General features: G+C 33.7%; 1 protein-coding gene across 1 annotated transcript; it reads right to left on the reverse strand.

The window, feature by feature from the left end:
• Nucleotides 1–42,945: 42,945 nt before the first annotated feature.
• On the reverse strand, nucleotides 42,946–57,254 carry LOC123532134 (calcitonin gene-related peptide type 1 receptor-like). Its single transcript, XM_045313490.2, has 5 exons — nucleotides 56,885–57,254; nucleotides 49,338–49,455; nucleotides 47,290–47,400; nucleotides 45,927–46,024; nucleotides 42,946–43,162 (listed from the first exon to the last, which is right to left on the reverse strand). The coding sequence occupies exons 1-5, from the start codon at nucleotides 57,056–57,058 to the stop codon at nucleotides 43,067–43,069; spliced, it is 597 nt and encodes a 198-aa protein (XP_045169425.1). The 5' UTR covers nucleotides 57,059–57,254; the 3' UTR covers nucleotides 42,946–43,066.
• Between the last annotated feature and the right edge of the window lie 14,835 nt (nucleotides 57,255–72,089).

A 72,089-nucleotide genomic window follows, 5' to 3' on the forward strand; every position in this document is an offset into this window, starting at 1 on the left:
CGCCGTACTCTCTTTTGGTAAACATTTTACTGCTTTTACAAATGAATGCTTTATTTTATTTCTCGCTGAGTAATTTGATATTTTACATTATAATATTTTGGGTTTGTACGACCGAGATTAAAAAGTTCATAAGATTTGTAATGGATTTCGTTAAACTTGAGTGAAGCCCTTCATAAGTTTGTAATGCGATCCAATCTCAGACCGAAATTTTAAAATTCTAAGAAAAGCCCTATTCTGAGTAACTCCTTCTCTTGGATCTTTCATTATAGATACTAATGCATTATAATGATTGATATAGTTATTTCCTAGAGATAGCTATTAAAAAGACCAAACGTAAAGTATGCTGTTGTTTTATGCCCACAAGGTATATATTCCATTTGATATCACGGAATATTTTCTGTACCACATGATAAATGAGAGCTTATGTCCTTTAGAAAAACAAACTAAGACATCAGGAAATTAAATGCATTATGAACATGATTTTTGTGGGTTTGTATGTGAAAGAAGATAACCGCTAGACAGTTCACCCTTTCATATCACATATTATATAACAACAAAAAGAGACAACCAATTAATTGCCCTTTTAATTGATGGAAACTAAATCATGCTATATCACTGTAAATTGTCGAATTAGGAATGCAGATATTATGCAGGTCTGAGTCAAAATAAAGTTAAATTCTCCTTGGAACACAGACGGTTCAAACACATTGCTGCTAAGTGCGTACATAAGATATTGATTAACAAAACAATCTCGTTATTAAGTTAATTGATTTCAACTTAACTTATAACTCTTCTAAATATTGAATTTCAGGCTTAAGCAAGAATTGATGTATACTTTCTCTTCATTGTTACCTGAAAATTGTACACAGTATTTTCCTGTGTAAACTCTGCCCGAGAAAGAAACATGTATTTTAGTCCCCTTTGAATATCCTTTCATTCATACTGTCTTTCTTGAACGAAACATGTTAACGTGACAAAAGATGAAGATGCGTATTGTCTTAGTAAAATTAATAATTCTTCGTTCATAGGTTGGAAAAATGCACAAACTGTACAGTTTTGCTGTACAATGATAATAACTGACATTTAATACGAGGGCATCCGCTGCCGACATGGTCAATGACTTCAAATCACTTGCCCCTTACCGCTGTTTGTTTAAACCTTCCTTTGGGAGTAGGGAATTTATATAGATACCTAATGGAAAGTAGGTGGTTCTACCCATTTGGCCGCGATGAATAAAGAATGTTTTGAGGGGTACCTAGTGTCCTCCATCAAGATCAAAAGCTAAAAAAATCCCCAGCTATATGGTCTATAACTGTGCAAGTGTGACGTTAAACCCAGCAAACAGTTTTTATAAATAGCAACAATATAGTAAAAACAAGTGAATGACCATGCAATACAAAGTCCCCTACTGGAAGGCATCTTATTTTCTCTACTGTAGTATAACATAATGAACTGATATCTGTCAATTATGTATAAACAATATTGTACTATGTATACAATATGTTATAACAAAACACTTGGATAAAAAATTTGTATATATAAAAAGCTACATATTTTCATATGGCATTTTTTGGCCGATTATAAAATAGGTATCTTATAATCATATAAGTTATTTATAGTAACAACAAAGGGAAAATAATCCTAAAAAAATCTTTATAATGTAAGTCCACAAGAGACACTTTACCAGGTACAGATAGGTCAAAATACACCTAAAAATTGGATGTAACATGTATGTTGTACCACAGAAAACTGGTCTTGATTTTTCCCTACGAACAGTAATAAATAAGTTACAATATAATCTATTTATAGTAAAACAAAGGGACGTAATTCTAAAAACAAGAGTGGCTCATGGTGGTGAACATTTGTGCCAAGTTACTTCAAAATCCCTCCATGCATGAAAAAGAAATGCTCCCGAATGCTCTTGAATTTGACATTTGACCTCTAAGTGTGACCTTGACCTTAGACCTGGGGACTTGTTTCTTGCGCAAAACAATACGTCTCATGGTAGTGAACATTTATACCAAGTTATATCGAAATCCCTCCATGCAGGAAGAAGAAATGTTCCAGAGAAAGTCATTCTTGTATCTGACCTTTGGCCTCTATGTGTGACCTTGACCTTAGACCTAGGGAGCAGGTTCTTGCGCATGACACTCCGTCTCATGGTAGTAAACATTTGTGCCAAGTAATATTAAAATCCCTTTAAGGGTTACAGAAGCCCTTTTGGTTTTGACTTCCAAGTGTGACCTTGACTTTGCAACTTAGGGTCACGGTTTTGCACATGACACATTGTCTCATCCAGGGTAATATTTGTGCAAAGTGATATTTAAATCCTGTTTTGCATGTCAAAGTTATTGAGCGGACAGGAAAAAATCTCTTTGACCTTTGATCTTCAAGTGTGACCTTGACCTGTAAGCTAGGGTTCTGAGTGTTGTGCATGACATGTCGTCTCATCATGGGGAACATTTATGCCACATTTATGCCAAGTAATATTAAAATCCCTTGATTGGTGACAGAGTTCTGGACCGGACAGGAAAAAAACCCTATTAAAATTTGACCTCAAATTGTGACCGTGACCTTTAAACTAGGGCTCCGGGGTTTGCGCATGACACATCATCTCACCATGAGGAACATTTGTGCCAAGTAATATTAAAATCCCTTCATGGATGGCAGAGTTATGGACCGGACAGGAAAAAAGCCCTGTTGACCTTTGACCTCCAATTCTGACCTTGACCTTTGAGCCAGTGTTCCGGGATTTGCGCATGACACATCGTCTCAACATTGGGAACATTTGTGCCAAGTGATATTTAAAATCCCTTAATGAATGAGTTATAGACCGGACACGAAACAGACCCTGTTCATGCCATGTTAACATTTGACTGCCAAGTGTGACCTTGACCTTTGAGCTAGGGGTCTGAAAGTTGTGCATGACACATCGTCGTATTATGAGGTACATTTGTGCCAAGTAATATTAAAATCCCTTCATGGATGGCAGAGTTATGGACCGGACGGAAAAAAGCCTTGTTGACCTTTGACCTCCAATTGTGACCTTGACCTTTAAGCTAGGGGTCCGGGTTTTGCGCATGACACGTCGTCTCATCATGGGGAACATTTGTGCCAAGTAATATTAAAATCCCTTTATGGATGACAGAGTTATGGACCGGACACGAAATTGCGGACGGACGGATGTGAAAGTATGGGGCTAATAACAAATGCAATGCCTATTCCTTCAAAATGATATGAGGAGTTGAGAGAGCTCAAGAGCTCTCCTTAGTCCTGTTTTGTTATCCTTTTGAGAATGATCTCACAAAATGTGTTAAATATGTACACAGTCAACCCCTTAGAAAGAAGTCTTCGAAATTTCTGTGTTGTTAAATCGATCTTACTATGCCTTGATTTTGAAAGTTATAAATTTTATATCTTGATATTAAACAAATTTCATTTGCTGGGTTCTGTATCCGGTCATTGCACGCAACCAGCTCTCAAATTAAATTAAGCACTGACGTCATTATGACAGATGCGCAAGAGTATACGCTGCTGACCTCGTAGTTGCCTGATATAAAAAGAACTAATAAGATATAAAAGGGAAATTAATAATTGATTTGAGCGTAATTACGCATAACTTTCCCTAATACGTTTGATTTATATGGGGTTAGTAAACGGTCAATGACAGCGTGTCATTTGTGAGTAATTACTTCATTTCCGAATCTGGTGTTATTAGCAAGTGAAGTATTGTTAGATGGAGGAGATTTGCCATATACACTATACAACAGCCGGATCCGGAACTCTGTAATGTATACATTCAAAGGAATCGCTGTTCCCGTACTCGGTACAAGATTTCTCAACATCACCACAAATGATATAGATTTATAAACTGTGATACTTGCTGTGATTTTGCACTGCAAGTTGACAACTAGTCTAGTTGGTTGACATTTGTGTCTCTGTTATAATATAGTTGTTTTGTTTTTTTATTTTTATGTTTAGCACCGTTTTTCAAAAGTATTTCAGTTATATAACGGCGGACAGTTAACTTACCAGTGTATCTCGATATTGCGCCAGTACTAACCTGTTCTCCGCACGTGACTAACAGCTTCTCAACATGAATATGAGGTGGAGGACGAAATAAGATTAGACACTATGAATTCTGTCAAATCGTCACGATGAACATACTCCGTACTCGGGGTTCGAAGTTACGACTCCTTGATCCATAGTTCTGCGCTGTCCCTATTGAGATCAAGGGACGGACATAAGCTGTGTGAGCTAAAATGTCAAGATGTATCATGTATGGAATGCCTAGCGAAAAAGAGCAAATTTACAGCGTACCTTATGTAAGCGTATACATTATTTTGCAGAATGTAACGTCTAGATAGAATCTCTTCTACTGTTTCGTCATAATAATGTAACATATAATTTGTAATAATTTGTGTACGCTACGTTGTCAAGATGTATTATAGTGCATCCGTTTGGAATGCCAAATAAAAAAAAAACAAGTTTTCTAATTCTGCATACCATGTGTAAGCGTGTACGTTATTTTGTAGAATATTTCGTACAACGGCTTGATAGAATTTCTTCTGCTGTTTGGTAGTTATGTCATGCCGCCGGGATGCGTGCTGTATTGTATTTACAGTACACCATATAAAATAAAATAGAGGCATCTAACATAATTATAGATTTATCTTGTTGTTATAGAAACTTCCATACCACTGATTAATATCCTAGGATGAGGGGAATGATGCACATGGATATTTGAAGATAAGTAAAATGTGTACTTCACAAGTATTTATAATCATTTTATCTCATGAATCATGTATCTAATGCAAAAGTAAATCGCCTATATTCCCAGATGATCTTTCACAAGATAACATGCTATGCAAACAATTACATAATCAGGAAAACAGATTAAAGGAAATTCTTTGAAGAAGATTTGATTTTTTTTATATTTCATTCTTAATACATCAATATAATTAATATGAGCCGTGCCATGAGAAAACCAACATAGTGGCTTTGCGACCAGCATGGATCCAGAACAGCCTGCGCATCCGCAGTCTGGTCAGGATCCATGCTGTCCGCTAATGGTTTCTCTAATAACAATAGTCTTTGAAAGCGAACAGCATGAATCCTGACCAGACTGCGCGGATGCGCAGGCTGGTCTGGGTCCATGCTGGTCGCAAAGCCACTATGTTGATTTTCTCATGGCGCGGCTCAACTATGTTATCATTCGATAACTTTGCTTTGATGTGAAACTTGCGCTATGACGTCAGATATAAATTGTTTTCCAAGGAAAGAAAATATCTTCTATAATAATCATATTTTCAAAACATGCATTTGGAGAAAGTGTACATACGGTATTATACATTACCAAATTAGTTGTGGCATTTATAAAAGTAAATGAACTTTATTTATTTTTTTGCCAATAGAGTAGGTTATAATTTTATGTCAGGGCTTACATACAACTAGGTAGGTTATAATTTTATGTCAACCAGGTGAATGGAAAGGGTATATTTGTATAAGAGGAAATGAAATGATAATTGATAACATTCTGTTTTCATAGACTTGCCATGGTAAGTTTCAATTAAACATTTAACCTCCATGCTTTTTAAGATATTTGCAAATTGGATCTAAAGTAGAGTGAATTTTCTTACTAATAGGGCATTTTAAATACAGAGGGTACGTGTGCATTGGATGTGTAAAGTCAGTAAGTCGCGCGTCTAACTCTTTAGCAGGAACTACACGGCGGAACTGTTCAGTACAAAAACATCATACCAAAGTTTTGTGAAAGTATGCATTGATATTCCGTCAATTTGATAGAGAGGTCACCATTTTTAATTAATACTTTGTTTTGGAATAGTAACGTTTAGTTTAAGTAAAATGTATAATTATTTAGATGAATAGCATAGGTGAGGTTGCCTTTTAACTGACTGTTTAGCAGTGGATAATAACTTCACTTTCATTTGCCAAAATATATTTCAATCATCCAGGCAGGACAGTAATGGCAGAAATGAAATAAAATGAAAGCAAGAAAAAGAAGAAACTTTTATTCCCAAGTTCCCCAATTATTTGTAGCTATACTGTTTAATCAGAATCTATATCATCGAAACAATTTCATAATCTTATCCAACCAAGCATCAAATGTGCCAAAAATACTGGAATAAGCTTTTAAAATAATCTTCAAATAAAATAAAATTATGCAAATAAAGATTGCGAAAATGTAAAAAAAAAAGATCGCAGACGAATCAAGAAAAAAGTTGACAAATGAACCATAATTAATATCGTCATATACATACAAATAAATGGAATGTTGCTAAATTTCAGTTTCCGTAAGATACATTATGTAGTTATCATACTGGTAAAGTGATTTGGCACCCTCAAAGTTTTCGCTATTCTCGCCTCGATCCAAAACATGCTATTAGTGCATCTTTCACGACATTATTTTCTGTTTTAACTTGTATGTACTTGAGCTATCATTAAATGTATGTCCCGACCCAACTAAAAGACTTTCATGAAAAGGTAAAACTCATTGTATCTGTGTTAATATTCACGATGCCTATTTATGTTTAACCCTGGAAATATGTTTATATTTATTAAAGAAAGAGTTATGATTGTTTTAGCTTTACCATTTAATATTATTTGTATCTATTGTATAGAATACTTTTTTATTGACGTTAGGTATATTGTCTTTATCATTATATGAGTAATGGCCGTTTTGTGCTTTGTTTCCTGTGTTCTAATTTTTTTCACAGTGTAAAAGGAAACTTTGGATGCATAAAAACGCAATGAAGCAACCTAATAGTAGCCTCGGTTTGGCTAGGCATGTTCATGGCAGGTAATGGAATAATTAACACCCCTATAGCAAGTTCAAAGTTCAAAGTTCAAATTTTATTGGCAACGGCTTTAGCGGAATTCTAGTTGAGCAAAATCGAATGTTTTCCTTGATCCAAAACAACTCTTAAGTTCAAGTCATATTTAATTTCTATTTAGTGGGGTCGAAGTTATTGCCTTTAAAGTATTGATAAGGATTAAAAAAGGTGGATAAATTTACCATTATCTATGACTGATTAGTGTTACTGTGTTCTGTAATTCCTCTTCATGACATGTATCATCTTACCAAATTATATTAAAATCCCACATGTGGAATTAATGTCAATGTCTTAATTATTAAAAATAAAACTAATTAAGTAGAAAGTTCCATATAGGGTTATAGGATTTTTATATTCACTAATCTTTTACTATTATATAAAAACATTTTATTTCCCTTTAGTTGAGATAGATTTATTTTTACCTGTTACAATTGAAGAAAAGACACAAAAAGATATATAAACTTTATCTTTATTTACGACAGAGCTTTGGTTATTTTCCGGATTCTCTAATAAACGTGTATGTCATATCTTTCTTAAAATTCCCTTCAGTGGATTAAATTTTATTCTCTTCAATTTTAAAAATATTAAGATTTAAGAACAATTGAATTGAGAGACAATTGTATATTAAATATTCAGATTTACGAGAATGGTAATGTAAAAATATTTATCTCACATATTGATGAATAGTTACATTCTGTAATACCTCCGTTGGTTTCAGAGCTAATTACGAAAATAATTATTTGTATCTTATCAATCCAAAGAGATGTATTTTGAATTTCAAATCAATATATTTTCTGCTGTAGTAAAGAAGACAAAATACGCATAAATCAATAATAAAAAACCCCAGAGACATATTGTAGCTAGCTATTGATGACAGCTTATTCACATAAGGTCAACGATAAAAATCCAAAATCGGAGACTGTTTCCTAATATTTTTCGGAGTTGCTTATAAAAATTGTAATGAGTCTTTCTATGCTAGTTTGCTAAGATCACAGGAGGCATACTGGTGCCATTGGTAGACAACTGAAACAGCTATATTGGTATAATGTGATACGGACTGCCATGTGGAGTATACAATTTTCCACATGTGAAATTCACTGAGTTGTCTAAGTATACACAAATTATAGACAGCGAGTATTTCTCACTATGCTAATTTTAGATGCCATCTCACATAAATAAAGTTTATTAGCTTGATCTTCACTATAGCTGTATAAGTACTGTATGTACAATCATCTGTTGAAAAGAAAACATTTTTGTTTGGGGTATCTGCCCTAAAGCAGTTTGGTTGTTTGCAAATTCTACTGATGCGTACATGTGTCCATAAAGCCTGTTATTGTGCCCTATTAGAACTAAACAAATATAAGTCATGTAGTCTATTTCCTTCATTTCTATTAAACACAAACAAAGCATTTTAAGTATAGATACCTAGTAACCTTAGGCCTTCTGTGGTCAGAACTTTATAATAATGGTATTCCTTGCTATGCGATCACAAAAAGTGTCATGTTTGTACGAGAAGTCCCATTGAAAGTATACAAAATCCAACTAACTGTTTATTATACATTATAATTTGTCTTATAACATTTCATACAATTGTTGCTATATGTTCTATGGTTCGATTTTCTCACATTTATGATTTGAAAGGAAGTGATACACACAACTTTGTATAATTGGAAAAAAAACCTCGGTTAATAGAGAAGTAAGCACGACATTAAATGTATCATTTAAACTGCTGATGCTGTTGAATTTCACGTTTCTGGCACGATTACATAGTCATACTTGATAAAATACGTGTCCCTTGGATTTTTAAGTTTAAGATCCGTTTCGCCCATCGTGATAGAACTACTTGTCTGTAAGTGTCATGTATACGAATGGTATGGAAAAAACTTTAAAAACGTAAACTGCAATAAAGCTATAAACAAGCTACACAGATCGATTGTATAAGTAAACAAACCTTAGAGTATAACTTGGAACCACCTGCAACAGAATGTTTGAATAAATCACAATACACATTTATAATCTTCATACACCAGTAACATTTCTTTCAACAGTTTCATTTCCAAATTAATGGAAATACACTTACTCACAGTTGTGGTGTGTTTCAGTGCTATTCCATATTAAAAATATTTACTTTAAAGAGGCCTCGTGTATATATATTGTAAATCAGTATTGCCTGTAGAGTTTTTTTAAATATTAAACTGTTTCATAGCATGATTTATCTCATTCGGGTCAATGTTACGGTAGGGTTTAAAACAACAACGCAAAGTACTGAAACATTCAAATCCTTGCTTTCTGTTCGAGCAGCTGCAAATGCATTGGCTAGCTGAAAACCAACTGTTGCAATATACAAACCTAAAGACACGCTTTCTAAATGAAAGTTACCTCCCGTTCGCGTAATTGGTCGATGTTACCTCGAAGATATTTAAGTTTCAGTTATATTTAACATTAGCATAATAAACGGGCCACTGACTAGCCTTCACACAAAGCTAATGTTGTGAAGATACTCCGAGAAAAATTCGCTGAGAACTGACTTTGGACATTGAAAGAAAGTAGGTTCTTGAAAAGCAAAATTTGGAAAGTTTTAAAAAATCGATTGTTTACAAAGTAATGTTTTCTAAGTTATGTAAAAACCGATACACTGTATTTTGGCTTATCATCAATATGCCATGAACAATAAATGTAAGAGTTTTATGCACGCGAGTTGGCAGGCATGCTCATTTGTTGTGCGGTGTTTAGGTTTTTATAATCGAGAAACAGTTTTACTAAATTTTCACACGATCAAATTAAAATACATGCATAAAACATGCAAGACTAAACTATTCACTATTATGAACGAAGCTTTGTTTCAAACATCATATTTGCATGTTGGTCTCGTTTAAGAACAAACTTTATGAAAGGGTGATATTTCCAATCACTCGCGCGCACTGTAATGTATAATTAATACCCGTTACTTTGAAGACTATTATTTCTTAATACGGTGTTTTGGCCGTGATATAATTATATGAAATGCTTGCTACCGCATGTTATCTCGTTATCAATAAACAGACGTATGAATGCTTAAAGAAAATTAGTCTACGTCATAGGTAGTCAATATCGCTACCTGCCGTTAGTGGTAAGTTTTAGCTATAATTATTATATGAGAAACTAAAAATCTACCAATGCATTCTGAGATCAAATTCAATATGTTACGTGTACATAAGAAATAAAAACACGTGAAGTAATTCAGCATGTTTGTAAAGCGAGACTATCGTGTATCATTACATGCATAATATTTATGTTCCCAGGACGTCCATACGTTAAAAAATCTATAAATTCGTAATAACATTAGGTCAGTAAAAAAAAGGTTATTGTCTTTTGTAAGAACATTCCCATATAAGTTGTCTTAAAGAAACATCCAATCCAATACTTCGCAATGTATTTGTCTGCGAGAAACAAACTTGGTACAGGGGAAACTGTTTCGTTACAGACAAAAGGAAATGAATTGTTGCAAAAAACATACTAAGGAAGATCGTTAGGACTTTATATCCCCTTTGTAGTTTTTCGTTTCTTTTAGTTTCTGCATTACCGGTTTATGTCCATATTATTATCAAATCATAGATGCTTCACTCACATTACTTTCGAGAATAAAAAAAAAAGAAAATATGCAAAAGCTGTATTATAACGCCACTTGCATATTCATTTGTTTTGGAAAAAAAAAGAAATTTACATACACGTATTCAAATAGAAAAAGTGGAAGCTCCACAGGTCGCTCAACACAACAAAAACGAAAATGTTGCAGGCTCGGTTTGATTGAGCCTGTTCATGGACGGTAGCTACCGTCCACGCCCTCTATCCCCGGGTTGAGCAGAACTCAACATTTACACATGCTAAAAGTACAAAAACAATTTAGAGACATCCGCAGATGTGTTCATACGGCGGCGCACATGGAAGCCATACACATGTGATGACAATAATTGTGTTCATTTGCTAAAGAACGATATATAGGAAATTGCCATGATATTTCAGGAACTCTAACGCACACACCACAATATTCGATTAATCAATTCAGAAGTTTTATGAAAGCTTCAGGAACATTCGAACATGTAAGATATTAAGAAAAATGTTATGGTGCAAACTTCCTATGTTAAATTATAAATCTTCGCGCTTATGAAGGATCTTAGGTTTCAACTTTTTGTTAAGTTACAAACACCGGCGGCAAGAAAACGACAGAGTCAATTATGATTATCTCAATTCACGTCACATTTTGCATCTTATATAATATTTGTAAATATCAAATATGTATAGGATATAAGACGAAAATGATCCAATATGTAAAATACTGGACTGTCCGATGCGTGTTAGCGCTGAGGACCGTCCAGTATTTTACATATTGGATCGTTTGAGGCTTATATCTTACTTAAAACATTGTTTTTATGACATAACCAATAAAAAAAAAAATACGTATAAACCATTGACGTAAAATATTCTTAAATTAATTAGGTTTTTATTCACATTACCGGATTTAATAACAGTTGCTATATGATTATGAAATACCCTATAGATCCTCATGACTATTTTACGCACGTTTTTCTCATAATGCACGACTGCGTTTTACTCGGGTATCTCGCCTTCGTGATATTGGACTTTCGGTAGCTCGGGATTCTCGTGATGCTATTAATTGTGTTTACACATGTACGGAAGAAGCAGTAGTATTCTCATGAGTGGCGGCGGGAGGAAATAAATTTTGTGACATTTTAGAAACAAAAAACTGGATTTATTTTAATTTATGGCAAGGGTAAAGTGATTATGTTCTTTTTATTTAAATGTGTACAAGGAAACATTCTTTGTGTTAAAATGTACAAGGGTATGGCGGATTAGGATAATGTTTCAATGAAAGCGAAGAAATCGGACAGGTTGGGGAAGGTATTAAATTTAGCAAATTTAGCTATTTATAGCTAATATAGCTACATATGGCTAAAAAGTGAACAAAAGAACTGCACGTTTCCATTAATTGCTCTTAAACTGTAAATAGGTTACTTGCGTATTAACTGAAGTTGGCATTTGTAACATTTTACAGAAATAAAATAAAATATTTACCGATGCGTTTTTTCAGAAATAATTTCAGTTTATCCTTGCATCACACAAAGTAAATTATCTGATAAGTCACAAAACAAACATTATTTTTCACAATTTTGCTGATTTTCAGCTCTTCTTTCTTAAGCACTCTTAACACATCTATGAAAATATGTTCAGAAAGTTGTGATTTGTGAAAGATCTGTGATATCACACAACATGTTTTATTGCTGGCATGTATAATGTGTAACCAATCCAAGGGAGGTGAAAAGAATTGAATGAAGATTTAAACTTGCACATTTTTCATGGAAATTCCATGCAATAATACAGTTACACATGATTTCCTCCTACCAGCTTACTGTCATATATAAACACTGCATGGTCATCACATTGTTGTTAGGCTAAGACAAGTTGGTTTTGTGTTCAGTGTTTGTGTCAACAATAACTAACTGACATTAATTGCAATTAAACAAAATTGTGCATACTTGTAGCATAAGCTAAACGATCAAAATTTTATGTAATATCAAAATACTTTGAAATAGATCTAATAATGGGCAGAAAACGACCATTCATGGGATGTTAAACTTTCATTCAATTTACATTGGCCTTAAAGTCACCCTAGGTGTTTAATACAGGCTATTGTGGTTACTGGCACAACTGGGCTTAATTCTCCAATTAAACAAAGCAATTAACAATAACTGCAACGGTAAATATTGTACTTGATTGATCAGTTCTGTGTAGAAAATTGTGTGGAATAGATGGACACAGTGATACGATGCTCGTGCTAAAAATATGAGCAAGGGTGAGAAAAATATACATTTCTTTTGTTCACTTTTTAGCCATATGTAGTTATATTAGCTATAAATAGCTAAATTTGCTAAATTTAATACCTTCCCCAACCTGTCGGACAGCTGGAGAAAATGGCTGCATGTGCACTAAATGAGAAAATGGGTTGTTTGTTTACACGCCTGGCAATATACTGTTGTGGTTTATTAGTTCAATGACAGTTTTTGTTGGGTTGTACATGAATTGCCCAAATATCTTCAAATTTAGTGCAAGAAGACTAACAGAACAGACATTTTAATATATTATCGGATACAGCTACTGGTAAGTTCAAATCATGCTAAACTTGTGATATTATTTTTGTTCCTTTTAACTGGTTAATACACGACGCATAGTGGCGAGGCGGAAGCTGAAAACTAAGGAAAACTTGCTTTCAATATGAATTTTATCTATGCACTCGATGCTATTCTTATTAAAGTTATTATCACAATGGATGTTTAATGTAGTCCTAACTGGAATATTGAAAAATATATTTGATATCATTCACTTTGAATTTATTAGATTTATTTTCACTAAAATCTCGGTACAATGTATTTCATAAAAAATAGTATAAAATGAAATAGAATATACCAGTAAAAAATTAAAAGATATTTCGACAAAACTAAGGTTCATGTTAGTACACGTGTCCCATAATTGCAGTTTTTTTTTCTTTCCAATAGGCAGTCTCACAGACTGAACAAATGTGAGCAAGTGCTTCGCACTGGCTTCGAACACAAGAAATGAAGGCAATTTGTTCTACGTAGGGTGCTATAAACGTTTATATTTTGAAAAGAACATCCTGTTTTTTTACAGTTTTTTTTTTTCATACGGATGTAATACTCAAATAAACATAAACTGTAACTGTCAATACCCACAACAAAAATATGAGCTGCACCATTAGAAAACCAACATACTGGTTTTGCGACCAGCATGGATCCAGACCAGCCTGCGCAGTCTGGTCAGGATCCATGCTGTTCTCTTTCAAAGCCTACTGCAATTAGACAAACTGTTATCGAACAGTATGAATCCTGACCAGACTATGAGGATGCACAGGCTGGTCTTGATCCATGCTGGTCGCAAACGCACTATGTTGGTTTTCTCACGGCGCGGCTAATATATATTTTCAGGGGTTTACATGAACATTCAGAAACGTGTAGGCATTTGTTTAGTTTTTTCTATGTACAGATGTACGGATACATTCTGAAAATGTGGATTGTGACATAACAAAAAATGAGCTATGTATACGAGGATGCAATGCTTCACTTTACTTTCGTAAATCGTAAATTATCATTACTATTATTTTTATGCTTCCCGAAGGGCGAGCATATAGCTGACACTTTGTTCGTCATTCCGTCCGTGCGCCCGTCCGTCCGTAGTATAACTTGAAAAGTATTAACGGCATTTTATTAAAATTTCACATAATCATAGAGGCCATCGAGACAAAGCAGTGTCAAAGAATCATAACTCTACCTTATCTAGCTTTTAAATTACCTCCCTTTATTATACAAAGAAGGCTTGTGCGGAGCATTACTTGAAAAGTATTTATCCGTTTATGACATTCCATTTAAACTTCCCAAAATCATAAAGGCCATTAACAGTGCGGCCTCAAAGAATTATCATGATTGGTGTTATAAAACTGCTTTTTAAACAGAAAGCAATAAATTCTTGCACAATTTTTAGAACTGGAAACGTGAACAATATTGAGGAAATTGTTGCTCTCGGAAGTTGTCGTTTAGCGAGTAAGACTACGTTGACGCATGCACAGTAGGTATAATGCTATTTTCAAAATTTTGCGATTTTGTCCATAATTATTATGCATCTAGATCTGTTCATGAAACTTAGTTCTGATATTAATTTTCCTTTTTATTCAGTACTGTGTTATTGGACTGCTTTCATTTGATTACAAGATTTCTATATGGAATTACACTACATGTATTGATAAATATTGGACTACACGAGGATATTGATTCTGTATATAAATCGTTTTTCTCGTGCAGTCCAATATTAAATACATAGTCCAATATTAGAATAATATTGGACTCCACGTGGAAAATACTGTACTAAGTCCAATTGAAAGCAGTCCAATATTAAAAATACAGTACAGCGAGAACAAAGGAGTGACGTCATGATAATGTTTTAATTTATAGATATGACATTTAATTCCCGTGATATCGCAACTGATACATAATGTGCAATTGCAAAGGGATATTGTTACAAAATGCACAATCTCTAAATTAAAGGTAAGATTCTTGTGTTCATGCGGAGGCACTTAAACAACCTGCCCCCAATTCCCGCTTAATGTCTTTCATGATTTGTTGATAGATTGTGGTGCATTGTATGCTTTTATACACGTTTTAAGACTCACTTGGTGGAATTCCGTAAATTTGTTATTGTATTACGTGCTGTGTTTTAAACTAAACAATTAGCAGTAACGTAGTCTAATGAAGGAAGTGATTGTTGTGAAATGTAAGACCAACAAATGTTGTTCTTTCTTCTTAAAATGTTGTTTTCCGTTTAAGCGCAAGTTTTTCAACAGTATTTCAAATATTTAACGACAGGCAGTTAACCGAACTAGTGTTCATTGTTTCTGTGCCAGTTCTTTTTTGTTCTTCGCAAATTACTGCCAACTTCTCCAAATAAATCAGAGACGTAGAACAAATGACCTGAGACCCGTCTTTTATCAAATCGTCACGGAGAACATACGCCACGTACGTGGACCCAAAACATTAAAAAAAATAATGCGGAAGTTCTTATACAGTAATTTCCATATTCAAACTTGGTGTACAGTTTTTAAATTTCTAGATAGAAGTATTCTGAAAGAGAAATATTTGTCAAAATATTTATATCGGTTAATTATTAGATAATAGCAACTCGATATGAAATATTCAGATGTTGTTCTGCTTTTAACAGAATGTTAAGAACAAATCTCTCAGTTATTTCAAAGAAATGCCAATGTCATAGTTAAGATTTTTTGTCAACATTTTCATGTGGCACAGACTTTCCATTTTATGTCAAAGAGGCGCAGTAACATTGCTATAGACTACCCAAGTCTTCTGCCAGTTTGAAAAAGCCTGGCACAATGATCCAAGTTAATCATCTTCGTACTGCAAACGAATATTACATAAATTTTCCACATGGAGTGAAAAGAAATCGGCGAATAATTCAAGCCGACCTGAATTCGGATTCTATGATAATAAAGTGGATGACAGGAATTGATCGTAATGATTCCTAAACGGACGGTATTATATAACAATAACACGAGAATACAAAGTATATATGAGAACACAATTATGTTTACAAAACTAGGTAACATACTTCAATTTCCATTGAGATGAATAGTATACGGAACCCCTAACTCAATTTAAAAAACTAGTTTCAAAGGAGCCGTTCGTTTCTCTATTTTTCCACTGATGATTTCCTTATTGCAGTCGTGAAATATCTTAATTATCATTATTTTTAATAAGGACACACGAAAAACAAATCACGCAACGTAAAAGTTTGCAAGATTACGTACACATACCTCGTACTCTTATAAAAAAAAATCAAGGATAAATATCAAACAAGGGATGCCACGTCCAAAAACGCAGCCTCCACAAAATGAAACTCACAGCACGCAGATGTGCACACTTCCAATATACACACTCACATACAAAGCAAACACACGAGGACAAAACGAACAAATAAAGGAACACAGCTGGGCAACGCCTTGGAGCAGTCAGTGGCATAAACACCACTGGGGGCTGAAACCGGTTTATGGTGCGCACCCAACCTCACTCTTACCTCCACCATAAAAATAGGAACCAGAAACAAACAAAAAAGGAATAAAGCAACTGTTACGTATAAGAGGACCAACGTTACACTTTTATAAACCACCTCATTATACCCGATCCAAAAACACCGTAACCAATATTATGCTCATTCTGTGATAAACAACGCACTCGTGCATCTGTACTCTGAATTGCGGTAAAGGAGCCTTGATTATTTAATAATTTGACCAGTCTTCACCTGCCTTTACCAACTGATATTGCTATTTGTGCGGAGAAATATGACAACTGTGTCTCAGAGCCATCATGTGCTTAAACCAGATAGTCTTTACCATGGTTATAACTTATGCATAAGTTTTGTTGCCAGAACGAATATTTTATAAAAACTGTGAGAAAATTTATATTGTCATGCTTTGAATATAATATAACATGTAATAAAATCCGGGTGTAAAATTTGACGTTTTAGATCAGTAAATACCATTTACTTTGGAGAATAGAGAAATCATTAAATATATTTCTGTACAAATTATAATTTGACTGTGTATATGGACTAAAGAATAGGGGAATTATTGACAATTGTAACACTATACTTTTAATATATACAAACTTTGTGAATAAGAATCGCTATAATATTAAATATACTCAAGAACAATTTGTCCAACGTCAATATCATTGTTATTGTATATCAAGATTTACAGTGTTCATTTAGAAAAACACTGTATACCGCAACAAGACACTAATTATTCTATGAATGAATCTTAATACGTATACATAATAACCACAGACGTATCTAGGGACTGGTCCGTAATCATACGATTAATCGACAATAATTTATTCAAATGTTCCCTCGTCCTGCTTAGCTAATGCTAGAGATTGTCATTTTTCTTCGTCTCACAGTAAGTCCATTATCGAGAGCATTATTTTGTAAACATTTTGTTCTTGAAAGAAACAAGCACAAAGATTTAATAGAGAAATAAGTCTGGCGAATAGTTATCAAGTTTCTATTTGTTTAAATATTTAAAAATGGTATGTCAAAAAGGTTAATATTTGTTAATGAAAGAAATATCTAAATATCATGACAGCTCGCGGGTTTCTCCTTAAAACAATTGAACATTTTTTTTGTAGAACTAACATTGGAGAACAATAGCTAGAGTAAATATCAGTTTTGTCTTTATAAATGTATTGGTCCTTTTCCCCGAGAGCTTTATTTTGTGAAGTATACTAAACAGTTGAAATTACGATGTATCGACACTTTAGACTTTAACATTGCTTATTCATATTGTATGTTACCACATCAACAGACATATTAACAAATATAAAGCGCACTTAACTTAAATTCTGTACGCCATACACTTTACTGATGATATACTTATTACATCATCTATGGCACAGTCATTATTTTGTCTATATAAAGAGCACTTTCCTCGCATGCTGTATTCCTGATATAATTATTACATCTAGCGCACAGTCATTGACTTTGGCTTCATGCAGAAAAATGATCAGTGTGAAAAATGCCAGGATCGCAAATTCAAAAGTAGAAGTAAGAGTAATACAAGTTAGACTTCACCAGCTGACATTCAGACAATAAATCTAAATGAAATACTGCTAAATGTTTTATAAAGCCAAGATGTAAAGACTGAAAAGGTTCACGTTATGAAGCATAGAATTTATTCACATGAAACCTACGTGTTTGTTATCACGAAAAATAATTCAATTTAAGAAGCTAAATGATGTTCTGTTCTTCAGGAAACCATTAGTTCTCGTACTCGATGGTGTTTAATTGAAAGCAATGTGTAATAACTAAGTGCATTTCTAGAATCTTTAATCCAGTTATGACATTTTTTTCTTCTATTTTCTTGGGTAACTGTTGTTAAAAGTATGTTAAAGGTTTATATAGTATATGTACAAAGATATCTCAGCTAAATAATGCTCTGTGATTAAGGTTGTTTATTTTTATTTATTTTTATTTTTTTTATAGCTGTACACGGTTGCAAACTGCAGAAACTTGTTTCACATGACACTGTGCGTTCTCTTTTGGACATGCAGTTGTCCATAACTTTGAAATCTTAGTAGCATTACCAATGTTATGACACAGACAAAATGGTACAAATATGATATATTAACCTCATGCTACGAGCTTTGCAAAGCGTCGGTCTATACATCAGCATCGAAACCGGACGTGGCTGCAATATACACGTTGAATGGACCATTCGAGAAATGATGCATGATAATGGACAGTCAAGAAATGTTTCATCAGAAAGTTTCTCTTTTTCATTGTAATTTGATTTAGACATACAGTTATAATATATTTTCTTCCTGTCAATATGCACAGTAACCTTTAAAAATGACAAAAGTTTTTGCCGTATTCATAGTTTATCTAAGGTCAGAAAGACTGTATACAGCATTGATTGTTTCTATTTACTGAACACCGTACGAGCAATCTTTGTGTCATTGATTCGTATAGGTCACTATGTCATAGGCATCGGGGAAATCAAATATAACCCTAACCTCTGCATTTATTCAATTTTTATGATATGTAATAATTCCGTCCTCATATGTAAAGATTATCTTCAACATCTGGAAAATCAATATTTAATCATGACTCTCTTTTGTTGAGCAATGAAAACATTTACTTGTTTAACAAAGGTCACTTGATGAGAAATGTTAGTTTATACTAGTTTATTTTGGGACGATTGTGAAGCAATATCTCCATCTCGAAATCACATTCCTGATGGAGTCCATTGCCAAGAGAGTATGAGAGAGAAGAAGCAAGTGTCCGTTTTAATGCTGAGCGCCACGCAAGGGAGCTACTGGTACCATTTTGTACGTCGTGGGTATGGCGCGGCAGGAGATCGAACCCATAACCTCCCGCACTCAAAGCAGACGCTCTACCACGAGACTATCGAGGCGGTCAAGAAAGCGGTGTGAGAAATGTTGAAGCCTGATTAAACAAAGTGCGATTTTTGCTTAAAATGATCTTCAAAATATCTACGAAATATAATTACCTAACATAATACTAGAAACTTTAAAACATTATTATAATACGGTCTTACCTAGGTTGACATACGACTTTTTCCTGCCCCAGATGACTGACTTTCTAACATGAAAGAATTCTACATGCCAGGGTTCGAAGTCCAGCTTAGGGTCCTGATGTTATAGTGTACGTTATAACTTTAAAACAAACTGTTGTCTCAAATTCAATTTCATTTAGAGTTTTCAGCAAAGTCAACTAACAATGGTATTAATTTCATTTTCTACATGTACGAGTATATACAAGAACAAATATCCCATAGGCAAAATTACGTTCCTAGGACGCAGCCTATACAACCGTGTGTGTATAGATGTGTAAAACATTGAAATTTACACGAAAATAAGCAATTTGACTACAATGACAGTACAACCAAATACAAGAATAACGTGGGTGCTGTACAATGCCTAATGGCCACTTGGAAGTTAAGAGTTAAAAATCATAATGGTTGGCACTAAATCTCACTCGAAATTTCAACCATGTTCTGTTATAATCGAAGAACCTTAATTCAAATTCGTTAAATCGTAAATACAGATTTGTTCCAATTGTAAAGAAATCTGCCACATGGAAATGTTGAAGGAAATATTTATCTTTTAGCATGGATTTATACATGGATAATTGATTTTCAAGGAATACCCAGTTACTCTATTTACTCCATAAAATACACATTTGCCTTTAATCAAAATTAAACTACGAAAACTTTATATTTTTAAAGCATATTTATACCAGCAGACAAGCGTCTTTGATAGCAGAATATACGAGTTGTAACAACCTCTCATTAAACGCAATGATATTAGTTAATCGCATTGTATATAGTTTTAATCAAACCAGAGTTATTTGGGCTTCCGTGACCGAGCGGTAAAGGTCGCTAACTTCAAATCACTTGTCTCTCACCGATGTGGGTTCAAGTATCACTCAGGGCATTGCATTCTTCATGTGAGGAAGCCAACCTGCTGGCATACGGAAGGTTGGTGGTCCTACCCAGGTGCCCGTCCGTGATGAAATAATGCACGGAGGGGCACCTGGGGTTTTCCTCCATCAAAGTGGGAAAGTAGCCATATGACCTAAAATTGTGTCGGTGCGACGTTAAACCAAACAAAAACAAAAAGACAAATCAAACCAGACTTAGGTTTTGGTTACAATTTTCTTCACAAATAATACAGACTGATCATTTGTCTTGAATGGTCCGACTTACTAGGCAATAAGATAGCGTGACAAATCCGATTAAAACAGAACATGTGATTCTGATTAAATACAACTGACATCTGCTGTCTTTTATTACGAGATAATATAAATAGTATATTAAGTATTATCTGCTGCAAACGCTGTATCACTACGGAAATAGAACCTTCGTCTCGGTCTCTCGGTATAGACTTACATATGACAGTCAATTAGCGAAAGGCAGTATTCCAGAAGGAACAATATTAGGAATAACGCCTATCAGGAGTGGGATTAAATTGTGATATCAAGATTAATTTATTTGCATCAGCGTGGTTCGCAATTTGTATGTGTTCTAAATTTACATGATAACTAAGACAAAGCTTCCATTTTCATGTCATCCTTTAGAAGCAAGATCCTGTTTGACTGAGGCTTTCCACAAGCGGTAATGAATGTTGTAATCTTTTCAAGCCCCATAGCACCGGCTTAATCGGAAATCTTTTATGATATAAAACTGAGTGCAAACGACCTGAAAATATCGAATACACAGTCAGTACGGAGAGACTTTTTACAGCCACCTCAATTAAAACACTACACTATGAAAGTTTGTAGTCAGCTACTACTAGCCGATGGTAAAGTAAACTAAGCAAATGATTTAACAGATATTTTCCAGCAAACATATCAAACTCTCAAACGTACACTTAAAGACAACGAGATTTCATAAAGATAACGTAGCGACGACTACGTGTTACGTATACCATACAAGGACTTTAATAGTATGCATCTTAATGGAAAGATTATTATTTTTACTTTACTACTGATCATCTTTCAAGGTGTGCTAACAGGAATATTAAAGATAACGTAGCGACGACTACGTGTTACGTATACCATACAAGGACTTTAATAGTATGCATCTTAATCGAAAGATTATCATTTTTACTTTACTAATGATCATCATTCAAGGTGTGCTAACAGGAATATTGCCGCTGGGAGAGATTGTTTTACTAATAACGCCCCCGTAAAGTTCCGCTTTGATCTAATATATTCTTTGTACAACTTGTTTCTTGAAAGCAATAAACGACGATATTTTCAAACAAGGAAGATGTTTTTTGTATAAGATCTATTGCATACTGTATGAAATTTAATATCCCATTGACACCTTTATTTGTTTGTTTATTTCATTGCGTGTGATTCAAGTCAGGTTGTATGTGTTTCGCGTTCTACAGCCTATTATTAAAACGTTACGATTTACAATATATATTGTCATTTATTTTGCATTAATTCAGGTACATCAATGTGTGTAGGTGTAATGTGTTTATGCGAGTTATGTGCTTTTTCCATTTTTTGTCGTATTTCCATATCTGGTCGCTGCTGGATGGTTCCCATGACTCACGGTGGTATTAGCTCGTTTACGAGTATAAAGAATTGCCATCTGTTCCATGTTAATATGTGACGATTTACTAGCAAGTACTAAATTTAAACCAAACTTTTATTGCATTCCTATCTTTGAACATGTTTAGTAACTATCAAATGTCTTCCTGTAATTTAGCAGTGTGTGCTGATACATTTGCCTGTCGTTTTTGACCACGGAGTCCTTTCGATGTGATTATGCAGTAAGTACGATGGCACCTGTTTCATTACCGCTCAAAAATTAACTCGAACCGAGTTTACTAATGTTATCCCTTGTTACGGTCTATGCTTAAAAATGGTCTCATATACTTTATTACCTATTCAAACAGCAATGTAAGGGTTACCTACAGTACGACGGCTGTTAAAATTTCTCCCTGTATTTGGTTCGTGTTGTTATATCTGCTAGTCGGTCCATTGTATAACAGATTTTCGCTTGAGCCGGTATTAGGAAACGATAGTGATAGCTGCATTTGTCATTGCCTCTCAGAAACAGACAACAGACTAAACCACACTGGGTTTGCTACTACATGTATTGTACTTGGTTTTGTTCTATGCGTCCAAATGAACTTATAAATTTTATGAACTATCACAACAGCAGAGAAGATGCCTTAAGGTAGTTCTGCAAGTTTAAAAGAAATATTTTTCTACATTGTAGAATTTTATTAAAACCATATTTTTTTTCATCCGTACATGTAGGAAAATCAGCAAGTAAAAAAAGATCTTCTGTTTGAATTTTTGTTAGACCAATTTGAAAATATTGGTCCTCTGGTCAATCTTTACAATGTGCTCCTAAAGGAAATTCGCTCATTTGTAATATTTTCACGCACAATGTAGATTTCAATGAAACTTTTCATAGTTGTAGATGTACTATTTCAAATCATATACTCATTGACAAGTAGAATGTATAAGTCCATGTGCTATTTTCTTCACAATCCGCCCAAAATCCTTTGGCTTAATTTCATTATTGCTTATTTTATGTCATTATTTTGATTTTTTACGAAGAAATATATCTATCGTCAAAAATTTACACTAAGAGAAACAAAAGCTCCGACTGTTTTACATTTAATACTAGGGACGTAATACATTCCCTACCCATAAAACGGCTACCAGGCATTATCATAGGTTTTCCTGATAATTGCCGTTACGCCGTCACATCCTGTAAATCAAACGAACAGAACTACCTTCAGTTCAGTGCAGTGTGGTGGCCGTAAAACTTCTTTCCGTACTTTGACTCAAGACTTTTTGTATCTGCATAACAGATTTCATGTAAGTCAGGCATGGAGATATGAGGCTGGTTTTCACTTCATTTTCTCTCATTAACAGACTCAGTCAAACCGAACATGCTACTATTTTACAAAAGATGTTTCTAGGGTGTTAGCTAATGCTACATTCATGGAAACATCAATTTTTGACGGACGACCGATTTTAAAGTAGAATATTAAAAATTATCTCCTTTATGGTATTTATTTTTGAAGAACAATATCAAGAAATAAAAACAGAGATTTAAGTCTTTAGGTTAACAAATCAATGTGTTTAACTCTCACTTTAAATATTGCTTTAAGCTCGAGGTAATGAAATACAATGTTCAAGTACAACGCCCTATTTCGCAAAGTTAAATTGTATTCAGAATTGTTTAATGGCTATCAACAAAATGAAAATTGTGACAGTTATATTATCTCAATAGACCGGAAGCCATACAGAGGAATGTCTCAGCTTTAGGAAACCATTAAAGTCGTACCGTATATATATTTGAGAAGGTGTACGAAAATAGGATGACTAAAACGATGTGTCAATATAAAATAATTATATGCAGACTTAACACAGTCGCTTTAAACTAGATTCAGTGTAGTAATAAAACGTAAAAGCAAGAACATAACGTCAGTCAGCGCGCCGGTAAATCGTTTGCAGCAGGGACGCGCCGATGGGTTTACACTTTTCAACGACAATAAACTCTGTTAACTTTAAAACTAAAGACGACCGAGTCAGTTCTGCAAATGCCAAAAAAGAAAATCAAAGCCGACATTGAATGAAAATAGCAAACATCTTGTTTCTGTTTTACAGTCTCAGATCTTCAACAAATTGCTTTATTTTACCACATGCCCGACAAGCGTACATATATTTACGACAACCTTCCTTTTTGTCTCTGTTTCTTAAAGCATTTGTCATAATTTGTGAAATTTGATTTAAGGATGACGTGGTGTCGGAAATCTATTTTCCTGATGGGTAGCAATCCAAAAATCAGTTATATTGTGACATATAACTCGTTTAGCATTTGAGAAATGATGGTTGTCTTACAGACAATGGAACTCCATGTTAACCTTATTTAGCTGACATGTTTCTGCATACTTTAATAGTCTAAGAGAATATTAATATTAAAGCAATGCTTTATATAATAAATTTCCAAAACAGGCCAGGTAATTATCATATTACGAATTTGGACAATGACAAACATAGTAACAAGCATTGTTTTCTTCGAGAAGATTAAATAGCATAATATTATCAAATATTCACCCTATTCTCAAAATGCTAATGGCATGCTATGTAACTTTTAATTTGCTTTTAAGAGTTTTTCTAAAATTTATCAACTATCTTAATTACAGTATTGTTGTGTGGCGTTACTACAAGTTCACTCCATACTAAAATATTGTTTCTTCCTTCTAGTTCTTTGGGATCACATAGTTCATTTAATGTTTCTGTAAAACAGTTACGCTTCAGACGGTGCTCGAAGGCGTGAGTGGTGTTGAACACTTCGTTACGTCTCATGAACAGACTCCAAGAAATCGAATCTGCTGTTGTTGTTCTTTTGTGCTTTTAATGGGTATTATTGTAGATGATCGTAGGAAAAGGAAAATAATAATGTTGTTTTGAAGGATATTTGAAGCATTCCCCAGGAGACAGTTTTATGTGTGGTAACATACCTGATTGTGATAATTACATGGATAATGCCAATACAGAGCACAGTGTATATTACACCTCCGTTGTTTACACTATAATTGCACCATAGCATATCGATGAATATGTTGCATTTATTACGAATCAGTTTTTGTCCTTGAATTCATCAGAAAGATTGCGTTTCAGTTTAAAGCTTACAGTTAGAACTTCTGAGACAAATAAGATGAAATAATATAATTTTCTGAACTCTTATTTTGTGTTAAGGACATTAGCAGTCTTTGAAAAATATTACATACGATTATCTCTTTATACCGTAAGTTAAAAGGCTGAGGATACGTCGTAGATATTGTTTTACAACGGTCCTTCCCAAACCTGAGGTAAAATATTACTGATTTCGGTAGACAGTGAAGAGACAGGTCTGAGTAGATGTAAGTCACAAGTGGATTGTATCTTTGCTTATCCTTAGGGGTGTAGTCAATCACCAGATACGTACTTTGCTCATCGACGTTTACATTATATTCTCTTTTTATCATTTTTTATCAGTCATCAGAAATTAAATCTTTGTTTAATTTTTATATCTATCTATTATATTAACATAGCATTTCACTTTTGTAAAAATGGTTCAGATTTGTAGTGTTCGTCTTTAAACTTTAAACAGGCCATTTATTAAACGGAGAGACTACCTTCCATAATTTGTAATAGAGACCAAACTTTGTTTCTTGGTATATAATACAGAGACATTAAAATAATCTTATTTTTCCATGATCCACCGAGTCAAAAAATAGATATCAATTAAACAACCTTAAGCAAATTTTGTTATTTTATGCCCAGAAGCTACTATCATTTAATAGCACGAAGTTAAGACATGATAAGAAAAAGCTGCTTATGCCCTCCAAGAACAAGAAAAAAATAGGATATTTAATGTAAATATTGCATTGTGCTCATGTTTTCTCCATTTGGTTTGCAGGTTAAAGACAATAACTGAGATTTATCAGTGCAAATTAAATATCATAAAATACAATGACAGAAAATCCATAAATTGCAAGAAAATGGATAAAATAAATTCAGTTATATATTTTAAGCTTGCACATATGATGCTTGTCTGAACCAAAAATAGAAAGTTAAGTGGCTCCCTGGAGAACACACAGCTAAAAATCTTACAAGTTCACGTCTGAATCCGTTATATGTCCTTCGTGAAGGATATAAGCAAATTGTTTCATAGTGGTATAGACTGGCACATCGAAACAATTTCGGAAGAACATTTAAACTTGAAGGCTCTAAATGTCAAATTTTGGTTTGAAGCGAGAGCAAATATACATTATAATTATACTTTTGCTTTAACCTGAATCCATCACATAATTATTTTGATATATGCATATATTATTCTCGCGACAAGCTTCATGTATCGGAATGTTGCAAATAAACATATATTTATTTTATATCGCTTTGTTTATCCTTATATTGATACATATGTTCCTTTCAGGAAACATTTAAGATTTTATATTGATATCGATGTGTACGTTTCTAATGCAATTAAGTTTTCATAGGTTTAAAATGTAATGCCAAAAAAACTTCCCTTTATATTATTTTTTTGCCGTAAAAAGATAAAACTGTAGCTTAAATTATTGTACCAATTTTGCACAATGCGAGAGATTTATATTTCAATTTCAATTTGGTTCGTCGACTTGCCTCTAGAACATCAGCTTGATGCAACTTTATTGAACTGGACTGTCCTTAATCAAAGTCTACAAGCATGTTTCTGTTTTTTAGAAGTATGTACAAGGCGTACATATGTACACAGGGATGTCAGTTAAGCGTTCGTCTTAGGCGTCTGCTTATGGTATTTTATTCACAGAGGTGTATACGGTTGCAAACTGCTGAAAAACCTGGTTTACGTGACATTGCTCTTTATGTTTTGTTTTGATATTCTATTGCTCACAACTTTGAAATCTCAGTAACATTTAAGTCGTAATCTCATATAAACATATTTGTGCAAGTATGATACATTGACCTCTTTTGGTGAGGTGCAACACTTTATGTATGCTTTTTTGCGGAGTATCAGTCTACTCGTAGGCATCGTAATCGAACGCGGTAGCATAAATCAAAAGGGAATGGAGACCACTCATTGATAGATCTAGTAATGTTTGCAAGATAATGATTTTGGAAATTGTATCACAAAAAGTGACATAATGATGTTTCTCCTTTTTTATTTCAGTTAAACTGTTTCTGTAATTTGATTTAAATATACAATTTATTAATATAATAATTTATTTTATTCCTCACAATATGCAGCATTAATCTTTAATAATGAAAAAAGTGAGCTGTTGCCGTATTTGCAATTTATCAAAGGTCAAACAGAATGTGTACGGCATTGATTTTCTAACCAACATCTGCGAACATCTTTTGTAACGTTGATTTGTATAGGTTACAATGTCATATGCCTTTGGAAAATTAGGCATAACCCCGATCTTTCAATCTCAACATATGCCAAAAAACTCTCCCGAGACCACAAAATTTTGTGATATGTAATTATACCGTTGTCATGTGAAAAGAGTATCTTCAGCATTTGGAAAAATCAATATTCAATCATTGCCCTCTATTCTTCAGCAACAAAAATATTTACAATATACTTGTTTAACTATGGTCATTTTGCTGAGAAATACTGAGGCCTTGTTAAGAAGGGAAGAGACGATAATGTTTTGAATTCTCCAAAATATCTATATCAATACCTTACATAAATCTTGAAAATATAAACACAAATTTGTTACAATACGATCTTTATGGGAAACTAATTTTGAATGTAATAAGTTTGTAATTTCAAATAATGGTCACTACTAGTTGTATTTTATATAGGAATTTTACCAGAATGCGTCTGTGAATCTAGCATAAAAGATAGTACATAGGCATTTTAAGCAAGTGATGGAGGTGTACATTTATTTGAAATGTGTTGTTGAGAATTATGCTCAATGTCCAATGAGAACCTTCCAGACAGAAATATTCCAAAATCTTTCTGCTGGAAAGAACCCGGAATCCCAGTCAGGTTAAACTAACTTAAGGAGGTTTTGGAGTCTATTACGAAACCACAGAAATATTTGGTAAAAATATCTTTACCAACAATATTCATGTCCATTACATGTTCTACTGTATTGTCCCATACAACTGGATACTTAAACTATTCTCAAAAAGTTGACCGCCTTTAAAAATGAATTTCATTTGTAAGGAAATGAAAATAACAAAATGCTTCGACCCAGTTATGTGAAGTTTCAGCACTGGAGCATAATTACAAATACATAATGAAAATATGAAGCAGTTCTTTGAAAATGGTGAGTTCCAAAAAGGCGTTGAACTGTCCAAACGTGTGACCCCTTTATGCAGTACTTTACTGTAATTCAATGTACATATCAGTAAACTGAAAGTTGTCCTATAGAGTAATATACATGTTTTATATGCTATTCAATTTTCATATAAAACAACCGTTTCTTTATCTGATTTGGTGCTGTTTGATTTTGTTTTCAAAATATGACACTATCCGTTAAGGATCACACTATTACTAATTATTATGTATAGAAAAGATACGCCTTAAACCTTATAGTTAATTTCCTAACTTTAAAATAGTAATAATAGTTATCTAAATGATTATACTAGTACTGTCTTACGAAAACAGTTACTGATGCATACAGTAACGTCATCAAGCTATGGTTCTTTATATTTCATATTACATTTCATATTCTATAATCAAGGACAAATATCCAGTAGGCAAATTCACTTTCCAACGACGCAGCCTATACAGTCGTGTGTGTATAGATGTGTAAATGATTGACGTTTACACAAAAATGTCACCTTGGAGTTAGAGTTAAAACTGATTAGGGTTCGCGCCAAATCTCATTCAAAATTTCTACCATGCTCCGTTACAACCGGACAATGTAAATAAAAGTAAGTTAAATTGTGAATTAAGATATGTGCAACTGCAAAGAAATCTTCCAAAATGGAATTACTATATCTAATAAACGCAAAGAAACGTTCTAGTCTTCCAAAGGATCTTTTTCCAGATTTTATTAACTATCACAACAGCAATCTGTAAGTGCCGTGTGGCGGCTGTAAAAGTACTCCCCGTACTTGAATTCAGTGTTGTTATATGTTCTGGTTCTTTGGGATCATGGAGTCCATTCAACATCTGTGTAATAGAGTTTCGCTTAAGCCGGTGCTAGGGGGCACGAGAGGTATTGCACATTTCATTACCTCTCATGAACAGACTCAATCAAACCGAGTCTGCTATCATTCTGTTTGGTTGCTTTCTTTGCTGCCAAAGGATCTTTTCCAAGATTTTATTTTCCATCTGTCTGATCGACTTTCAGTTACAAATTAAATCTCTGCTCAATAAGAATAATTAGTAAATCGCAGTGTGAATAGCTTTTATCAAACTAGATTTACGACTGGGTGACAACTTTCCTTACAAGTAATATAGCTTTATAATTTGTCATGAGGGGTCCCACTTACTAAGACGTTCAAATCGTCCTTTAGGCCATTAACTTTGCGTGACAAATCCGATTTCAATTTTGATTAAACGAAATTGACATCTGCTGTCTATTATTACGAGAGAAAATAAAGAGCATAATTAATAATATCAGCTGCAAACGTTCGTCTCACGGTATAGACTAACATATGACAGTAAATAAGCACAAGACAGTATTCCAGAAGTAACAATATTAGGAATTACACCTATCGGGAGTGGAATTATATTGTGATAACAAGACCAATTTATCTGCATCATCGCGGTTGTCAATTTATATGTGTTTGTAAATTCAGATGATAACTTGGGCGAAAACTTCAATTTCTTGTCATCCTTTTGACGCATAGAGGGCAAACAAGCAAAATAATCGGGGGATCGGTTTGACTGGTCATTTTTGGAAACGAAAAATATGCATATCCCTCACGCTATATAGCACTGGGTTAAGATATAAGACAGAATGCCAGCAACCAGAAAATGTAACAATAGAGAGTCAGTATGGAGAGACTTTTTATTGCCGCGTCGTTTTCCATTGGAACTCTTCTTTAGTGGCAGGGGGCAGTTACGTGATGTGGGCCGGGTACGTTGTTATTTCTTTAAATAAAATATGTAGATGTATGTCAGACCTTTATATTCGACTGGTTATTTATGAAGTTTATAGAACTATGGATTCCTGCGGACGAGTAGTTGTGTAACATAAACGAATAACTAAATCAATTTCTCCGTGTAGATGGTCGGGTCTAAAGTCTTACCTGAGGTATCAGAAGTCGAACGAAATGGAAACAGTTGTCCATCCATTTAGATTCAGCTCAATTTTGCGCAATAAGTAAGCGGTTATGAAAACTTTTCTTACCGCTATTATTTTTGTATGATCACATGCTTTAAAACTATACATATGTTTTAGGTATTTGCAGATAATGCGGGACAGGTCGCGCAAAGTGTGCATTACGGCTATTTGTGCCTCAAAATTTAGTGACCTTAAACCTGAGTTTTACTCGTTTTATTATAAAAACAACGGAATCGACAGGCTAAAGTGTCACATGATGAAGTGCTAAGTATATGCAATACATTCGCTATACATTTTCAAAGTTATACTTTTTATGACTTTTTTCGCACTTGTTTCAAAGCAAATTTGTGGTTCTTTTTTTTTATTTTACCGTCCCCTACCCCCATAAGTTATGAAAATTGATAAGGATAAAGAGTGTTAGCCCAATAAATTGATTTAGTAACATATATTTTACAGTCAATCTATTATACTCTCAAAAGAACACTAAGTCTTGTAGATAAAGACATTTCATAAAGATACGTGTAAAGTATACCATACCGTAACTTTAGTAACATGCTTGTTAATGGAATAATTAAGTCTTTTGTTTTATTCATGATTATCATTCAATTCCTGCAAACAGGAATATTGCCGCTGACAGATATTTTGTACAAATATCGTCCCAGTAAAGACCCACATTGATTTGATGTATTCTTTGTACAACTCGTTTCTGGATACCAAAAAACGATGATATACAGAAAAGGACGATGTTTGTTGCATTCTGTATGAAAACTAATATCCCAGTAACACCTTTATGTGTTTGTTAATTTAATTGCATTCAATTTGTCGTTCTAGTTTCAAGTCAGGTTGTATGTGTTTTGCGGTCTACGTGTAGTCTGCCTTCTTTTTCGACGTTAAAGGTGGTCAAGCACAATTGAGCAACATTTTAGGATATTTTTCATTTTTTGTTAGAGTTTTAATTTTGGAAACAAAAGGACCCGTTTCAAATTCTTAATTATTCTTAACAAATCAATGTGTTTTAAGCGCTCACTTTACATATTGCTTTAAGCTCGAGTTAGTGAAAAACACGTACAAAGCTCTTAGCAATAATAAGATATTTCATAATGTTAAAATGTGTTCGGAATTGAAAACTTTCTAACAATAAAACTAACAGTCATTAAAAATAAAGAGATTGTGACATTAGGATTGTCTCAGTAGATGAGAAGCCATACGGAGAGGGAAACCATTAAAGCCATATTGCCGCAGATATATTAGAGAAGGCGTTTGACAGTAGAATGACATATGATATACAAATATGGCACAGTCGTTTTAAACTAGATTCAAAGTAGTAATACAAAATGTAAAAGCAATAGTATAATTTTGTGAACGCACTGGTAAATCGTATTGCAGCAGGGACGCAAAGAACGGACATCTACACTTTCCAACAAAAATAAACTACATTCACAGTAAAACTATATCATGAGAAGAAATGAAGACCAGTGAGTCAGTATTTTGCCTAGCAAACGTATTTCCAGATAGTCTGTAATACTGTTGTCACTTAATTTCCGTTTGACGGCTGGATAAAGTATCCCCGTACTTGGAGTCAGTGTTGTATTTTCTGGTCCTTTGTGATCATGGAGTAGATTCCATTTTCACCTATGCTGCTGCTAGGGGGACGTGAGGGGTGTTGCACATCCAAAACCTCTCATGAATAGTCTCAAAGAAACCGAGTATGCTATTATGCTCTTTGTTGCGTTCTATGCTCTCAAAGGATCTTTTCACGTCTTTTACTATAATGAATAAACACAAGCTTTATATGAATCATTAAATTACATTTATTCATACAGATTTAATCAAATATACCTGAATATCAATGTGGACTAAAATATTGTATTTAGGTGAATAGAAAGTCATTTTGATATTCTCATGACAAAACATCAGTTATATTCCAATTTCATATTGAAAACAATTTTTTTTAAATTTACATTGAATGAAAATGGCAAACTTCTTGTTGCTTGTTTTTACAATCGCAGATTTTTAACGGGTCGTTTTATTACACTACATGCATGACAAGCATAGAAAAATTTACGACAATCGTCGACGCGTTTTTTCCTAAAGCATTTGTCATAATTTGTGGAAGTTGATTTAAGGATAATGATTTGGTGTCGGAAATGTATTTCCTGATGTGCAGCAATCTAATAATCAGTTATATTGTGTCCGATAACTCATTATATATTTAAAAAGAACTGGTTGTTTTACAAAAGTGGAGTGTGTGCGTGTATGTGTTTGGGTTTAACGGCTTTTTCAAAAGAAATTCAGTCATATAACCGGTATCTACTTGTAGCAGTGAGCACAATGCCCAACTTTATAGTGCTGCCTCACATGAATATCACGCGGTAGGCACGTGACATGATACATCACCCCGTCACATTATACTGACACCGGGCTGATCAGTCCTAGCTCTATTCTCTTAATGCTGAGGGCAAAGCGAGGAAGCTACTGGTGTCATTTTTATGTCTTTGGTATGACGCGGCCGGGCATCGAACCCACTACCTTCCACACTTTACAAAAGTGGAAAATCCACAGGTCGCTCATTTCGACAAAAATGAAAATGTTGCAGGATTCGTTTGTTTGAGTCTGTACATTGGCGGTGGTGAATATGCAAGCTACCGTCCACGCAATCTAGTCCCGGGTTAAGCAGACCGCAACATAAACACATGTTACAATTACCAAAATATAATTTAGAGACCCGCAGATGTATTCATACGGCGGTACACATGGAACTTTCTATGATGCACATGGTGCAATTCCATGAAAAGGTCCCAGGTTAAAAGAATATGTCTGCCCTAAGCGAAACAACAAAGGGCAAACCTAAACAAACTGGATTTGAGGTTATGGAGACTGCTTATCACAGAAACTGCCAAAAGACAAAATTAAAAAGCAGGCAACATATCCAAAGGGTGATTAAACACCAAAGCTATTAAAGCGGGAGAATTGTAACCACCCAAGCCGAAATGTTTAAGCTGAAAAAGTAAACAGTACCACTAACACAATATAAATGTCGTGCCGAAATATCCAAAAAGACTTTTCTGCTCATATGAATACCGAATGTTAACATTGATACGATACTTTATATCATAAATTTCCAAAATCAATCAAGTTCTTATTGTCGTCTAAATTTGGAAAATAACAAACATATTAAGAAAATTGATTTCTTCGAGAAATACAAAGAAAACCAATTTGTGAAATATTTATGTTTCATATATATTCTTTATTATGTCAAAATGCTAATGAAATATCATATGCAACTCATGATATGCATCTTAGAGTTTTTTTAAATATTTGTTTATAACTATCATGAAGCAGCAGTCTTTGTTGTTGTTGTGCGGTGACTGTAAAACGTCAACGTTCTTGAACTTACGATATGTCTAGCTTCTGGATCTTCTGGATCGTGAAGTTGATATTTCTTAAGCTTCAGGCGGTGCCAGAAGGCGTGCGTGGTGTCTCATGAACAGAATCTGCTTTGCATTTTATGCACTTAACATTACAGCAAATCTATAACTGTATTACGCTTATTAAAATACAGTATGTGACCTTGAATTCATCAGAAAGACTGAGTTTCAATTTCAAGTTTCATTCAGAACTTTTGAAACAAAAACAAAAGAGATGAAATAACATAATTATCTGAACCCTTGTTTCGCTTTTATGAGTTTTAATATTTCTCTTAAATCACGCTTTCTCTACAGATTTATCTTATCATCGTAATCCAGTTAACTACATGTAATAGCTTCTTCTCATGACAATAAGTTAGAACGATTAAAAAGTCACTGTTGTGTTATGAAACATGATAACAGAGACAGTGTATATGCATATTTGGAACCATTTCCAATGTGTAGCGGGTTCGGACGTGAATGTAATGCAGGATTAATACCAACTTGAAGTGGTTGATTTGTTGTGAGATATGCACACTTCTCTGTACTGCTAGACGCTTTGCCATACTGTGGTGGTAGTTTATTAGTATCTACCTACCTATCGATCCAATCTATCCATCCGTCCATCCATCCATTCATCTATCTGTCTTTCATTAATATTGTAAGCGCTCCATTTCCTACCTTCTTGTTTGAATAAAGTATTAAAATCCATATTTCCGAGACAAGGAACTTAAAAGTAAATAAAATCAAATATAACTTATTCTGAAAAAAAAAAAACTGTTGTTATATAGAGAAGTTGCTATGAGTGCCCGTGTATCTTTTACATAACTAATCGTTATTTATATGACGGATAATCATTAGGCTAGGTCCGATATACAAAGACATACACATGATGAAGATAAAACTATAACTTTGCAAAATGTAGATTATAGTTTAAAGCAATGTTGGTACTTTGCTGTACTTTGACCAAAATAACCAAAAAGAAAAAATAAGCACACGACCGTGTGTGTAACCATAGCCCTAATTATAACCGCAAAAAAAAAAATAAATTTATGCAACTGTCAAGCGTTATTTTAAAAACGTCTGGAGTCCCGCATTTCAAACTTTTTTGATAAACGAATACATTTTTAGTGTATGATTATTCTCAGCTGAAAATAAAACTTTAAACAATAATAATTTAAACAAATTGTGACTTCATATCTAATTAACGCTTGAATGTTGCACTTTCTCAATCCCTTAAAAATATTGAAATTTAGTGAAGGTATCTGCTTACATTTTACATATTTTTTGTTATACAGGCAAAGTATATCTTCATTTTGACGACATTAATCCCCTTTGAAAAGTCACAAGAAATGCGCGTCAATTTCAAGAACGTTGTAATAAAATGAGAGGTGATGATAACAATGACGCTATTTGTAACACTGTCTGAGAAATAACTGAACAAATTCAAGTTTATGTTTAATACTTTTTCTAACAAATGGTCATCATATTATTATCTTACTTCGTATAGTTATTGTAAATACAGACCTCCACGAATTTCTTTAAGATAAGGTATTCTCTTTATATTTTCTAACAAAAAGGTAGCAGTTTTAATTTGCTTTTCACGTTGCGTGTAATAACACAGAAAATATTTAGCACAGTCTTAAGTTAAGATTTAATCCTTTCCTATCTAGATCTTACCCTAAGTGGACATTGAACACTTAACACCTTAGATAGACTTCCGTTTAGGATTTCCAAAATATTTTAGAGACGAAATTAATATGTCCTTAGATAGCCTGCCCATTGATAGGCCTCCAGTAAGTTGGATGACTTCTTACCGAATTTTCTATGGCTGTAACATAATGAATCTTTGCGTAGTCTGTATATTGGAAGCGCCCGGAATTGTTTTTAACAACAACAAAAAATAATCTAGTTCTAAAATGTCATGTGTGCCCTTAAGACGGACTTTCTCATTAAAATTTTCGGCACTTGTTGAAACAAATAATGTGCTATACGAGGTATAAAATGAGAAAACTAATGACTATTTGATCAGTAACTCTTTGTGATACAATAATCCAAACGATGAAAAAAGAATGTCAAAAATGATCATTAGTAAAATGTGTTGTTTTACGAAGTAAATAGAAAAACTTATACACCATGTTGGTCATGTTTGTCTTGTCTTACACATTGTCGATCTATATGTAAGGACATCATGTATTCAACATAATATTCTGATGCAAAAGCCCGAAGGTTGAGAATAGACTAGTAACTGTCAAGAGCCCATCACGTCTGTTTGCGGGCTCGTCTGTCTGTAGCTGCTTTCTTGTCCAGAGCATAAATATAACAGATACTAAACAGACTGCAATGAAACTTCAGTGCGTCCGCTTCTTGTTATATACAGGTTTTTATTTTTATGGTTTTTTTACACTGGTGCATATAACTGTCGGTTTATTACAAAATATAATGATATCTAAAATAGAGAAAAGTGGAAACTTCACAGGTCGCTCAACACGACAAAAACGAAAATGTTGCAGGGTCTTTTTGATTAATCCCCTTTGGCAAAATCATTTTTACTAATGCTTCATTGCGAACATCTTGGTCATTGTATGCACACATGAGTGATCATTTTGACGAGGCAGTGATATCCTGATACTGTATACTCAACTGTATTGGACATCAGTCTGTATTTGTGTAATTCTTGTGTAATTGTGTAAATTTATGTGTACTCCAACAGTGTTGCAAATTCCGCAAAACAAAAAGATCAACCGAGGTTTGACAACCGCCATCTGCCGAAAAGAACGTGTAACTTGCAGAATTGAATTAGTAATATTAAAGACAAGCTATCCTTAGAAAGATTTCACAACAGTACATAATAAACACGTGTCTTTCTATACCAGTAACAGACTATCATAAGGTACATATTAGTGTTGCATTATTTAGTCGGTTACACTTTTTCTCCGCAAATATTTCATTTACGTTTTAAATGTTACATATATTGTACGGCTGTAAGCAAACTGTTTATGTTGCATTAGCTTTGGAGGATGCGCTCTTATTAATCAAGTCTGTAACTACACCTGTGGAATGAACGAACATTAAGTGCAATAAAAATCAAGTGGCGTTTACTATCTCATGGCATACATGTCAGAAACGTCTGTGCAATATCCGTAATAAGTCATTACATGCCAGACACACGTCTCTGGAGGCATACAGATGCCACCTATGGAGAAAAATATTAAGAAATGGCATTAAGTACTTGTTCCCTTACCACTACGAAAACTTTAGTTTGATCAGACTTTGTCTGACTTTGAGTAGACTGTTTTGTTCTTCAAACATCTTGAGAACTGCAACGTGTGGACACACAATCAAATGGGTCAACTGTTAATTCTTCAATACATATATAACATTAAAGAAAGATTCTTAAATCGAATAATTGTCAATAAGTGCAAAGAATGGAACAGAGAATATTTTATTTAAAGGAAAACTTTGTGAGGAATACAGTGTTTCCAGATAACAACATTCTTATCTTACATACAAAGCAATATCATGTTTCGATACAGTTTAATACGTGTATCAGAGAAGCACTTACTTTATAACTTTCAGCTGAATTAAGAGTAGCATTTGTTTTAATAATTGTCAAAAATAGTTATAAATCTTATGGAAAAGCATTTTTTGAAACCGGTAGGCTTGAAAGATGACTTCAGATTTCTGCAACATATGTTATAGATATTTTACGCAAGTGATAATTAAAATATAGAAAATATATATATATAAATATAAAACAGTAATTTTAAATAATAATAATAAAACATACGTAAAATAAGCAGGTGCTCTTTATTTTTACAGATGTATATCAAATCGTTACGATAATCCAGGTAAGGCTGTAGAGTTTTGTGATTACAAGGTAAGAAAACTGTACAATGCTATTTGTTTTCACTTTCTGCCCATAAATATTTCAAAAGACACGTTGCAACACAGATATTTTGAAAGCAATGAAGTCAATAGTTTTAAACAAATGTGTCAGTAACGACTGAAATTTATAATGAAAAATATTCCCATCAAAACTGCTTCTTGGTGATGAATTCAAAATTTGTATTCGAAAAAATAAAAATAACAACTTCATCCGGTATGTTCAATAAAATACAGTTTAGGCATTATTTTCTTCAAATACTGATAAATAAAATAAGAATGAAAAAAATCCTCGAAAATATTAAAATAGGGAAACAACACAAAGGATGCTATCCTTAAAAAACACATTAAAAAATATTCTGATTGAATTTTAGATTGAAAGCACTACTTTTTATTGTAATGGACTTTACAGTCATACTCAAAATAGGCAGATCACACTGATTTAGTACAAAGCATAGTTCACATTTATCGCTTTAATTTCAATGATATTTGGTCGCGTGAACTGTGGTTTTTTAAAGACTGCATTAATTTCTAATTATTAAAGACTTTACTTTTAACGAAAACTCTATGTCAGTGTATCACATGTATCCAGTTGCTACAGTTAAGATAGTTGGCCGTAATGACAATCGGCAATTTGGTATCCTTCATAACAAAATTAGAATTTAGTATACCAAAATCGTATACGGAAAGTACATTATTATTGGAAATTACCAAATGTCATACCGGGTCCACTACCTTAAAAAAGGAGTTATAATCGTAATGCTAATCTTAAAAAGATATCTAAAGAAAAAGAAAAAAATATTTCCAAAGTTTCGATACAAATGTGATATGTCACGAATTCACACATCACACCATCACACTACATTGTTCTGCTACAAATTATTTTTGTCCTTTATTCTTGTTTACAAGGCTCAGTCACTTGTGACATGATTTTACCAACAATCTGGCAGCCGTCTATAACATTCAATATTTAGCGTCTTTCTATACTGTAAAGAATGAAATTATGATTGTGATATTGAAAACGCAGTATGCTAAATGTTCGGTCGGTATTTTCTCTTTTTAAACAGACAAATTCGCAAAACTGAACGTTTAGGAAATAGCTTCTTGATACCTGCGAACGGTAATATGTGGACTCCTAAAATATTTGCCAATCTGAAATGTATTACTCAGAGAGAGAGAAAGACAAAAGCCAATAATACAAAACGGAAAGCAGCTGCTGATGTATATGGACGTTTCTATTGAGACTTATTTATATTCCATTACCAGGACAACCATAACAGGAGACTGTCAATATCATGTGCATTTATTCATTTCTTACTTAGAAGTTGAATCAACGAGGTCTTACTGTTTTCAGACAAAAGCATTGACTTCCGCCAAGTCGCCGCTCACATTAAACTTTAAACATAATACAAGAAAACTTTTGCTGACATGCATTAGAGTTGATAAAAACAAGCCAATTTAGAATGTAAGAATTTTTGTCTTGTATTTTAAATCCACTATTTTTCTAATGAAAAAGCATCTGTTTTCTGACACTAATAAAACTGTTTAATAACTTAAAGAAAGGTGGACAAAAACTAAGGGCAAACTGATAGTTAAATCTAATGGATTATCTTTTATGACGAGTATCATGTTCAACTGTTTAAGCAAACGCATCGTTATTTTTGACATACTCTTAACTAAATAAGCATAAAGTCTCAACATTTTTAGATATTAAGTAAAAACACAAGTTGAATTTATTGGCTATATATGGTTGTTCTATCATTAAAATGCTCGAAACTACCCTAAAGGATGGCTGTATGAAATAAATAAGTGTCCAACAAGCTACTCCTGGTCTCGTTCTAAATGAAGGAAGAATCGTGTAACGGAAACGATGGTGGAAACAGTTTGTTCAAGCCTTGATACCAAAGCTTTGTGTAACTTGGGTCTTTAAATACAGAACTTACTTTATATATATTTTTTATATAAAAAGTTTAGTTATTGTTGATTAGTATTTAAAAGAATTGTACTTTGCGATATTATCTTGTTTACTGTTTTCCTGCAACATTATATTTCACTCTTCAAATGGTAATTACGGAATGAAGGAAATTGTTTTAATCATGAAAAAGCCTGTTTTCTACATTTAAGTTAGATCTTGATGATGAAGTGAAAACAAATGCTTAATGGTCATCATTTTGAGCAGGACATAGATTTATTTTATAATGTAGGTAAACTCAGTTGGTTTATGCGTGTTCGGGTTTACCATTATTGGCAATAACTTTTAATTTATGTTAAGGCCCGGTCACACCGACCGAACTTTGTTGGAGCGTTCCTGGAGCGGTGAAAAAATTTCATCACCGCTCGTTACCGTTCACCACCGTTTAACAGAAGTTGGCCCCCGTTAAGGCAACGCCGTATACGCTCGGCCACCGCTGATGGTCCATCCTACCGCTCCGAAAGTTTTGAGCTGCACAAAATATTGCGAGCGGTGAGGAGCGGGAAATTTTCCGCTCCGGCAAAGTTCACCACCGCTCTAACAACGCCCAGTCAAGTTTGGCACCGCTAGACGCAAGTTCGTGGACGCTTGGGTCCGCTAGGCCAACGCAGAAATCTTGAACGCTGGACCACCGCTGCTTCGCCAGCTTTGCCCGGGCGGTGATTAAACGTTGAACAAACTTTGGTGGAGCGGTTGTAAGCATTTTACGAGCGGACACGGGATTGCTGGAACGGTGTCGGGCGTTGAAGCAGCGATCCATTGCGGTGATGAACTTTGGTTTGGCGTTGGTATAGAGGTGTCGGAGCGGGACCAGAACTTCACTATCGACTTCTATAAAAAAATTTATCAGAACTTCTATCAAAGCGATCCGTTCAGCTCCGTAGTCAAAAGCGGTATGCCGCTAAACCAACTTTAAAACCCCGCCGAGCCAACGCACGCATGCGCGGAACGCCGCTCTATCAACGCTCGCGTCACCGCTAAACCAACGCTCGCTACCGTTAAACCAACGCTAAAGCAACGCCGGCTTCAGCGGTGCACCTCTAAGGCAACGCCCGTGTTTTCGATTTTTTTCCCATTTTGTGCGCGGTGACGAGCGTTGTCTAAATTCCGCCCCCTCTCCCTACCGTTGAAGGAACGCTCCAACAAAGTTCGGGCGGTGTGACCGGGCCTTAAACGACGGTGTTTACTTGTAGCAGTGAGCACTTTGCCCAACGTCATAGTAATACCCGAAATATGACGCTATATAATACCGCATCCAGTCACATTATACTTACACCGGCAGACCAGTTCTAGAACTATCCTCTTAAAGCTGACTGCGAAGCAATGGCGTTACTAGTACGGTAGTCATTTGTTAAGTGTATGGTATGACGCAGACAGAAAGCGAGACACTCGAATCGGGCCCGCAACCACTTGGCTACGGAGGAGGTAGACTTAATCGGTAAATGCTTCTGATGCTCCAAAGGCATTGTCACATTGTGCTCCATTATGTGTTTTTGTGTTCTTGTTTAACTTTGTTGCACGTGTGTCTATTTAGCACATACATACACACATGCATGTATACACTGCTCTGGGGTTTTGTCTCGGGACTCGTAGCTATTCCTTCTATTCTTTTATCTTTGTTTTGAGATATGTTTAAATATTTTTGCAAATACTTTACAGTCATAACAGTGGTGCATAATATATTACCTTCTTGCAAATCAAGAACAAAACAAGAGAAAATAAAGAAATAGACTTACAAAAAACAAAACAAAGAACAAAAAAAAAAATAAAACATTTGTCAATCAAACCGAGTCTGCTATTATACTTTTATGGTTGCATTCTATGCTTCCAAGGAATGTTTTTACAGATTTTATTAAAATGGGCAATATTCCTTGGAATAATCCATGTCTGAGCGATATGCGATGTATGAGTCGCTCTGTTTATATCAAAGGTAGTTTAATGTGAGAAAGAAATATTTGAGGTTCTTATGGTATTCTTGCTATTGAAGGTTAAATTTGAAGTGCTGGATAGCCCGATTCAGAGAGATGTAACGCCATGTAAATTAGACACCGCAAAGTTGGAAGTGTAAATACTATCATTAAAATCATTCGGTTTATTTTGATATTGTGTCGCCCAGTGCATATGCTTGCAAAACGACAAGTACGCTGTCACTTTCTCCTAATAACTACATTGTGCTGCGCACAATTTACTAATTGCTTAAACCCTACAGCTGGAGTTAGGCAGTTTTAAAACTCATTGGGTTTACTACGAAAACAAAACGGCGTCGTTTTGAAAACAATTCAAAAAAGGAGTCCGGCAAAAGTTTATTTAGTCACTGACCTAATAAAGCAAAATTTATTATTCGCCTAGATTTTGCCCTTTATTGTGCACGAAGGTAGGATAAATCGGGTTAAGAGGAGGTTAGTTAACGGTCAGTAACAGTGTGTTATTTGTGAGTATGGTGTTATTTGCATTCAGGGAAATGATTTTCTCCCAACTGAACGGTTGAGTGGTGGGTTCCTTGTCTTTTTAGGGGGCGTGGAAGAGCTCGGGGGCGGGGATTTCTAGAGATAGTATACAATTTCGGTAACCTAAACTCTGTAATTATGACAATTACAGTAGTGTCACTGTCGACAAATGTGAAAGATGATATACCAATACAGTTTTAAAATTATTTGAATTCAGACCATTTGATATTTTACCTATTATTTTGATAAGTTTAGAGATCTGTTTTTATAAATCCTAACTTACTCTTTCGACAAATAAACAAGGTCATTTATATGGCCAGTAATCACAATAGTATTTCATATCTTGTTTTCTCCCATAAAGATCATAAAGAGAAGCTATGTCCAGGCATAGCGTATTTTATGACGGCATATGGGAGGAACGGATACCGGATATCAGAATTTCGTTCAAAACCTGTCAATCATCAAAACTGGATCAAACCAGTTGTGACCAGCATTTTTAGCGTAGGCGCTCTGTAAACAAAGAAAACATTCTGAGTTTCCCACCTCCATCCCCTACACCAAACATTGAATATGGCGCTATACTCCTTTAATATACTGTTTCAAGGTAGCTATTTCCGAAATGCAGGTTTCTTATCTTATAATGTGCAGCCTCTTTACTGTTCTGTTATTTTTATGCATCGTTTTGTAATTCTAGTCAAGTTGTAACATGTTTCGTGCCATTTCTACAGAAAAATGACATTTTTCTTATTTCCTAATCTCAAACCTCTACATCTAATGTTGATTTAATTTCTTTACTTTTATACGTTTTGTATACTGTCAACTTCAATTTGTTCGTGCCATTTCTAAAGAAACCGCCACTGTTTATTAGATTCAGACGTATTTGATCTTTTACCTATTGTTTTGATAATTGTGGGAATCATTTTGTAAAGCAGAACTTACTGTTTTGACAAATAAACAACAACAATCAATAAACAATAGTATTTCATGTCTTGTTTCTTCAAATGAGGGTCATAAATGAAATTTAGCACAGTTAATTGTTCTCAACACGAATTACAGTATATTGCACCGCTTCATGTTTTATTGTTTACCTGAATGTCAGGGAAATTGCCACAGACGGAACAAGAAGCAGAAGACTGAAGGCATTTGCTGACACTTCTGCGTTAACCACCCCGCTGATGCTCTGAAAAATAGGAATCAGTATGCTTTAGAGTTAAGCAGCCTTTATCGAGAATACACTAATGTTTTAGAATAAGTAATCCTGCATATTCTATCAAGGTCATACTCCAAAATACAGGAAATAATATATTTTAGACTTATATAGCCATTCCTCATTTACCCTGAAATACAAAAGGTAATGCATTTTAGACATAAGACGCTTTGCAACACATAGCACTTCGCTAATACTGTGGATTTCAGGAAGCAATAAATATTAGACCTATGTAGTACTTTCACGTAATCTATATCACACCCGCTTTTAAACTGAAATACAGAAAGCAATATTATGTTAGACATAAATGAAGTTTTTACACATAGAAGCAATATATTAAAGCGATGTATCTTAGACGTAAGAAGCCATTCAACAAATACCGACAGGCTAATACCACGGAGGCAATATATTTAAAACTAAAAAGTTGTTCCATATACATTTCACACCACCTGGCTATTTACCTGAAATACAGAAAGCAATATATTTAAATTTCATCTAGACATTGCCAACAAACCATCCCCTAATAATACCCTAGAATATAGAAAGCAATATACTTAAAAATTCTACTTATACGACTATGCTTAACACTGTAAAACAAGCAGCAGTATACATCGATAGGCATCCAACAAATGACGTCGCGTTGAAAACACTGAAATATTGAAAGAAAAAAATCAAAGTATATTTAGTCTGTCCACATAAACCACAACCATAAACCTGTCACTCCCTCAGTATATCTAAAACCGATATAAAAAGCAATTCACTTAAAAACAAGGATGGATATCCAACAGGGAAACCCACGTTCTAAAAACGCAGCCTCTCCAAATGTTACCCCAGAACGCACACGCATACGCACGCACACATAAACACAAACACACACACACACACACACACACACACAACACACAAGGACAAAACAGACAAACAAAGGAACACTGTGGGGCACCGCCTTGGAACGGTGAGTTGCAAAACAACCACTTGAGAGCTTAAACCGGTTTATGGTGCACCTAACTTCACTCTTACGCCACTATGTTCCAAAGTCACGGGAAAGTGTAAATAAAGTTATCCCGCCAGGTGAAATCCTAACATACGCAAAGGCAACAGAGGGCATGTACTAGTAATGTACAACACAAAAAATGCTCTTGTATATATGAGCCGTGCCATGAGAAAACCAACATAGTGGGTTTGCGACCAGCATGGATCCAGACCAGCCTGCGCATCCGCGCAGTCTGGTCAGGCTCCATGCTGTTCGCTTTTAAAGCCTATTGGAATTGGAGAAACTGTTAGCGAACAGCATGGATCCTGACCAGACTGCGCGGATGCGCAGGCTGGTCTGGATCCATGCTGGTCGCAAAGCCACTATGTTGGTTTTCCCATGGCACGGCTCATATGTACATGAATGCAATCCTTAAGAACCTAAAACACATGTACTCAATACCTTTGCAGAAGACAAAGCAACAGGGGAAACACCCTTAAGGGCCCGGCGAAACAGACCAGGCCGCAATTTCACGAAAAAACTGAAGTAGATACTTAGCTAAGTCTGTTATTTTTGCCCTTTACACGTCTTCAGTGTTTATTCATTCATCTGTATCAGAACCGTAAAGGACTATTTCATAGACCAAAACACAAAAATTCTGAATTGTACAGAAAGCGAAGTAATAAAAAAAATAATCTTAAGCAAATACTTAAGTTCGTTATATTGCCCTTAAACAGGAGCGGGACTGAAATAAGTACTGCAAACAAATACTACTAACCATAGTTAAATAACAATAACTTAAGCAACAGCATTATTTTAAAATAACATACTTAACTAAGTAATTTCTTAAGTGTTCTCGTGAAATTTGGGCCAGAAGACAGAGATTAAAATAGAAATAGCTCAGTCCTGATGGGATTGAAGAACTACCTACCATAGAGTCCTCTACCTGTTCTTTGACGCAGGTAGCGTCCAACTGTAAAAGGGCTGAATACCAAACATGCGGTGGGTCGCAATACAGCTGGGTCATAACCTCTTTTAATAAAACGTTTAATGACTTTACTAAGTAGATGACACAAAATCTTAGGAAGTTTGTAAACCCACACCCTCATAAAAACGGGTTTTGATATACCTTCTCAAAGAAGTGTATTTACTGTATTTTATAACTAAATCTTAATTACAATAGTAATGTTTAGCGAAGTATTCACGTAATTTACAATAACGGTAGCACTGTTGAAGAAGCTTATTTTTAATATATTGATTAACGTTCATTGAAATCCGCTACACGCATTTGCAAACCGAACTAACTGAGAAATAGATATCCCATAAGATGTAGTTTAGGGTACATCTCCATCCGTAATGGGGGAAGTTTACCATACTAAAATTCAAATCATCCCTCTTGTCATACATTTTGTATGTATGAAAATTGTCGTAGAGAGATGTAAATCTAGAAATGGAGCACTAGTATCCGAGTAGTTAGTTTTATTTGACTGCAGAGTCCACCAACTTAAGTCTTGGAATACACGTGAAAACTGATCATTGTTTCCCGTGTCTAATTCTATTTGTGCTGCTTGTGTCTTCTTTTTGTTATCAATACCGAGTTGAATAACTCATTGCACCGATATCTCTTTAGGTTCAATAAAATATAAGTATTTGTGTATAAAACGGTCACATGTTCGAAAACTACTTGAAAATATAAGTTAAAATCACATATGTTATCTATCATGATTTTAGGCTAGACATATATATTAAAATACAAAGTTATACCTTTATTGTTACACACCCCGTGTAATTTGTCCATTGCTTCCCAGTGTAAGGATGTGACAGCCACGTCCCATTTTCTGTACAAGATTTCTCAACATGACCTAATAAGATACAAAATATCTGTTATCATATTTTCTAATGTTATGTATTTAAAGATGGTTAGTATGTTAATTCTTACACGTGTATTAGCAAATTGTGTAAGCTGTGATCAGTTTTTTTTTTTGTCGTTTTTAATATAGGAAAAAATGAGTATTTGCATGTATAAAAATAGTGCATTCTGCATGTATGCTTACACTTTGTCATGTACAAAATATTGTCAAATAGGAAGTAACGAACAGAGGTATTGTCCCTTATTTGAAAAAAATCCATACACATTCGTCCATGTGTTCTGTAATGCTTATGATATATTGACGGGTTTCGTGCATTAGTACATCTACAGAACTTCTTGTGAAAATAACAAACGCATCTAACCTAAACGTTGTTGTTATAGAAACTTCTAAGCTGCTGACTAATATTCTAAGATAAAAGAAATAGTGCAGATGGCTAAGTAGCACGTTTGTCAATACATCTGCATCAGTAATACATGTTTATTAAAAAACCCACTGGAACCACGACAATCACTTCTCATAGACACCAGTACTAGTTTTTACAGGAAGAGGACACGGGAGTGGTTTAAATAAGCTTGAAGCTTTCATCACAATCAAGCTTATAAGCATAAACTAAACTTTTATTTTCAAATTATAATCTTAATATCTTTTAAAGTAAACAGTACGAGCTCTAAGAATGAACACATGTTATTTCATACTCATCCAATGACAAATACTTCATACATATTCATCCAATGACAAATACTTCATCTAAAGAGCCATTAACATATCTTAATGTGGTCATTCGTCCTGTCCTCGACTTATACACTGACTGAATGGCTGTGTAGCAGTAAAAAACATTCACGTCCTTAATTCTACTGTCTAAATCGTTAGAAATATATAGGTCATATATGTCTTTCAAAAGCACCATATGACTGTACAAGTTTGACATGTTTTTAGCATTTTTTGTACTCAGCCAGTCGTTCAGTGTTTTTTTTATGGAAATGCGAGAGAGACTGAATCACTCTATAGCTTATCGTTTATCGTTTTTGCAATAACGTTCTTTATGTTTCTATGATTTGTCCCCTCTACTTTGCATAATCCAGCATATCTTCAGCCATTACATTGCAGACACAAATGAAAATTTGCTCTATAAATTATTTATTTATGCTGATGGAGACACTATTTTACTTTGCAGATAGTTTCTGTGTAAAAATGAAATTCTCTTCATGCAAAAATAAAAAGCTAAAATAAATTTAAAAAAAACAAAACAATCAAACCTCGCAGATCTCCATATTTCATGTAGCTTGGACACGAAATCTTCGCGGTATCTCCCGGATAGGTATCCTCAAAACAGCTGTAGCCATCCCAAGTGCGAGGACAGACTTTTTCTAGGTGAAAAATTTATATCAAAATGAAGTGAAAAACAAAACTGCTGCCATGACACAAATGTATAACTGATAACTGACGACATACTCTAAGTGTGTAAACAGAATCACGTGAATGTAACAGCAGAGTGCATGTACATGAAAAGGCAGAAATCTAAGTTATTAACAAGTCCATCAATACAATATAGTATCGAAATCTTATTTAATGAATATATCCAGGCTTAACTCGCAATGCCCTGTTATATTTGAGCCACAAGGACATTTAAGAAAACATTAAAAGATAGAACAAGACAAAGTAATAATTTTTGCTATCTGCATTTACTCAATATGCATATACAATGTATTAACTGCTATAAAGTAATTCTGGTTTTTATTTTGACCAGTTAATTGGCAATACTCTGACCTATTTCTGCATATGGTAACCGGTAAAATTTCGTGAAAATTAAAGCAAATTAGCGAAAATTAAATACCTTAATTTTTGGATTAGGTAAAAATCTTTTTTTACAGAAGAGCATTAGTGTCAAATGTATGTTATTCATTAACCCGAAATTTTGAGTTAATATCTCGAAATTTTGAGTCATTTATCTCGATATTTGGAGTTATTAAGTCGACATTTCGAGTTACTAAGTTGATTGAAATTTCGAGTTACGTATCTCGAAATTTCGAGTTACTAAGTCGAAATTTCTAGTTACTAAGTCGAAATTTCTAGTTAGTAACACGAAATTTCAACTTAGTATACGTAACTCAACCTTTCGAGATATTAGCTAGAAATTTCGACTAAGTAGCTCGAAATTTCGAGTTAAGTATCTCGAAAGTTCGAGTTACTAACTTCAATAGATAACGTTGATGTATAGGTCCTGGCCAAATTAGGTACCTGGTGTATCCATCCGGTAGACCTACATGGTCATATGTTTAAGATGACCGGGCTGCGTTTGCTCATATAAATATCACTATTTAAACCATATTTAAGTCTGGAAGGTTTTCGACCTAGTTTGAGCCCATATGTCAAGGAAATATAGACATAGCCTACATGAACGTGTAGCAATTAGTCTGATCAAACTTTGGAACCTGGATAGATCTAGATTTTGAGGAGAGATCATAGAAGGTGACTGGGAAGTATTCAAATTTGAAATATTGCACTATTTCGACCATATCTGGAAGGTATTCTACCTAGTTCGAGCCCCTACCACGTGAACATACTTTACATGTAAATGAAGGTATGTGTCCTGGATACAGTTTGAAATCTGGAGTAGCTCAAGAGGCTACGGTGTATGTGTAGGTCATACATTGATGTATGGTAGTTTATATTTAAGTCGCCTATAGCTACATGTTGGGTAACATATATGGATGTGTATATTGTATATAGATTATTCCACCTCGAAGAGTCAGAAGTCGTCCACTACATTTTTGACTTTTAACAGACGGACAGACGTTCACATTTTACAGATAAAAGCGCAAGATACGAAGTCAAAATTTCGTGTTATTAGCTTGAAATTTCGATTTAAATATCTCGATATTTCGACTTATTAACTCGAAATTTCGAGTTACTAACTCAGTATTTCGAGATATGCAACTCGAAATTTTGACTTAGTAACTAGAAATTTCGACTTAGTTACTCGAAATTACGAGATATGCAACACGAAGTTTCACCTTAGTAACTTGAAATTTCGACTTAGTAAATTTACCAGGTTGTCATTATGCCGTGGTGGACACAATTTTTCAAAGTCCAGAAGATATCAGATGATTTCTCGAAGTCGCGAAAATTTATTAAGTCACAAAACGTTACTTATGTTTTCTGCAAAAAATATTTAATTTTCTTGAACTTTTTTTTTTTTTTTTTTTTTTTTTAATTTTCACGATATTTATTTGGTGATCATATGCAGATATATGCTAAAATGATACAGATTATTGTATATGCCATAACGTATTGCTTATCTTACTTTTAGTTGGAAAAGGTGTGTCCCGCTGATGCTGGCAACACTGTTCGGCTGATCTACAACAGTCTTTCCATCTGGTACAATCATATTCGTCCAGGCTATCACAGATATACTCAGTGCTCTACAAAGATAAGTAGGTCGGAATGTAATCAAAGACGTTAACTGAAAGGTGAATGAGAACCATTTGTACATCAATGTTTCGTAAAGGAAAAAGGCTTAAAGTTGTTCCGGACATTGTTTCGTATAATCAAATTCTAGTCATATGATTTGTTATTTTCCTTTTCTTCAGATATTATAGAAAATCGTTATATTTTTTGTATAGAATGAACTTTGCAAAAAAAAAAAAGAAGAAAAAATATAATTCAGTATATTACAGTGTGTGTCACATGTATTATCACTTGTGAAGTGTTTGAAAGTGTTGAATAGCTAGGTACGGAACCATGTAATTAGTTTAAATTAATCTTTAATTTGTTAGATTCACAGAAAAAAATGTAGATACTACTTCTTTTCGTTTGATATCTTACGGAATAAAGGTGTTCAGAAAAAACAAAAATCCTTTTACTATAGGTGTCATTATAGTTATCAAGTCTCCTTAATCCCCGTGTTTTATTGTCAAATTGCATTCTGTTGCTATTACTTATTACTTGGACACACAGAGATGAAATTATTTGATCTGGCTGAACATACTCTATTACTGCCAATATCTTGATGGAAGGGACCGAGCTTGTACAAATAAGAAAAGAAAGTCCAGCAGGTAAAACCATATTTGAGCTACTCCATGAGGAAACCAACATAGTGCATTTGCGACCAGCATGGATACAGACCAGCCTGCGCATCCTGGTCTGGATCCATGCTGGTCGCAAACGCACTATGTTTGTTTTCTCATGGAGCGGCTCATTTAAAGATCGTATACACCATACATCGCTGCATTTGACGCAACTAATGATTAAAATTGTGCTTTTTTTCTCAGATTCTGTTCTTTTTACTTTCACTGTCTCAACAAAATTCAGCCATCTGGTTCAAAGACTTAAAGGTAATGTATTTTAGAGGCACTGGCCTCCAGATTATACACCAAACTTCAATTTTCAAGAAAGCTTATTTTTAGCCAGAATCTGGATTGTGCCTTTAATGTTTCGTCTTCGGCACATTTTAGCAAAAATATATGAGTTATAAGGTTTTAAAGAAACTTGTTTCATCTTATTTTTTGCCAGAGGAAAACATTTCACCGGAAATGTTATGATACAATTTATTTCAACAACACTGTCAAGACGATTTCATTTTTACATATGGTATTTCCTTCAGATGAAAAATATCCGATAATAAAATCTTACATCTATGATTTTCATAAATTATGTATTATAAGCGCTCAATTTATATATTGCTTTAAGCTTCTAAAATAAGGATCTTTGAAAAGTAATCAATACTAAATTATTATGTGTCTAACATGTCCCTTAAGTTAAAATGTATTCAGAATTTTTTAAGTTATAGGGAAGTGCTTCCAACAAATCCAACACCCCCGAAAAATAAAGCGGTTATTACAGATATATTGTCTCATTTGACGGGAAGCCAAACGAAAGAATGCCTCGGCTACATGGAACCGTAGAAGTTATCTTGACAGACATACGTTTGAAAAGGAATATGAAAACAGGATTACCTATATAATATTGAACTAAAATGATGATTAATATAATAATACATTTTATAGCGCAACAAACACAAGTGCTGGTTTAAGCAAACAAAGTAATAATTGTATGATAACAAACATTTTATATAAAATTTAATTTGGATATTCAGATCTCTAAAATTTCAAACTTAGTTCTTCAAACAAAAAGAAGGAGAAAAAATGTTATACATGTCTTGTCTCCGAACTATTAATGTACAGGTCTAGTAAAAATTACAAAAGTTTCAGTTATAAATTTATATCACGTATTGCGGCTTATCTTTAAAGTAATCTAATTTACATGTTTTTATATTTGAAGATCACTATTTTATGCCGCTTGCCTAATACAGAATCAATCCACTGACATATTACATTTCTAGGTGAATAAGATGCGTATGAAAAATAGAAAAAAAAAACACATGGTTTTCGCCTGAAGATATGATAAAAAGATGCAATGTACTTACATTGTTCTATTTAGGTCAATCAGATCAATCAGATTAGATCTACGTACATTTTCAAGTTTAGTTTCAAAATGTCAGTGCGTATTCAGCTGAAAGAGCACCTTTTTACCAGGCTACAATAAAAATATTTTAACGAAACAGTTCATAATCATTCTTGAAACTTAATAATTGGGCTATTAATCTCGTGTTTATTTGGCTTTGTACCTTAAGGTAAATCTCATCCTGATGTGATATACATGTTTCTCTAATAGTATTTTATATTGACAGTATTTTATATTGACAGAAGAAGGGAAATGTTGATATCTAAAACGTCTCAGTTTATGTCCAATCCGTACAAGTCTGTGAACGTGATAATTTTATTATCATATTTATAAGCTTGAAATATAAAGATCGTGGGGTTCGTGTCTCCGTGATAATAATTTCCTCTAAATTTTAAGTACCTATAGATAATGACTTGTTTTTCAACTACTTAGTGCCATTTTCTATATGACTTAAATGGAAAATCAGGGATGATTTACGAGCAGAATGTTAAACACTCTATGCCGTCTCGTTTCTGCTTATTGAGTAACCATGGGAACAAGGGTGTTATAGTACCTTAAAACTTGCATTTATTTGGTAATATCTTCATCAAAATATTGAACAGTTTTGTTTTTATATAGAAATGACTATGTATTTTGTTTTTTTTCAAGAACGTATAATGCATTTATTATCTTTTCAATTCTTTAAAACAATACTAAGTCTTACAAAACGTACAGCAGTACTCCTCATTAACTTTAACATGAAAAAATCATGCAGCTATAATTCTCATAGATGTTTTCAAATACAGTTTGGAAACAGAAACTGTGTACTTAAAGTAAGGCTGTGTCAAATCCTTTAAATTTTGATATTAGATATATAGGTCATAAATGTTCATTTCCATGTTAATATTAAGTCCGTTAACGTTCACGATAACACTACTTTACTACCGCAATATGGACAATTGTAGTATAGTAATTAGTAAATAAATACCAACATATGGAAATGGAAACAATTATTCAAATCAAGCAGCCCAATTATTTAAAAAATGTCTTTCATGTTTTAGCTTTCACTTGCCTATTTTCCTGATAAAATTAGTCATCAACACCAATTTTGTAACATTCCGCATGCCATTTCAAACGGCCTACGTAAAAGCTGCAAACTTTTCCTCATTGAGATGTATCTAAGCATGTAATGACAGTTTGAAGCTAGTTCAAATAAGCAAATGCTCAAAATTTTGAAGCTACAAATTTTGCATGGTCACTGAACGTAAAGTCATGACGTCAATTCTCATAATCTATTCATTAGCTCAAAAATATCTAAACGTTTAACAAAAAAGCAATCTTTTTCTATTTATAGAAACTGCTATGGTAATAATTCTACATACGACATCACTGTTTTTAAACATTCAATTATTCATTAAACCTGATTTATAAAGTTAAAAACTGTTTTGATTTGGATAATGTTTTTATTCACTTTACAATATTTTTGCATAAAAGTGCCGCTGTTGCCGTTTTAAGAGTGCGTGGTAACCAGGAGAATAAATGTGCTTCGAAAGAGATATTCTATACGCTGCTAAAACACCTGTTTACATTTGCGCTTTCTGAAGGGTAGCGTAAACGCATTTGTGCCCGAAAACGAATATGACGTCAACGTGATTTAATATTGGTGACATTCCCGCTCATTCAATTAACATGTAACGACGTTGATGGACAATATATTTATTCTCTAAGCTATAACCAAGCTTTAACCCTTTAGATAAGTTAATAGCTTTGCAATGAATGGCTTGGTTACTAACAAATCCTACAGGATTCTATTATAACTTAATAAAAACATGCGTTATCTCTATATTTGTACTCAATGTTTCTTTAAAGAAACACTTTATCTTTAAGAACTTGACAACCCTTTTCTTGTCTTTATCAATTGCCTACAACAAATTCAGGAAAATAATACTTATACTATTTACGGAAGCGACACATGCAAATAATGGTAATTCAGTATCTAAATATAAAAGAATTATAGTTATCATATGTTGAATTACTCTGAACAACTGCAAGCATGTCAAACGCAACATAAGTTTAACTGAATTACGTACTATCTCAGAAAACTAACAACAACAGTACAAGCCACATGCAAAGAACGTAAGAACTCCAAATCAAGTCCGACGGTCAATGTGTGTTTCGATGAATATTTTTTTTTTTTGTTTTAACTAAAACTGTCTCCGCAATGTAGCATGCGGTAAACGAATCTACTTTTTTCAGGCAATAAAAGCGAACGATGTGGACACAATTGCCAATTTGTCAAACAATATTAGATATCGGTTTAAGACAAATCACAAAGCTTGGCGGCTTTCCTCTTGTTACCTCTGAACATTCGCTCAGATCACAAATTGCAATTCAATAAGGAAAATAATATTCAATCATGTAAGAGATATATATGTACAATCACATACAATAGCTTATTTGTTTGCCGCGCCACTTTTTGGAAAAGTGACCTTATTTTTTTTTTCTACAATCCTTACAAAAAGCGAAGCTGTCTAAACTGATCACAGTTACAAATCTGTTTTTTTTAAAAAAGGAATGATTTGGTTTTCAGTTATGGTCAATTTTAGAAAAAATATAACATGTATTGAAAACATTGCATTAGACATGAAAATTATTTTCCTGTTCTCACAACAGCAGCTAACTGCTGTTTTAATTTATTTCTGAGCATATGTATACGTAGAATTATAGCTTTTTATTTGTGTAACTCATTCCTTTTGCAGGCAATATATAGAAAGATGAAACAAATTCTGCAATGTCATGTCATATTTCTTTAAGTTTTGCTATGACAAAATTTTCTAAAATTAGAATCGTCATAATTAAAACCGTTTTTAACTATTTTAATGTTATGAACATTGGTTAAATATTTTTAAAAACACATAGAAACTTTCGTATGTCACTTGATTATAAAACTATTTCTAACAATGTTTTCACGTTTAGCGTCGCAGCAGTCAGTAGAATTGAATTCGGCTTTGATTTCCAGTTAGGACTAATACTAATATTCAGTACTGTGTAATCGCTTAGACGGGTATTATCTTTAGAAGTACTGGCGCCCGGGAAGTACAAATGTTACATGTTAGAGTGGATATTAGTTGTTCCAAGGTGAGAATAGTCGTCGCCACATTTTTATTTTTGCGCAAAATACTGAATATACTACTGATATATCTGTCACAGCACCTTATTGAAGACATGCTATTAATTCTAGTTCCTCTGTTAATACCATTTTGGTCCTTTTCAAAGCACATCACAATTGTTAATTACATTGACTTCCGTTTTAACTAGACATGAATCAATGTCCTTATATTCAGGAAATTTACTATCTAGATCCAGCTTTGTTTGAGAAGCTTAAGGGGAATTGCTAAATGTAACCTTACCTACAGTCACTCTTGCTGAAAGGACCTGACATTTTAGCTTTTGAGACAAATAGAGAGATTTAAAGGCATACAACACCCAAAACTCAATTACATATAACTCATGTGAACATAGAATAAGCATATTTATGTATATTAACAGTACTACAGTATTTTACATTAGATTTGAAAAAGTTCAAATTCATGTAACTAATAGCTAAGAATAAATGTGTATAATCAACCGTTAATGTATTGCATAAGATTAGTTTATACATAATTTATTTTAGATCGATTGTGAAGGAAGTTCTACAACTTATGTTAATCACTCTCGACACCTCATTCCTGATGGAATCCATCGCCACGAGGGTATGAGAGAAGAGGCCAGTTTCTGCCCTTTTAATGCTGAGCGCCAAGCAAGGGAGCCACTGGTTCCATTTTTCACGTCTTTGGTATGACGCGGCCGGGGATCGAAACCACGACCTCCCGCACTCGAAGCGGACGCTCTACCACTAGGTTATCGAGGCGGTTATATTTAGCTAATTGCATCAGATTAAGAATCTAGCTTGAGATACACATTTCGTTTATATCCTGAGTAAGGTTAAATGCATCTGATGAGGACTTTCTGCATTGAAGTGAATTTCCAAAAATAAAACATCCTGTTGAAAGATGTCCATTACATAACTTTAAAAGTATGTCTTCCCTGTTTTTGTCATGCAGGTAGGCAATTTGTAACATTTATTAATCGCAATATGTAGATAAAACATACGTTGATAAGTACATAATGATAACTAATTATAAAGTATAATTATAATAATGAATGAAACAAATACTATTAAGATTTATGATAAAACTGTGAATTCTTAAAAAACAAGAACAACCAAAATTGAATAACAATTAATGGTATCGAGAAAGTCTTTCAAACCAAGTATCTATAATATTTTGTTTGCTTTCAAATAATTGTACTTGGAATTTATTTTTCACTGAAATGATATTGACGAAAGAACAATAATTCAAATGTTAATTAAACTAAGATGTTTCACAAATGTTTGGTACTATTACATATATTTGTAGTTTGGAATTCACATTTAGTAACAAATTGTCAAGCATACGATTATGGTATTTTAAGATCTGATTTGGAAGAAAATGATCCTTTTTCATTATATTCTGTCATTTTAAATTAATTAAACCAATTTAATCTCAGTTAACCTATAGAACTATGCCAAAAAGCAACCGTTTCAAAGGATAAATATATACAAGAACTTTGCTCACAATGTCTTACCCGCAAAAAAAAAAGAGAAGGAAACAAAAGTTAAAACTGGTAAAAAGGAATCGTATCCGCTAACATATGATAATATCTTGAATCCTCGTGGTATTTAAACATCTATCATTAATAAAGCTATGCACATTTGTGAATGCAACAATATAAACTGTAAATAATAATAAGATTTTCGTAAAAATTTGTATAAAATAGACCTTCTTTTTTTTTTTGAAATCGATGCAAAAATGATTGAACTGCTCGTATATAACTCATGAAATGCAACAACGATCCAAAAATCAAACATATGAATTTAAAATAATCAGGTATTTGCTACTTTATAAAAACCATTTCCTAACGTTTTAAAGTTTAAATGCAATCAAGTGATCGTTTTTATTGTGATACTGAAATACATTGTAGGCTTAATATGGAGACTTTGTATGGACGCATATTTGAGCCGTGCCATGAGAAAACCAACATAGTGGGTTTGCGACCAGCATGGAACCAGACCAGCCTGCGCATCCGCGCAGTCTGGTCAGGATCCATGCTGTTCACTAACAGTTTCTCTAATTGCAATAGGCTTTGAAAGCGAACAGCATGGATCCTGACCAGACTGCGCGGATGCGCAGGCTGGTCTGGATCCATGCTGGTCGCAAACCCACTATGTTGGTTTTCTCATGGCACGGCTCATTTTGAATTGTAAATACACTTTTCAACAGCTGTAAAATCACTGTCAAATGTGGAAGACAATTCATAGCAATAACAAACCTTTAAATCCGAAGCATTTCGTACATCTACATCTATTAAGCCGGGCGATATTCTGTTAAAATTGAATTTTAATTTTTCTGTTGGAAATAAATACATATAACACAATGAACATGTCCAAACATTAAAAATAGAATTATTCAACAATCCAAAACTGTCCCTGCATACTCCGTCCATTTTAATTAACAGCCAGCAATAATTTATCACGATGGTTGAACTAACGAAGTCCTTTATTAAACAATCGCTTTGAACGCCTTTATGTCTGTGTGCACGCTCAACAATGTGTCAAGTCTACTAATACCAAACTTTCAGCTGCTGGTAATTGAGATACATTATAGATATAAGCAAAATAATGGCATCGCGGCGACGAACTCAGCATTAACAACGTGGTCCTATTAAGTAAAAGTTTTCGTTCGATCAAATAAAGTTTAAAGAAGCATAAACATTCCGTGATAATTCAGAAGGCGAAGTGACCTGATTCTAGTATGAAATACGGAAAAAAAAAACAATTCGTATTTATTATTTAGTGCTTTAACAAAATACTACGTTTTATTAGGCTAGCTAATGTTGAAATGACATATTCTGAAATTTTCAGTCAAAAATATTTGAACAGAAAATATTACATTTAGCAGAACAAGAACACAGCTTTATCCAGCTTCTATTATGTTTTTAACCGATTGCCTAACTCTGCATTATGACATAAGGTAAACAGAATAATCCTAACATTAATACGCATGTGCTTGAAATTAGTGTTGAAATATGTTCCGGTTTTTTAGGATCACGAAGACAACTGAATGTATCTGCATGATAAATTTCCTTATATTTCATTACTTGCAATCATTATGCGTGCGAAGCATTGCCTTGTTATTGAAAGTATGTGTACCCAGCAATAACAAAGTCACGTCATTGATGACAATACTAATGATCTTTCATATCCAAGTATGACCATGACCATAAAGTTACGTGGGGGTTTAAACGTGCTTGGGGCATGTCATCCTCACACATCTTATTTTCGAACTGTGTTAATAAAATAATTTCCCGCTGAAATGATAGGCTCTAGCATTACAAAATGCCTGACTTAACACAGTGAAACATATAAATAAGATCTAAGAAGATATAGTTGTCTATATGTTTTACTTTGCCTACGTATTAAGTTTAAATGTTAGCAATGTACACTCTAATACAATCACTGCTTTACGGATATGGTTTTAGGAGGCTGTGTTTTTGGAACGTGGCTCTTCGTATTAGAAACTAATCTGTGCATTGTTTACTGAGTCTGTTCATGAGAAGACAGTAATGAAATGAGTAACAATCCTCAAGCCTACTTCCTTGGATAGACTTAAGTGGAAATCTATAATAAAGAAATTTATCATATACATAAAGTATATAAATGCTGTCAAACATACGGCTTGTATTTAACAAGCAAATATGAATAGACAGACAAAAATCCGTACTGCACCTTTTGTACTGTATGTTGCCGGACTACTTTCATTTAATATTCATGACCTGACACAGTTCTATAAATAGCGCATACAAGTATCTTACTGAGTTCTATTTTAACATCGATAAAGATTCGATTGAAGATTTCGTTCGATAACAAAATAAAAAACATAAGCTGGAGGTATGTAATAAAAGGATTATTATAACAGTAGGTAGATCTAGGATTTTGCATTCGGCACTCATGTGGTTCTATCTGTCAAAATCCACTCGAGCCGAGTACAGCATCTCAATGGAGCTATTGTAATAACCCTATTAAATTGAGCATATGAACCTAAAGAACCTAACAATGAGTAAAAGTGCGGGAGGAAATTGTACGGCTGCTACACGGCACTCAATACACAGACGCCGATGAGGTGCAATTACGTTGCTCCAAAAGCTATTTACAATATTGACAATGAAACCTTTTTTATTAGTCTGTAATTGTCAGCCGGATATTTGATTGTTTGTGTAAATTAAATGTAAAGAGATAGCGAAACAAGTTTTATGAAAAAAGTAAATGTGTGTAGGGAAAGTATCGAGGACATTTTTATCAATATAAAGTAACACTAGAGAATACGAAGTGCAATTAGGTATTTTAGGTTTGTTAAGTTCGTAAAGCCATGTCCTTTTTTGTTGAACGACTTAGACGATAGGTTTTTAAATTCAGTTTTCCGACAAGTAATTGCTATTCCCATGGGCACAAATTGTCGAACACTTGTCTTAGATGTGTTTTTACATTGTTACGAAAGAAATTTTATTCTCCAGATAAACAGAAAAACATTATCACTGCATTTTACGACACATCCCGCTAAATAAACGAAGTTCTTAATATGGACAATTCGTCTTTTGTGCTAAGTTGGTGGATACCATTTACCCGCTGGAGCTTCTGTTAAACGGAGCCAATTTTAGTATAGTAATTTTCCCATCCCAGATTTGGTTGGAGATGTATCCCGTGAAACATCACACTGGCGCCAGATCAGAAAGAAAATGCCTCTGTACATGTTATACCCTACCCCTAGGTATTCTATAAGAACCATGGTCATGAACGGGAAAGTGCACTAACCCGTTTCAATCGTACATTTCTCAACTTAAACGCGCAGTTCGGTGAATGGGTACCTAGTATATTGAACAAGCGATAATTTATCTTCCATCGTGCACCAGTCACATTGTCTCAATATTCCATATTGCTGAGATTATCAACATATTTTATGCTTTCGTCAACGTTACAGAAAAAACTTGCTTGAACTTCCCTAATGAACATCCGGTCTAGAGGTCACGGCAGTGCGCACATGTTTGGCGAAACGTAAACAAACAAAAACAGATTTTAAAAAAATCAAAATTTTACACTAAAACTCGAAATGATGAATGAAATTCATCTTGTATATGATCTTTAATTTGAAATCGTACATTGGTCTGCGTCTGTTCTGTATATTTTATTCATTTTGCACATTTTGCTGCATTTTCACATTTTAGCGAACACGTGTAGTAAAATGACGATTGACATACATTTTTACAACAGCCAATCAGAATGGTTTTGTAATCTAGAACGGAACTTCACCAGGGAAGTTCAAGCAAGTTTTTTGTGTAATGTTGAAATTACTATAAACTACGCGTTGTTTTTCTAAGATAAGATGTATTGAAAAATGTGACCGATGCACAATGGAAGATAAATTACCACTTGTTTGATATCCATAGTACACATTTACCCCACTGCGTGTTTTAGGTATGAAATGCGCGATTGAAATGGGTTAGTATATTTTCCCGTTCACGACCATGGTTCTTATAGAATACCTAGGGGTAGGGTATAATATGTACAGAGGCATTTTCTTTCTGATCTGGCGCCAGTGAAACATCATATGGAATATATATTTCTTAATATATTCAGTTTGTAAGAAACGGATAGTGCTGTTGAGGATTTTCATGAATGTAATCAATACAATGCAACTACAGATGAACCTCCTAGCAAGGCCACCTTTATTAAAAACTGCGTAATTATTACTACTGTAGTGTAATTTAGAATGCTTTATAAAACTTCATAGTAATCTAAAGACACATCAAGATTATGTCAAAACCTGATTTTGATGGGCTGATCATTACAGGCTTGGTACGATTTTGGATCATGGCATTTGGTAGAATTCTACATTGTTTATTAGACGATGTTATCATCCTACTGTTTTGAGACACGCCGCGTATCTAGTGCTCAACCCTTTTAAAGTTAGATGCTATGATATCCTCTTTGAATGTGTCTACCGAAAGGGGCCGATAACTAAGTAAAAACCAATTCTTAATTCCATCGGGACAACTGTTTTTGCCTGTTTCGTCGACCCTAGAAATGTCATTGTTCTTCGTGGTCTGTCTTCTACAAAGGCCTTTAATGCGTACGGTTTTTGTTCCTAAAGCTTTCTGTTTATATAATACATTTTCCAGAGCATTTTTATGTTTACATGGCTGGCTTTATGTGACCAAGACGTGCGTTATGGAATCGGAAATACTTTTTGTTGACACTCCAGGGACTTTTGTCTATAGAAGGTATTCAGGGTGAGTTCAGGGGTGCACAAAACCATGTTTAAGGGTTCCAACGATGTTTTGTCACTGACCTTTCCAATGCGAAGCCCCACTGTGTTCTTTCAAATTATCATTCTGTCCTTATGTGTTTGTTTTGTCTCTGTGTGTAGGTTTGTTTGTGCGCACATGTGTATTGGACATGTGTTGGACCTAGCGCTGTAGGCTGAGATTTAAGTAGACACGTGCATGTTCCTGTTAGATACTCATCTTGTTTTTATTAAAGATATATCATTTTATGTAATAATAATTAGATATTAGGATATTCTCCAATTGTGCAAATACGTCTTGCTGAATTATATGGTATGCTTAATTTTGTACGTTTAGGGTGGCATGATTTAAAATTAAGGTATTGTTTTGTATCTGTTGTTTTAAAGAAAATGTCTGTTGAAAGATGGCAATTTTCTTAATCAGAATATCTAAAAAAGATAATTGTGTTTCCCCTATTTCTATTGTGAATTTTATATATGGGTGTTGCATAGAATATCTAGAATGTAAATGTATTTTCCCGTCCTTAATATGATATCAAATTAAATGTAATTTAAAACATCTCCATAAAACGTTAATAACCAACTTTCGTTTCGGTTATATATTAAACATTCAGATATTCTACTATTTTCATCGCTTGTTAAGCCCCTTTCTATAATATGATTGTTGAAACAGAACATAGTTTGAGATAATTCATATTATTTGATTAAATAAGACCCTTGCAAAAATTGCAAGCCACTTAACTGTCTTTCATAGTTACATGTACGTCACATAATTTGACGATTAAATTGCTATACTCTTACCTGTCACATACTTAAATATAATTTTGACAATAAAATGGCTAAACAGTTACCTGTCACATACTTTAATACTATTTTGGCAATAAAATAGTTAAAAAGTTACCTGTCACATATGGCAATAAAATGGCTAAATAGTTACTGTATATACTTGACCCATTTGGACATTGATGAAGTTGTGTTAACAATATACGCAGAATTCCCAACAAAACGAGCAGATTGATCTGTACTACAGGAGGGTATATTAAGCATTATTATTACCAAAATGATATGTTGCAGTGAACTATTAATATGTTTATTATTTAGTTATGTTAAGACTATGTCTCTGATTTCGATTATCTGTATTCATTAACCGCGGTATTCTTCGTTTAAAGTATATCCCCAGAAGAAACACGGATCGCACATTGATATATATGCCTTTGTTTTCCTATAAATCATAAATAGTCGACAGGAATGTTATAATAAATAGATTTAAAAAATCTGGCTAGTAATAATAAATGTGCCTATCTACTGTTTAAAATCCTTGTACTTTTGGAGAGGTTACAGGTATATCTGCTACTTATGGATTCAAATATCCTTATAATAGGGAAAACACAAAAACTTACTAGTATAGATTGGGAGGGTATAATATCCATTCATTTGCACCAGCAGCTGAATTTATGACGCAGAAAAGAAGTTTTCGCACAATGTTTAGTAAACTAATAAATGTCTTCCCTTACACCGAGTGCTGATACATTTGATGGTCATTTTAGATCATGGAGTCCACTGTATTTATGTAATAAAGTGCAACTTACGCCAGTAAGAGCGAACATGTTTCATTTCATCTAAAAAAACAAACCTGACCGTGTTTACTAGTTTTATCCTTGGATGCGTTCTATGATTCAAAATGTTCTCATTAATTTTATTACCTATTCAAACAACAGCGTTAGAGTGCACTCTGACGACTGTTAAAGTTTTTCCCTGCACTTTGATTGTGTTGATATATCTGCTTGTGTGTCCATTGTATGTCTTCGTATAACAGCCGGTGCTAGGGAACGTTAGTGCTTGTTGCATTTGTCAATGCCTCTCAGAAACGGACAATACACTCGATCAACTGTGTTTTATAATATTTTACTTAGTGTGTTGTATTCGTTCAAATAATCTTCTTATAAGTTATATTAACTCCCAGAACAGCTGTCTTTTAAGTTTTACCTGCAGTGCATTGAGGTAACTGTAAGAATTCTTCTCGTACTTAGTGTGTTGATGTATCTTGTAATGTGTTCCATTGTATATAGCTGATTACTAGATTTCCGCTTAAGCCATTGCATAGGTATGTTAGGGTGTTGCTCATTCAATTTCTCCTCATATAAGTGAAACCGAATATGTTAATAGTTTGCAAAAAAAAAAAAAAAAAAAAAAAAAAAATCATGAAAACATGAAATTTTAACGGAGGAAATCATTTTATAACATATTTTACGATACAATATGTCATTAAACTGATAATGATCTCATTATTTTTAAGAGTTTACCTTAAGAGATTTATGACTACAACAGATCAATGTGTATTAGGTGCTAACATCCATGAAGAAAAAATAATTTGTGAGATTGAAACTGTCTCAAAAGGCGGGAAGCCATACAGAGGAACATCCTAGCTTTAAGAAACCATTAAAGCAGTGTTGCCAACTATATATCTGAGAAGGTGTATGACAATTGGATAACTTGCATTAAGTATCACTGTAAAATTGTTAATCACAGAGATAGCACACTCGTTTTCAAATAGACTCAAGGTAGTGATTCAATGTAAAAGTAATAACATATCTAAGTCGACGTGCTGGTAAATCGTCTGCATCTTGCGAAGATATGAAGAACATTGAGTCAGTACTTTGCCTCGCCAATGCATTTCCAGATAGTCATAATTCTGTTCTCCCTTAAGTGCCGTGTGACGGCTGTAAAATCTATCCCCGTACTTAAACTTGGTGTTGTATTTTCTAATCCTTTGGGATCATAGAGTACACAATATTTTCAATTAAGCTGCTGCTTGGTGGGAGCATAAAAAGTCATTTAGATATTCCCGGAAATGAAGCTGGGGTCTCATGACATAATATCACTTGTTTCCAACAAAATCCTTGTTACACTGAGTAAAAATGGCAAACTTCTTGTTGCTTCCTTTTACGATCTTCTTTCAACAAATCGTTTTATTATACCACATGCTCAACAAGCGTAGAGAAATTTACGACAATCATACTCTCAGAAAACATGTTTCAGAAAACATTTGTCATTATTTGTGAAATTTGATATAAGGATAATGATTTTATGTTGGAAATTTATTTTCCTTATTTGCAGCAGTCGAGTAGTCAGTTATATTGTGTCAGATAACTCAATGTGCATTTCAGAAGAAATGGTTGTTTTACAAAAATAACGAATTCCATGTAATTCTTACGTAGCTGACATGTTTCTGCAGACGTTAATGCAGAATGTTTACATTGACAATTTGACAATACATTTAATTATATCATAAATTTCCAAAACCAATCAGGTTATTATTATGTTCTGAGTTGAGGAAATAATTAGCTTACTAAGAATTTTTTCTTGAGAAATATATATTAATCCAATTTGTCAAATACATGTATATATGTTTTAACTTAATTCCTTATTATGTCAAAATACTAATAAAATAACATGCTACTATAATGTGCTTCCCGCAGTTTTTTTAAATATTGTTTTCAACTATCATAAAAATAGCAGTCTTTTTTGTTGTATGGCGGCTGTAAATCGTCAAGTTGAACGTTCTTGCACTTACTTTATTTCTAGCTTCTATGTCTTATGGATCCTGACGTTTATATGGTTTAAGCCTTAGGCGGTGCTAGAAGACGTGCACCTCGCCTCATGAACAGAGTCTGCCACTGTTTTCCGTAATGCTCTTGATGGGTCTTTTTGTAGATCGTCGCCGAAATTCAAAACCCGCGTAAGTCAACTTTCGCGTAAAAACATTTTTAGACATCGAATTCAGCATCTGATGACAGTATGAAACAAATGATCTTGTTTTGAGAAGAATATTTGAAGCATTCTCCCTCGGACAATCTGACGGTTAGTAACATAACTATTTGCGATAATAACACGAATAATGTCAATATAATACAGAGTGCAGCATATTAGAGGTCTCCTTTGTTTACACAATAATAGTATATCAGCAGGTCGATAAAAAATATTACGCGTAATTACAATATAGTATTTGTCTTTCAATTTATCAGATTGAATATCAATTTCAAGTTACGTTTAGAGCTCTTGCATCACGAAAAATGATATAACATTATTATCTGAACCCTGTATATGTTTTTAAAGACAGTTTGCAGTCTTTCGAAGATTACATACGATTTATCTCTTTACAATGTTAGTTGAATAAAGGCTCGGATTTTTTAAAACGGTGTTGCCCAAACCTGAGGTATGCAATTCGGAGAACAGTGAAGTGACAGGAGTAAATCGCAAGTCTATTGTCAAAAGTGTGATTTTGAAACATTGAGGTTTTGTTAAAGATACAATTAAATGCTATATTTCCTCGAAAACTTAGAATCTGTAGAAACAGTCAGCACACATAAAAAATCAAACCGTTCGCGGCGTTGCACTGTAGTGTAAAGATATATATGACGGAATTATATTAACAGGTTGTGGTCTACGCATCAATGTTTATATTGTATTCTCCATTTATCATTTATGCATCAGTTTACAGAAAGGGTTTCATATTTGTTGTGCTCTTTTTCTAAAATTTTAAAAATACGACCGGTCCTTCCATAGTTTGGAATAGAGGCCAATCTTTGTTTCTTGGTGCATTATAAAAACATTAAAATAAATTTATTTTGACTTTAATCACCGTGTCGAAATAAAGTTCTTGTTCCATATAGAATTTTATGCATCGTCGTTAGAAACACAGCTACTTCCTAGTCATTAAAATACCTAAAGTTTCAAATGGTTTATCCTGCCCAGAAGCTACTATTATTCAATAGCACGAAGTAAAGACACGAAACGAAACAGCTGCAGTTGTCAATTATTGCAGTGCACCTGATTACTTCAATGGGTTTGCAGGTTATTGACAAAAACTTCTGGTTGGTTTATCATTACAATTAAAGTATCATAATACAATGTACAATGAATGAATATTCTTAAATTGCCCTATAAATGTATGAACACAATTGCACATGTGATTCAAGTTTGAATCAAAGATAGAAAGGGTAGTGTTTCCCTGGAAGATACACTGTTATAAAAGCTTTACTACAAATATCTGAATCCATAATATATCCTTTGCGAAGTGTATAAGAAAGTTGTCTCCTACTGATAAAGACTAGACTTATGGAACGTTTACAAAACACATGTAAAAAAGGTGAATACAGGTGTTGTACTCGTTGGTAAACAAATATTTGTCTAAGAAAGGTAGAAAACTTTACGTAGCATTTGTAGATTTTAAAAAAGCGTTTGATTCCGTAAATAGGTCAAAGTTATTCTTTACACTGCGCCAAAGTGGTATAAAGGGGAATCTTTTAAAATCTATTATGAGTATTTATACAACTGTTAAAGCTTGAGTTAAGAACGGCACATGTTTTACAAGTACATTTGATTGTCAAATTGGTTAACGACAGGGGTGTAAGCTCAGTCCTATATTATTTTCAATCTTTATCAATGAATTAGATAATGTAATTTGTAACTGTGGTACACATGGAGTTCAGCTAACACCTGATGATGTAGAAGTATTTCTGTTAATGTTCGCTGATGATGTAGCCCTGTTGTCTGATTTGACGTTTTACATAAATATTGTTTAGAATGGAAACTCTCTGTAAATATTGGGAAAACAAAAATAGTTGCTTTTAAAAATGGTGGTAATCTATCATCAAGAGAAAAGTGGTATTACGATGGTAAGCAAATTGAAACTGTTAGTGCATTTTCATATGTTGGCTTAAATTTTACTTGTAGATTATCATTATATAAAATGGCTGAGTCTATGGCATTTAAGGCTAAAAAGGTATTAATATCCCTGTTGAATAGTATGTATGAGATGTTACCTATGACTTATAAAACGTTTTTTAAAATATTTGATTCTAAAACAAGTCCAGTTTTGCTGTATGGGGCTGAAATCTGCGGTATGGAAAAAATGGAATGCATTGAACGGGTACATATATATGCGTGCAAAAGGTTTATGTGTGCGCCTTTAAATTCATGCAATGCCGTAATTGTTGGTGATTGCGCCAGATATCCAATGTATATTAACACTTACAAACGTTGTATAAAGTTTTGGATTAGAATTTTTTAATATGCCAAGTGATAGATATGTAAAAAATGTTATATTATGCTTAAATGTTTTGATAATCTAGGTTACAAAAATTGGGTTACGTTTGTTAGATTAAATCTCTATAGAAATGGATTTGGTTATATTTGGGAAAGCCAAATTGTGGACAATCCAAAGTTATTTATGATGCAAAATGGAAATAGATTAATGGACCAGTACCTACAAACATGGCAAACAGAGTGTTTTGAAAATAGAAAGCTGACTCTATACAGGGGTTTCAAACCTGTTTTCAAATTCGAACCTTATTTAGATTGTTTAAATGTCTTAAAATTCCGAAAAAGTATTGCATCCTTTCGAGCATCGTCTCACAAATTAATGATTGAAAAAGGTAGACATATTGGTTTAGCCAAAGAATTACGTTTTTTGTATACACTGTAATGGAGTTGTAGAAGATGAATATCACTTTACGATGAAGTGTCCACTGTACGATGGTATTCGCAAAAGATATATTCCGCAAAAATATTATGATAACCAAAGCCCTAATAAATTTTTTCTGTTGATGTCATGTAGGAATGAAAACACAATGAAGAATTTGGCTGCATTTATCTATCATGCCTTTGAACTAAGAAAAGAAATTATAATCTAGTTACCTTTTGAAATGTACATTGTAAAAGTTTGCTAAATTAACTTTTGATTTTTATGTAGATTAACATGAAATAAATGCGTAATTAAATTGTAATTGTTACTGTACATGTTATATGACTAGTGTTAAAATATGCTATTTCTATGTACATACTGTGTCATGATGATGTATATGATGTAAGCTATTGATATGTATATATGTTATGTGTATGGGCCGGAGGCCTTAATGCAAAATAAATAAACTGACACCGAAGAAAAATTTCAGTCCTTTCCCGCTTTTTATTTCCAAATGATCCTAAAGACGAAATAAAAAAGTCCTGAGACTGATAAGCCTTCTGTCAGTAAGTTAGATGATTTCTAACTGATTTTCTATAGCTATAGCATACTGAGTCTCCACGTGGTCTTTATATCAGAAATGCCAATATTGGAAAACAGTTTTTAAAGACAAAATAATTAACCTAGTTATAAATCCTTAAGAAGCGCATCCTCATTAAAGTCGTTGGCAATTGTTGCTATACAAGTTATAGAATAAGCAACCTTAGGATTATTTGATCAATAGCTCTTTGTGATAGAACTATTTAAATGATGAAAAAGAATGTCGTTTGTCGTTTCACGAAGTTAATAGGAAACAATATTTCATAAAACATGCTGGTCTTGTGTTACACATTGTCGTTCATCATTTTATTCAGCAGCATAATTGTAATGGAAAAGCTCAAAGGGTTAGAATAGACTAGTTGTTGTCATCTGCCAAATACGTTTGTCAGTGGGCTCGTCCGCCTGTCTGTAGCTGTTTTCTTGTGCGGAGCTTAACTCTACTAAGCCTTGAGTATGGGTAGATTTCAATGTAACTGCATCCGTTTTTTATAACATACAGGTTTTTTTCTTTAATTTTAGTTTCTGGCATAAGTACATACGATTTATTACTAAATATTATTATATCTAAAGTTACCTTTGGCAAACTCATTTTGACAAATACTTCATTGCGAACATCTTAGTTATCGCACAGCATTTTAACAAAGCAGATAAATTCTGATACAATAACTTTATACTCATATCAGTGTACGGACGGAGTGTTGCATTACTAAGGCAGTCATGTTTGTTCTCCGCGCAGATTACATTTAAGTATCAAAGACAAAGAAAGAAAAAATGGTATATGACTTGGAAAATCTATTTTGCTAAAGTATATACATTCTGTTCAAACAGCTGACAGCTTAGAATTTAAATAGTACGAGCGAAACCAAATATTTTAAGACAACGCATGTCTTCTATTAAATGTATAGCCCGCAAGGTAGCTAGAGCAAGAGATCAGAAATAGAAAGGTCGTGTGCTTGACTCAAGGACAAGGCCACTGTGTATGATTTTCATGATGATTTGACAGAATTTATGTCAAATAAAAAGGAATTCGTCTCCGACATTTGATTTATATTTGGACGCTGTAAATAACACGAGAACAATCCAATGCTGGTACACAATCCAGGAATGTAGCTACACAGACCGCCATCACATTACTGAAATACTTGAGAAAAAATAACATTCAGTCAGTTAATCAATATCTTGTCCAAAGATATCTGGTCTAAGAGGAAATTACTTTGAATGCACGTAAAACGTATAAAATTAAAATGTTTAGTTCTTTGTTTTCTTTTATTTGCATTTTCATTAAACTTTCCATGGATAGAAAATGTTACACAACCTATACGACTGTAAACTGTGTATGTTGCATTAGCTTTGAAGGATGCGTTCTGACCTTAAAAATGAAACTAAGTAACTACGCCTGTGAAAATTAGCCAATTGATTAATACAGAAGAAACACAACGAGACAGTGAGAGGAATAATTAACTCTGGGAAAACGTTATATATCTTGAAAGCGTTAAGAATAAACGAACACTAAATGCAATAAAAATCCAGTGACGTTTTCATGAGATATATGTCGGAAACGTCTGTGCAACATCTGCAACAAGTCTCTACATGCTATAAGCAAGTCTCAGGAGGCACATGCTTGCCACCAATGGAAAAAATCTCAAGAAATGACACTTAGTATTTGTTCCCTTACCACTACGGAGACGTTAGCTTGATTAGACTTTGTATGACTTTGAGTCGAATGTTTTGTTCTTCAAATGTCTTCAGAACTGCAACATGTGGGCACTTAATCAGCCTACAAAGCAACATCATTTCCTGATATAGTTTATTACGTGTATCAGAGAAGTATTTTGCTTTACTACTTGCAGAAAGATTTCAGGTGGATTACACTTGCATTTGCTTTATTAACTGTAGAAAAAAGGCGGACTATATTGAATAAATCAAATCGCAAATGTATTGTCAAGAAACTTCACTCATGATTGTGTCAACAAAAGTAATAAATCTTATGGAAAAGCATTTTGTAAAATGTCAAAGCACTGTAATCTTTTAGATTAGGATAGAGTCAGTAAATCTAAAAGATGAACTTAGATTTCTGCAACATATGTTTTAGATATTTTACATTAGATTCATATGGCTTGCATAGCAGTTGCTCTCTATTACGATAGACGTACATCAAATCTTTACGATAAAACAAGTAAGGTAGAAGGGTTTTTGTGAATTTAATGTGGTATGACTGTACAATGCTATTTGTTAACACTTTCAGCCAATAAATATTTCAAAGAACATGTTGCCAGTCAGGCATTTTGAAAGCAATAAAGTCAATAGTTTTAAATAAATGTATCAGTAACGACTGAAATTTACAGTGAAAAATGTTTCCATCAAAACTGCTTCTCAACGGCTGATTCAAAATTTGTATTCGTAAAGTATATAGAGAATACTGTCTTTTAATATCAATGTTATCAGGTCGAGGTTGGTATGGGCTAGAAGGGGTGAGGGAACTGAGCTTAATTTTGTTATTAAGTCAATGACCTGATATCAAAATAAAATATCAGGCGAGTGATATCAGGCACTTTGTATAGTAGTTGCATGATAAATAACGATAACTTTGTCATCCTGTTAGATTTCTAGTTCATTAAAATACAGTTTAGATATTTTTTCTTCAAATACTGATAAACAAACCAGAATCAAAAACACTAATAAATATTGATATAGGAAAACACACAAAGGATTTTTCTGCTATCCTCTTAAAACAAAACATTAAAAAAAACTATTGATCAGATTTTAGATTAAAATCTCTACTTTTTAATGAAATGGATTTTACAGTCTTACCTAAAATGGACAGATTACACTGCTTTAGTACAATTAAAGCATAATTATACATGCAACAAGCACATTGATCTTTTTTTAAATGTTATTTAACCGCGTGAACAGTGAATTATTTAAAGATTGATTATGAAAGTCCTTCTTTTTTCTAGTTGATCACAATTTGCTGCAATTAAGGTAGTGGACTGTAATAACCATTGACATTTTTCGTACGACCATGTACTCTCCGTATGCGATTTCGGCATCCTTCGGCCTTAACAGAAAATTATAACCTTTCATAACAAAATTAGAATACAAAAAGAAACGCATACGGAAAATACAGTATTAAACGGAAATTGGCAAATGTCATAACGGATCCACTGCCTCACAAAGGAATTATTAGCATTACTCTAATCTTAAATAGATATCTAAAGAAGGAAATTTTAAAAAAGTTCCGAGGTCTACTTTTTATGCTACAAATTATTTTACTCTTTTGTTCTTGTTTATTAGGCTCAGTCATCTCTAACCTGAGCAAAAATGATTTTGCTAGTAACCTTATAGTCGTTAATAACATTCCAGACATCGTATAAATAAGCAGCGTCTTTTTATTTCTATACAATAAAGATGAAAATTATGTCTCGGAAATTTGAAATTATCGATAAAAAATATATATTCTGCAAAATTGCACTTTCATGAATAACCCGCTTAATATCTACCGTCTTAAAATCTTTGACAATTTAAAATTGTCAAACTCAGAGACAGACAAAAGCCAATAAAACAAAACGGAAAACAGCTGCTTATATATATGGATCATTCTATCGAGACTTTAATTATATTTTATTACCAGGACAACCATTGCGGAGGACTGTCAATGTAATGTGCATTATTCATTTCTTACTTAGAAGTTAAATTAACGAGAAGTCTTACTATTTTCAGACAAAAGCATCGACTTCCGCCAAGTCGCCGTTCACATTAAACTTTAAACAGAATACAAGTAAAATTTTGCTGACATGCATTAGAGTCCCCGAAAAGAATGTAAGAATTTTTGTCTTCTCTTTTAAATCCACTATTTTCCTAATGTGTTCTGTGCTCTGACTTTGATAAAACTACTTGATAAGAAACATGGACAAAAATAACGAAGATATAAGGCTCGAAGTAGCATCTTCTTTAAACACACTTTGTTTCAAAGTCTGGTGTATTGTATAAATGGCTGTGTCTGATATTCAACAAGAAATTAAGGAAAAAGCGTGTAACGAAAATAACGGTTGTTCAATCCTTGAAACCAAAGCTTTGTATAACTTAGGTCTTTGAATACAGGACTTACTTT

The sequence above is a fragment of the Mercenaria mercenaria genome, chromosome 11 (genome assembly GCF_021730395.1).
Source record: "Mercenaria mercenaria strain notata chromosome 11, MADL_Memer_1, whole genome shotgun sequence".
NCBI lineage: Eukaryota > Metazoa > Mollusca > Bivalvia > Venerida > Veneridae > Mercenaria > Mercenaria mercenaria.

What these genes read in the sequence shown, in the direction of transcription:
- LOC123532134 (XM_045313490.2), bottom strand. Translation starts at nt 57,058, where the DNA reads ATGGACGGAGTATGCAGGGACAGTTTTGGATTGTTGAATAATTCTATT. An exon ending in CACACCTTTTCCAACTAAAA is followed by an intron (nt 47,401 to 49,337) that starts GTAAGATAAGCA and finishes TTTTTCACCTAG; the next exon opens with AAAAAGTCTGTCCTCGCACT. An exon ending in CGGGGTGTGTAACAATAAAG is followed by an intron (nt 43,163 to 45,926) that starts GTATAACTTTGT and finishes CCTATTTTTCAG; the next exon opens with AGCATCAGCGGGGTGGTTAA.